The 72089-nt window shown below is 39.1% G+C and overlaps 2 long non-coding RNA genes and 4 pseudogenes across 3 annotated transcripts; 2 read left to right on the forward strand and 4 right to left on the reverse strand.

Annotated features, from left to right (window-relative positions):
* Positions 1–774: 774 nt before the first annotated feature.
* On the forward strand, positions 775–7060 carry LOC131279294 (uncharacterized). Of its 2 annotated transcripts, XR_009186677.1 has the most exons (4): positions 775–1048; positions 2214–2289; positions 5391–5509; positions 7000–7060. It is a non-coding gene; the product is annotated as an uncharacterized lncRNA (long non-coding RNA). The 2 variants fall into 2 exon arrangements; XR_011649159.1 differs by lacking the exon at positions 775–1048 and having other exon boundaries at positions 2078–2289.
* A 1652-nt stretch (positions 7061–8712) lies between these two features.
* On the reverse strand, positions 8713–39596 carry LOC139439280 (uncharacterized). The gene is made up of 3 exons (XR_011649160.1): positions 39447–39596; positions 35075–35114; positions 8713–9573 (listed from the first exon to the last, which is right to left on the reverse strand). It is a non-coding gene; the product is annotated as an uncharacterized lncRNA (long non-coding RNA).
* LOC101423532 (heterogeneous nuclear ribonucleoprotein D-like pseudogene) lies at positions 11491–12610 on the reverse strand (annotated as a pseudogene).
* LOC139439349 (E3 ubiquitin-protein ligase HECTD1-like) lies at positions 14682–25378 on the reverse strand (annotated as a pseudogene).
* On the reverse strand, positions 23018–24550 carry LOC139439350 (CWF19-like protein 2 pseudogene; annotated as a pseudogene).
* Positions 39597–51119: 11523 nt separating the features above from the next.
* On the forward strand, positions 51120–52136 carry LOC131279257 (adaptin ear-binding coat-associated protein 2 pseudogene; annotated as a pseudogene).
* Positions 52137–72089: the final 19953 nt, after the last annotated feature.

Raw genomic sequence — 72089 nt, forward strand, 5'->3', positions numbered from 1 at the left:
AATTCTGTGGCAAAGTTCAAATAACTACCTCTTTTTATCTTGGCAGACTCTGTGATTCTATTCAACCACAATGCTGATCCTGCCCTGACTCTTGTTTAAACTCTTCTTTACTCAAGTCTCGTTTGAACTGTTAGAAGGTTTTTGGGGAGGAAAATTAAAATACTGTAGCATTATAACATATTTTAAACATTTTCTAGAATCTCCATTTAGTATTAATAGAGAAAAACCTTGATAACTAAAATGCTGGGGAGCTGAGATAGTCTATTTAATTATGTCTTCTAGATAAACTATCCTTCTAGGTAAGTGTTACAGTTCTTTGAATGCAAGTCTACATCATTGAAGTCTTTGTAAAATAAAAATTTCTTCTTCCCCATATTGGGTGGTTAGTTTAGGGTGAGCACAGGTGAATGAGTTTGTCATGGCTGGACTCCTGAAACTGGTCCTGAGTAGCCCTTGTGGCACGGAGTCTACAGTTGTGAGCACATGTGTAAAAGGAGACCTTGATGACGCACATTCCCAGATTAGCCTTTCTGCCTAGCGCAGGCTGATTTTAGAGTTCCAGGTACACTAAACCCACACTTAATGGAAGGAAAAACTATGGTGTTTTTTTTTGTTAGTTTGCTTTCTTTTTTACATCTCCCAGGGTCTGTTTTGGGAGCTTCTCTTATCGTGGGGAAAAGCAGTAGATGCTTCCAAGGGTGGCTGCAAAAAATTGTTATGAATCTTTTCCCTCCCTTTCCTCTTTTCCTTTTGGGGCACTTGTGCCAAAACAGCTCAGGATGAAAGACATTTTCAGTACTTCTGTATTTTTTTTCCTTTTGGTTAGAGGAATGGAAAATTTAAAAAGAGAAACCACTAAAAGAGACCATAACAGCTGGAAGTGCTGAGTGTACTCAAAGGAAAAAAAGAAAGGTCCTGAGTTGCTGGGGAAGGGAGGTGGACTGAAACGAAAGGGCAGAGCTGAGAAGAGGCAGGGGAGAGGTTAGAATTCCAAAGTGGAAGCAGAGTTCCTTGACACCTCCAAGACTGAGGAAAAGGAGGAAAACAGGTACAGGGAAAGAAAGATTAGAAAGCAAGGAAATAATTGGAAAGCTTCATCTGATGCTACCTATTTTCTTCCTTGAGAAGTCATTCTTTGTTAGGAAACAGTCATGAGAAATGAGAAAGGTGGCTAGGGAGAAAGCAGGGAAGAGCTAAAAGCTCAAAAGGTTGAGGGTGGTGGAGAAAGAGAGCTTGGCAGTGGTTAGCAGGACACTGTCACTTGGTAATAATGGACCATAAGAAGGAGTGGATCCATATTTCATTTTTACGAAAAACAGTACAGTGTATTGTGAACATTCAGGATGGAAAAATAGATCACAACAAATTATAATATTTTACTTTCGTTAATTGACAAAAATATATGGCCACGAGAACCTATTATTAGGGCTCTGCTTGGGCTGCAGAACAGGTGTAAGAGAGCCTTGGTTAATTGGCAAGATAAAGGGTCATGGTCCTACAGAAAAAGCAGGAAGTTAAGGCACCATGTTGGTATAATGGAGGTGGAGCTGTACTTTGTGAAAAGTCCAAGGTTTTTCCTTTGATGACTGGCTAGTGTGGGATGGAGTAGGAGGTCAGGATGATTAATGAGAAAGAACTTGTAAAGTAGGAATTAGAGGAGTGGTTCTCAACCCTGGCTACATATTACAACCACCTGGAAGGTTTGAAAACCTATTAATGTCCCACAGGCTAACTAAATCAAAATCTCTAGGTGGGCCTACACATTGGCAGGTTTGGAAAAATCACCAGGCGATTTTTATATGCAGCCAGATTGAGAACTATGGGTTAGAGCAGTAGTTCTTACTTGGAGAAATTCTTTAACTCCTTCTGGTCTGTCTATATGGCTGCACCCCTTATCGTTTAAGTCAGAACCTGTGAGAATAAGACCTACAAGTGTAAGTATTTTTTTTTTAAGAATTTTTTATTTATTTCTCCCCATCTCCTCATTGCTTGCATTTGCTGCATCTGTTCGTTGTATGCTCATCTTCCTTTTAGGAGGCACCGGAAACCGAACCTGGGACCTCCCATTTGGGAGGGAGGGGCCTAGTCGCTTGAGCCACCTCTGCTTCCTGCTTTACTGCACCTCTCATTGTTTTCCTCCTTGTGTCTCTTGTTGCATCAGATCACCACACCTGCCCATTGCTCCAGCTCACTGTCTTTCTGGTTTTCTTTAGGAGGCACTGGGAACCAAACCCAGAACTCCCATATGGTAGACGGGAGCTCAATTGCTTGAGCCACATCTACATCCCTGTAAGTACTTTTTTTAAAAAAAGATTTATTATTTATTTATTTCTCTCCTCTTCCCCCCCAGTGCTTTATTCTCTGTGTGCATTCACTGTGTGTTCTTCTGTGTCCGCTTGTATTCTTGTCAGCAGCACTGGGAATCTGTGTCTCTTGTTTGTGTGTCATCTTGATGCGTCAGCTCTCCCTGTGTGTGGTGCCACACCTGGTAGGTTGCACTTTTTTCTCATGGGGCGGCTCTCCATATGGGATGCACTCCTTGCATGTGGGGCTACCCTATGTGGGGGACATCCCTGCGTGACACAGCACTCCTTGCATGCATCAGCACTGCATATGGGCCAGCTTACCACAGAGATCAGGAGGCCCTGGGTTTGAACCCTGGACCTCCCTTGTGGTAGACGGATGCTCTATCCATTGAGCCAAATCTGCTTCCCTGTAAGTACTTTTTAAATTCCCTATATGTTTCCAGTGTGCAACCAAATTTAAAGATATATTATGTATCATCAGTAGAGTGAAAGTATGTTGTTTGCTAGCCTTTCTGTATTAAAATAATACTTTCAGCCTTAAACACAGTAAGGAATTCAAATGCTGCTGTTTCTTTATTCTGATACTTTGGTACGCTCTTCTAATGTAACATAAATCAGAATAGCAAAACTTTAAGAACTGGAAAGGGCCTTGGAGAAGAGGTAAGTCAGCTGCCCCGCTTTGATACATGAGAAATAAAAGGCCCAGGAAGGATAATCGAATGTGCAATGTCAATTGGTTGGTTGATAGGTTTTTTTCCAATCTTCTTTCCACTCCACAATATTGACTTCATTAAAGCTCTTAGTTTGGGAGTGGATGTAGCTCAAGTGGTTGAGTGCTGGCATCCCATGTGTGAAGTCCTGGGTTCAATCCCCAGTACCTCCTAAAAAAACAAACAAAAACCCAATTCAGTTCTAAAGACAAGCACTAGAAGGGATATAACTTAAGCTTATAAAATCTATACAATATATGGACAGGGTCAGTGTGAATTTGTCCACAAAACTCTGGAACATTAGAAGTAAAAGCTACCCATTAGAAGTAAAAGCTACCCTTGAAGTATGAAGGAGTTCATTTTAAAACAAAATAAACCATTTTTTAAAAACCTAAGACTCAACATAGTATTTATTAAGTTACTGATCATGAGAATTTCTCAAGCCAAAGAGACGCCATGGGTAGCCACTCTGTTTAGTTAGAGTTTTGGTGACCTGGGAAAATACTTGGTTTCCTAAGGTCACACACTAAACTATAAGAGGAAAATTTGCAGTCTGTACCTGGGTCCTCAGCCATGAAGCTCTCATGTGTCTTCATATACCTTAGGTTGGTTAGTCCAATTCCTTAACTAAATAGATATAGAAGAAATCAGAAGAAAGGCAGGTTTCTTGTAATCATGGGCTTTAGTCCAAGTTTATGATCTTTGCAAAAAGAGTAGTGGGCACATGCCACCTCTGGGAGATATCCTTTGGGAAGAAGGTTGCTAGCTGCCTTTATCTCTGTTCTGTCTACAGCTATTTTCTGGTCGTGTGAAAAAAGGGGGGCATGCCGATTAAGCCTACAAGTGACTTGAAGGAGAGAAAGTGAATAGATTAGATCACACAACTGACATTCAGAAATGTCTCCATGCGCTGAAATGAATGACCAAAATCTAAGCAGATACAATTCAGTGGGGACAGATGAACACAAGTCCCTGTACTTGGACACAGAGAACAAGTACAGAAGGGGAAAGGCACTTGCCTTATGGCATTTGAAGAGCTGTTATGTGAGAGAGGGTTTGTAAACCAAAGGTCCGTGGGGCATCAAAGGCTTCAGGGGGTCTGCAAAACTCCAGAAATTACCTGCAAAAACATTTTGTGTCATTTGCATTTTTCTGGGGATAGGGCCCATAATTTTTATTAAATGCTCAAAATAAGATAAACTTGACTAGTCCTAAAGGTTATAAATGGGGAAAATATAAGGAAGCTAAAAAGAGATAGATTTTGTCTCTATGTGAAGAAATTTTTCAGAACTGTTCAAAGACGAAAAGAGCTGCCAGGTGAGGTTTCAAATTTTCAGACCATTTGGCAGGAATATAGAGGATATTTAAATAACAAGTGTGTTTTTATGTTTCTATCAAACAAATAGTTGTATAAGTGATAGACCATCTGAGTACAATGAATGTGAATGCTGGTGGCTTTAGGAAGTCTCAGATCAATGAGGTCCTGAACCACAGGGGCCTTAAGTAATGACAGGAATTGTGGGTAATGAGGCAGCCTCTGCTAGGGAGATCCTGGCTCACAGATTGTTAGAGCTGGAAGACACCTTAGTGGTTTTGCTTTCCCCTTGAATCTAAAGGAAGGCTTTACTGTACAACTAGTTCATTTATGGTATCTGATAGAGATACCCATGAACTGTTAATATAGGGAAGTTGGTGGAAAAATAAAGAGGGTGGACTATGGAATAAGGCTACTGAATTTCACTCTTGGCTCCCTATTTCCTAACTCTGTATGACCTTGGAGAATTTATATAACCACTCTGTGCTTTGTTTTTTTCATGTAAAAAATGAGAATGACAGTAGTGCCTGCCTCATAGGTTGAGAAAATCACTGAAGATACATAAAATGTCATGTAAAGACAAACAACCATGCTCAAAAGTTTTAGCTATATGATTGTTGTTTTAGTGACTGGTTGAAGATATTAGTATTCTATTACAAACTCTCAATTATTCACTGTGTGATATAGGGAAAATTCCTTTCCTCTCCAGCTTCATGCTTCCCATCTATAAAATGGTGACCACATTGTCATTAGACAAAGATAGTATTCCATTTAATACTGCTCTTAAGAACTGAAAGAGTCAAAATACTCTCAAAAGCTTATACTTAGGAAGCAGAATTCAACAATAATTCCACAAGTTCAAGTTTTTATTAGCTCATTAATTCTTAATTTAGAGGCAATGTTTTACTTTAGGTTTTGAAATCATCAGCAAGGTATATTAATCTGGTCCATTATCAAACTTTGTTAGAGCCCTGTCAATGTTTTGAGTCTGCTGCCTCTATGACTCTACCCCAAACTTTTAGTTCAGAACATCTGGGAGGTGTGTTTTTGTATTTGTAGATTTCAAGAGCTTCACAGTAATTCTTGACTTGACCCCCAGCTGGAGCTGGAATTCCCCGATCTAGGGAGGAACTCTGTCTCCCAGGCAGTCAGAGCCTTGAATGAACGCCTCCTGACAGGTGAGTAAGCTCAATACTCGAATCTTGTTTCAACAGTGAGCATCTTGTCAATTGTCTAGGAAGGGTTCAGCATACTTTATATTCTAGTTTAAATAGAATTTTCTTTTAGTCTTAAAATGAGGTCTTGCATATACTTATTGAACATATAAGAATGAATAAACCCTTAATTAATAACTGACGAAGCCTTATATTGACAATAATAGGTTTTTGCTTTTAAATTTAGCTTCAAATGCTAAATTAAATGTGCGTCCAAACAATATAATACCCACATCAATAAAACCTCATTGATTTGGACTCCATTACTTCAAAGTTTGTGCTAATTGGCTGGGCTGCTCTGTATTTGCTAAGTAAATCACATTCTTTGTAACATAATAGCATACCCAAACATTTAAGATAAGGAGAACAACTGCTTTCAATCATCTTTAAGTATTTTATAAACAACTAATAAGATGCTAATTATAAATTACTCATGTAGTCATCACATCTTTTCTTTAGAGGAATCCGAGACTGAAGGAGTTGAGAGGCCAACTTTCAAGTTTGGATTCTTGGCATTCTTTGAAATGAATGGTTTAATTAGTACTTATCTTCTACCCAAACATGTTTTTGCTCTTTTTTTCCCCCTCACCTCTTATGTCCTGCTTGGCTGCTAATTTAATTTATTAACTGTATTAAGTATTTGAGGGTAGGCTACGCTGATTTACAGATGTCAGTTCAACTTCTTTTGGGGTGTCTGGGAAATGCGCTTTCTGTTTTTCATGTTGGGTTAAAAGTAAAATAATCAAGGACCTTGCCTCTCACAAGACTTCTTCTCCATACTAGAAACTTTTCTGGGATGGCCTTCCCATATCACTTCAGTCTGGAACTATAGAAGAAAGATGTCACAGACCTGAACCTTCCTACCTTCCTTCCCACCACACCCACATTTTTGAACTTGGGCTCCCTCTGGTTTCTTTTTTTTTCTTCTTTATTTTTTTTAAATGTTACATTAAAGAAATACGAGGTCCCCATATACCCCCTTACCCCTCCTCCCACATCAACAATCTCTTTCATCATCATGGGACATTCATTGTATTTGGTGAATATATTTTGGAGCACTGCTGCACCACATGAATAGTGGTTTACATTATAGTTTACACTCTCCCCCAGTTCACCCAGTGGGCCATGGCAGGACATACAATGCCCAGCATCTGTCCCTGCAATACCACCCAGGACAACCCCAAGTCCTGAAAATGCCCCCACATCATATCTCTTCTTTCCTCGCCCTACCCTCAGCAGCTACAGTGGCCACTTTGTCTACATCAATGCTACAATTTCTTCCATTACTAATCACAATAGTTCCATAGTAGAATATCAGTAAGTCCACTCTAATCCATACTCTATTCCTCCATCCTGTGGACCCTGGGATGGTTATGTCCACTCCACCTCTGTATCAAGAGGGGTCTTAGATTCCACATGGATGATGGATGCAATTCTCCTGCTTTCCGTTGTAGGCATTCTTGGCTCCCTGGTGTGGTGGTTGACCTTCTTCACCTCCCTGTTAGCTGGCTGGGGTAAGTCCAATAAACCAGAGGGTAGGAGTTGCAGGTCTGCTGAGGCTCAGAGCCTGGTTGTCACACGGAAAGTCCAGAGATTCAGTCTTCTGAGGATACACAAACCCCAGTCCAATAAAAATGACAGAAGAGGCATGTGTGGAAAGGTCATATCTGAGTCCAACTCCATCACACTCAGGAACACAAACTCCAAAGTAGGGCCAACTGACAAGACACTGAACTCCAGAGCCATCTGCCATGATTGTAGAACCTGTGGGTCTCTATAGCTCTCAGGAGAACCAGTACCTGGGTTTCTATCTACTTTGGCTGTCTCTGGGACCCTGCTGAGGCATGCGTAAGCATTAACCCTCTGATGACCTCCCAACTCTTTTTTGGAGACTCATAGCCATAAAAACTCATTTGTCCTTTCCATTTCCCCTTTTATCCAAAGTCATAAAGCAGTTTTTAACTCCTGATATTACATGTAGGCTGAGATATTCTGCTGGTCTGAGTTGACCTTTTATTCAAGGTCTTTTTCTAATTACATCATCAGCTGGTGTTTGGTTGTAATCCCTCTGGTTACTTTGCCATTCCATTTCAAAAGGAAGTTTAAAATTTTACTATTTAACGTTTCCTTTCCTAAAATGAAAGAAATATTGAAGCCTGTTTCTCCTCTGGCATTCAAGAACTGAGGGGCTATGACTTCATTCAAACTCTTAGATATAAACATTTTTCAGTGTTGAATCAATTCGAATTGAGAACTAAAGTTCAATCTTCAGGTAACTATAAAGTCAGAAAGAATGAGTCCCTTTGCTTCTTTTTTTTTGAAGGTATTTATTTATTTCTCCCCCCTCTTTGTTTCCACTCACTGTGTGCTCTCTGTGTCTGCTTATACTCTTTTTAAGAGGCACAGAGAACTGAACCTGGGACCTCCCATGTGGGAGGGAGATGCCCAATCACTTGAGCCACATCCACTCCCTGCTTTTCGTGTCTCTCATTGTGTTTCCTTGTTGTGTCTCCTCATTGCATCATCTTGTTGCATCAGTTCACTGTGCCAGCCATCGCTTCAGCTCACTGTCTTGTTTATCTTTTTTAGGAGGCACTAGGAACTGAACCAGGGACCTCCCATGTGGTTGGCACCCAACTGCTTGAGCTACATCTGCTTCCTCCTCCCCTTCCCCTTTGCACCTGAGAAATCTAGCTACATTGACACTCTGTCAGGTGGATTATATTCCCATGCCTTTGCCCACTCGTGAAGGTCTCTCTCCACCCTCACAGCACCAACACCATATGTGAGCCATCATCAAAGTCTTTTCCTTTAACACTCAGCTTAAGCATCACCTCCCCTGTAAAACATTCCTGTATACCAACTCCACCAAGCTGAGGTAGATGCTCTACTTACCAACATGCATTTTGTATTTTTCTTTATAAGTGATATTGCTGCATGTGAAACCTATTTTACTGACTGGATCCTTCACCAGATTGTAAACTCCTCCCTCTGGGCAGAGTGCATTTCTGATCATCAGCATTTAATCTGGCTAGATATAAAAAGTCTTCAATATAGGTTTGTAGCATGAATGAGAGAATTATAAGCATCAGATGATTCTATGAAAGATTAATGGAATCAGTGCAGATTCCTGAAATTACAAACCTATAAAGGCAATTGTTACACAATTACTCTGAAATAATCAACACAAAGTAAGATTCTATTAAAAGGCTAAATTTGTTAATAAACAATAGTCAGAATTAATGCAAAGTATAAATTATATATATATTTTAAAGAACATGTGGTTTCATATGTCTAAGCAGACAGAATATCTCACATTAGATTTTATAAATACTGGCTGAGTGTAAGTTAATACTATAAAATATTAATATCAGACAAAAAAAAAACAAAAACAAACCCCAAACCCCAAAAAACCATTATGCTGGGTAAGGGAGACCAGACACAGAGTACTGCATATTGTATGATTCCATTTATATGAAATGTTAAATATAAATCAATTTTTGAAGATAAATATGACTGGTGGTTATATAGGTCTGAGGAAGGGATGCTAAGGGATGTGGAGTCTTTCTTTTTGGAGTAATGAAATTGTAAAATTTTTGAGATGATGAATGTTCAACATTATGATTATACTAAAAGACATTGATTTTACAGTTTGGATAGAATAGCCAGAAACAGCAGCTATGTACAGTGAGGGAGGCATAGAAAGTTCAAGAGGTGAAGAATATTCTTGTTTGTTTGTCTTTTTTTTTTTTTAATTGGAATAATGAAAATACTCTGATGGTGATTGGAGTGATGAATGCACAACTATGTGATTGTACCAAATGCCACTGATTGTGCACTTTGGAGGAATTGTATTCATTATTAATATGTATCAATAAAATTGATTTGTTTAAAAAAAAGTATATCCTCAAACAAACAAACAAACAAAAATACTGCCCGATGAAGAATTTTCTCCTTTTTCACTCATCTACGTAGCAGGAACTGTCATGGCTTTTGAAAATTGTTCCTTTTGAAACACAACATCTGACCTGAAAATAAAAGAAAGGAATTTTAAATTGATAATTATGAAATAATTTTTATTTTCAGGAATTTAACGGGAATAAAATTAATCTATACTTTAAAAGATAAAAGTAAACTTAACATAAAATAATCATAAAATAGGAACTATGTAAATATGACCAAGACTGACTAGATTTAGTGAACCACCTGAATTAATAAACTGTTTAACTAAGAATGCAATTTTATTACTTTCAAATAGAGACAGGACCTGGTGCTAGGTTAGCATGTGTTGTAGCTAGTAGAGATGATGCTTTAAGGAGTATGTAACACAGTGAATTGGGCAATGTGATTCTGCTTCTACATCACCATTGAAATGTTTCCAATGGCAAGTATTCACTTCAAACTATAGTAATTCTTTCGTGTGAAAATTATCCTTGAAATTGTGTTTATTCTATTAGTTTGTGTCTTCAAATTCTGCAAAAGGTCAATTTAAAATTAACCTTTATCTGAATTACTTCAAATTTTCAATTAGAGAAAAGATAGAATTAATGAGAAATTGGTCATTTTAAAAGTGATGTATATGGAAGGGGGTCCTTAAAAATATAATTTCCATTTGATTCATAAATGCAAGTTGATTTAAAGTGATTTTTTAAAAATTTGGTTTTAAAGCAAATTTTATTTAATAAAGACAGTTTCTTATGAAACATTCCCTATATCAGCATTTTTCTTTTAAAAATATCCTTTTTAAGATATAATGTATATACCACAGTAACTCGAAAAGCATACAAGTCAGTCGTTTTTCATACAACCAGTGGTTGTGCACCCATCAACACCATATAATTGAAGAAAATCTTCATTACCTCAAAAGAATCCCCATAGCCATTAATACTCTCACCCCTTCCCCCAACCCTTGGCATCGGCTAATGTGATTTCAGTATCTACAGAGTTGCCTTTTCTGAACATTTCTTAGAACTGAAATCATATACTATGTGGTCTTTTGTGTCTGGTTTCTATAAATTTAGTGATTTTAAATCCACATGTATAGAGAGATAAGTGTGTTAGGTTAAGAAATTTTGATTACAAAAGAAAATTTTCAAAATTGCAAGTTTTGATTAGTGATACCATCAAACCACAAAGTGCTTCCATATTGTCAGCATTTCTGTGACAGAATTCTTTGCTGTCAAGTTGTGAGGATTGATTGCTAAGACTTAGGACTGGTTTAATAGCCTGGCACATTGACCTGAGACAATATGACATTAAAACGAGCTATTACCCATCATGTGATGTTCGGACTTGCAAACCACCTTGGTGCCTAGCATTTTTCAGCTGCGAATTTTATAAACAGGTACAATGTGAGTGGAGTTTGAGAAAAATGTGAGGAGAAAAAAAAAGGGAAAAGTGAAGATATACATCCTCTGGGAAGGAGGAGTAACTAGACAGTGGAGAAGGAAAAGATAAAGGTAGGAATTTACTTTGTCTAGTTTTAAAACTCCTCTGTTGTCTTGAGTGTAGTTGATTTCATAAGGTAGAACCTCCCAATCTGGCCAGTCTGACTCCACATCTTCAACATTATCTTACTTGGAGTGTTTGACTGTAAGGTCCACGTGGGCAGGGAAGTTAACGGCACTGAGTTTTGTCGGGAAAATAGAAGAATTTATGGTGATTTCCACTCTTTGTCATAGAGCACATAATGCTTCCAACCACTCCTTTATTTGTTTTTAAGTTTCCTTTCTTGTTTCCCACTGGGATCGACATTCAATTTTTCTATAACTTTTTATTTTTATTTTTTTAAATTTTTATTTATTTTTTTCACATAAGGAAGCATTTATTTGAGGTTTAACATGAAATCATACAAATAAAATTTGTATAAACACAAATCCACACTGAGGCATAACACAGATAGCAAAGGACAGAGTAAAAACAAAGAAAACTAATTGGCAGCTATATACAGTTGGACAGTTGTGTCTTGTACACTAGAAAGTCTTTTACAAAATAATCAGATCAACAGAAGACCAATCTTCAATGTCGTCCTGTAAGACGGGTACTTTATCATTTCCTCCTCTTTTCTCCAATGTCCTCCTTTAGTATGGCTGGTAATTGTTTTGGTGATTGCCACCCCTCGAGATGCCTTGCCATATGTGCTCTGTTGGCCACTATAGTCTGCATATCCCTGTCCATATCCATAGCTCCCATAGTTATACCCAGTATAATCATATCCGCCATAGCCACTATAGTTTTGATCACCACCATAGGTACTATTGTAATTTCCATATCCTTGATCATAATAGTTATTAAATCCTTGGTTCCAGTTTGGGCCCTGACCTCGTCCACGACCCCTAGTACCACCTCGTCCACCAGCTGCAGCCCCTCTCCCTCCTTTCTGTTGTTGCTGTTGCTGCCTATATACTTCTTTGGGTTGTGCAACTTTGATTTCACACTTCCCAGAACCAATCTGATGGTATCTGCTCTCTAATAATTTCTTTACTGGCTCTTCATCTGTATATGTGATAAAACAAAAGCCTCTTCTTTCATTTGTTTTTGTATCCATAGGAAGTTCAATGTTTTCAATCTCTCCGAATGCTCCAAAATATTATTTTATTTGTTCTTCAGAAGTATCTGGGCTCAAACCACCTACAAAGACCTTTTTTGGGGGTTCTTTCCCTTTTAATGCCTTCGCCCTTTTGGGGTCTATCAATTTGCCATCCAGTTCCAAAACCTTCTCAACACTAGCAGCATCTTTGAAAAGCACAAATCCAAATCCTCTTGATCTTCCAGTGACTGGATCTGTTTTAATTGTGCAGTCTACAACTTCTCCAAATCGAGACAAATAGTCAGATCTTTCTTGCTTGTATCCCAGCTCAAGCCTCCAATGAACATTTTACCGTCATCCTGCTGATTCTTGCTCGCATTGACCTTGGATCCCTCTGCGAATTCCTCTATGTTGCTGTACTCGTTCATGTCCTCCATGGTGGCGGAGCTGTCGGCAGGGGGGTGCTGGCACGCAGACCGAGTCCGGGTAGCGGAGGCAGCGGAGCGTTGTATGGAGCTGGATTTAAAATGGCGGCGGAAGAGCAATTTTCCTATAACTTTTTAATCTACTCTCCTCCTCATTCTTAATATAAAACTTTGCCTAAGTCATGCATAAAATAAAACCCATTGAATTCCCTTTCCTATCTGTTCAGCATTTATATCTTGACCTACCACTCCCTCCACCCATCCTGTCTTCCTGGGAAAATCTTCCCCTCACCTTCCAGGACTTTGTGAGTCAGTTATCTGTGACTTTTCATGTTTCATGAGATCCTTGTGCAATAAGCTTGTCTCCTCCATCTTAGAAACAAACCAAAAAGAAGAATCTTCCCTTGATTCTGCTTCCAACTCAAACTACTACTTTTTTTTTAAATAAAATTTTATCGAAGTACATCATTCATACATGAACATACATAAACAATAAATGTATAATGAATGTTGTGAATTTACAAAACAAACGTGCATATCATCCTACAGAGCTCCTACACGTCACCCCACCACCAACACCTTGCATCGTTGTGAAACATTTGTTACAAACTCTGAAAGAGCATCATCAAAATGTGACTACTAATTTAGCCCATCTCTTACATTTGGTGTATTTTCCCCCTAATCCACCAGATAATTAATACCCTGTATTAGTATCACATTTTGTTATAGTTCATGAGAGAACATTCTCATATTTATCCTGTTAACCACAGACTATCTTCCACCACAGGATTCCCTGTGTTATACAGCCCATGTTTTTTAAAATCCATTCCAAGTGTATACTCAGTAGCTCTCATTTTCATCAGAGTTGTGCTGTCATCATCTCATTCAAATTTTTTTTGTATGCTACAAACATTTTTAATGATTATTGTTGAGCATATATTTTGGAAATTTTTTACTTCAAACTGTAACAAGTTAAATAAATGTTTATAATATACAAAGAAAATACAACCAAAAGTAAAACTTGCTTAAAGTGTGTCTTACACCTAGACCAGTGTTTTTTTCTTTTTCTTTTCTTAATATATCTTTTTAAAAAAATTTTATCCTCCCTCCCCCTTGTGGCTTTTTGCTTGCTGTCTGCTCTCTGTGTCCATTCGCTGTGCATTCTTCAGTGTCTGTATTTATTTTTTCTTTATTTCCCACCCCTCCTTTGTGGCTTGCTTGTTGTCTGGTCTCATTGTCCATTCGCTGCACGCTCTTCTGTGTTTTTTGCTTGTTTCCCTTTTTGTTGCATCACCTTGCTGAGTTGACTCTTTGCGGCTTGTGGCCTGGGGGCACTCTGTGGCGCTTGCGGGCCGGCAGCACTTGCTGCGCTTTTGCGGGCCAGGCGTCACTCTGTGGTGCTTGCAGGCTGGTGGCACTCACAGCGCCCGGGCGGGCGGCCCTCCACAGCGTGCAGGCGAGCCTGCCTTCACAAGGAGGGTCAGGGATGTGAACCCAGGGCCTCCCATATGGTAGACGGGAGCCCAACTGATTGAGCCACAGCCACTTCCCAATATATCTTTATTTTTGAGCTGCACAAACACTTAAGAATTTGATCTTTATATTACAGCATTTAGGAAATAAAAATATACTCCCACCTCAAAGAAATAAAACGTTGTGTAGGATTATATGTCAAACAAAAGAGAAAATGCTAGAGTACTGTGATAGTGTGGGCACCATGAAAAAGAAAAAGCCTGAGATGCTCATGAACTCTCTCTGTTTTAAAAAAAACAGGGTATTTGACCGAGTAGTTTAGAAGCCAGCAAAACTGGGATCAATGATGGCAATTGTAGTGTATGGAGTATGAAATGACAAACTTCACATAAATACACTGTTAGAAATTTGTCAGTGAACACTGAAGATCTGAGAAGCCGCTCTGTGGAACAGTAAAGTAGGAACACCTTGTTCTAGTTCTGTAGGCCCTTGTAGCAGCGCAGTGTTCTGTGCTGTATACTTGCTGGTTGGGTAGTTAAAGGATTTGTTTTGTCATTCGCAGCTAAACTTACTCCACGTGTTCTTAACACCTTAAAGGTGGGGGAAAAGGCAAATGTCATCAGTGTGGAGGGTCATGTACTTCTCTACACACAAATACATGGGGCTTAGTGTTTAAAAAGTCTCTGATGTCTCCCATTGCACTTCAAGCTCAATTGAGATTAAAGCCTTTCTCCTTTATAGCAGCTAGCAGGTGCTCTCTCATGATTTTCTCAAAAGAATATTCAAGCAACTTAAGATAATGCACACACGTATTCATTGATGGATAGCTTGCATCGGTAGTGTCAACCTTGTGTACAACTGTGAGCTGGGGATGTAGGTAGGATCCAGAGATGCTTTCTTTTCATCTGAAGACATGCCACACAAAACTCTCACAAACCTCAGGAAACCAGGGCTGTCACATGTATAGCTTAACTTAGGTTTAATGTAATTGATAGTTCCTCAGCTGCCCAGAAAGGTGATTGATTTCCACAAAGGATCATTTGGACTTCTTCATGAATGAAGAAACTTAATTTCTCCATTGGAAAAACATTATTAACGCCATCTCTAAAGGCCCCCATCTGTTTCTGAACACCTGTATGCATACAAAAGTTAAACATCAAATCCACATATTCCTCTGCATTATCCATGTTATCATCTCATCTTCACCACTTGGCTTGAGATCCACAGCTGTAAACCCACATACTCTTGAGGAAGGGCAGAACTGGAAATTTAAACCTTAGTCCTCTATGCTAAATGGAGGCCCAGAACCTGTTGGATTCTTCAGCACTAATTCCTGTAATTTTGTGTTCTCATCTTCAGAAAGACTTTTGTTGCTTAAAATCTGGCACCTGTAGATAGCAAGATCTTTAATTTCTTTTAAAAATCTGACTCTGTGTGGGTTTACCAGCTCAAAATCTTCCCAAGTTAAAATTTCATTAAACCAAGCTGGGTGTTTAGGTTTGGGAGGATCAAGAATAAACTGTGTAATAAATCCTCTTCAAAGCTTCCTACTGAGAGTGAACCATGACCTTCTTCTGTAGATGCTTCAGACTGACTTTCTCATTATCACGTCGTGACTCATAAATCAGTTTACTCATATTGCTTTTAATGTCACCCATATATATATAAATTTAAAGAAAGATTTAGAGATAGGTAAGTCCATAAGTCTGTTGTCTTGAATGCATTTGGCCAAGAGAATTCCAATGAAATGAAAGAGTTTTGTGATTCTTTCAAGTTCATCGCTATCTTATGGAAATGGTGCTGTGAACAGTCCACATGGTCTCTGCACATAGTATCCAGGAGGTTTCAGTCCACCCTGAAGATCGACATGATGTGATTCATTATCTAGAAATGTATCACAAAGCCAATCTCCCAAGTTGATTCTCTGCAATTCTGCTGCCACCAAAGCATAAAGCTCTAATGTGCAACCCAAGCCAGTTCCTGCTCCTAAAAACTCAACCTCAAGAACTGATTTCCAATCTGCATGCATGATATTCTCTCTCTGTTCCATCAGTGATTCACTATGTGGAACTTTTACTCTTTCATGCTTGAGAAGACCAACTTAAAACTCTGCCTTATACTGCTTGTGGTCCTTGTTCATTCCACAGTAGCTTCTTGTCAGTTTTATAACCACACTACTGCTATTGACCTATATCACTCTCACTGGAGGTTGATATTAGGCTGGGGGTTAAAGTATCACTTAATGACTGGCCACCTGATAAAACTATTTTTGCCTGTAGCTACCTTGCTGCTGCTCATAACAGTGGATGTCCAGAGGCTGTAAGCAGGGCAGACAGCTCAGGAATTTGGCAGTGGATCTTACTTTGAAATTTATGGTTCTCCCCAGCATAACAGAGTTAGACTCATTTGTATGTTCTTTACATATGGCTCTTCTGTCCCTTTTATTTGAACCTATAATTAACACTCTTCTTGATAAATATATATCCTAGAGACTTAAATCTTTGGTCTGTCCATATGCCAGTTGAGTCATGAATTTCAGCAGTGTTGCAACACCTACTCTCCAGTTCATTGGACTCACCCAGGACAACTAACAAGGAGATAATAATGGACAATGTCCATTTCAGGGAATAGAGTGTCTGCAACTGCAAGCAAGATAGCTCCATCCATGTGCCTTACAGAATCTAAGCCCCCTCTCAATTAGAAGCAGAGTGGCCAAATCCTCAAGATTGGGAAAGAAACAATGGACTAAAGTAGACTTATTATTATTCTACTATAGACTTGTTATTATTCTAGCAACAGAAGAGCTCTTATCATAGATGTAAAGGCAGTGGCTACCAGAGTTCTGAGGGCTGGAAGAGGGAAGAATAGGTGTAATATGAGGGCATTTTTGGGACATTGGATTTGCCCTGCATGACATTGCAGTGATGGATACAAGCCATTTTATACTTTGTCACAGCCTACAAAATCATGCAGGACAGAATATAAACTATAATGTAAACTGTAGTCCATGGTTAGAAGCAATCCTTCAATATGTGTTCATAAATTGTAACAAATGTACCACACTAATGAAGGATGTTGTTGATGTCGGAAAGTGTGGGAGGGGAGGGAAGGGGTGTATGGGAATCTCATGTATTTTTTATGTAACATTTATGTAATCTAAAGCTTCTTTAAAAATAAAAAAATTTAAAAAAATTTAAACAACAGTCGATATTGAGCACCCATAAAAGGAGAAGTTGCTGTGCTCATCACATTCCTCCCCAAAGTATTAGTGTTGTTATCACTGCTGCTTTGGCTTAGATTCATGTTGTTTGTGGCATTAGTCTATGTTATGTTTGCCACTCTTCTTACAAAACTCTCCAAGCTAGATGTTTCCCTTAAGGAAAGGTTAGGTACGCTTGCACTAAGAGCTCATGGGGGACCCAGCAGCCAACAAAGAACTCACTGATAATCTTACTTGCTGAATAGCTAAGGGGTCATTGTGAAGCTGCTTCTTTATTAGTTATCTCAAATACTGAACTAACATCAGGAGAGCTAACGCTAACAATTCCCATGGATATTGCACTAGACTCCCCAGAAGTACAAACAGAACTATCAGGGCCTAACTTCCTTCCAGCATTTTCATTTCCCGTTTCCACTGTTAAGTGCTGGTGCGTGCACTGGAAGATGGCCCTGCTTCTGCTTGAAGGATGTTTCCAGCATGTGAAAGAAAAATCGGTTCATGGACATCAGCTCCTGAAACTATACTGTATTCCGTTACAATTTCTGATCTCCATTCCATTTTGCTCAAACCCCAGCTTATTTCCCTGCTACTGGCCACACTAAACACAAACTGCTACTTCCTTTTCTACTTGAGGAGCCTTCAACAGCAGATGTCTTGTCTGGACAGTTGTTTTTCATCAAGCTGCTTCATGATGGCTCTGTGCCTGAAACTGTGAATGAAACAGGTTTGGATGATGCCACTGTACCAGAATCATACCCTAGTGCAACCTTGAGGTCAAATTTTCCTTCTGTGCCCACATGATGAAATTTGAGCCATGAGCATTCCAGGTGACATCAATCCACCCTTTATGCAGTTCTCCTGTGACAGTGATTTCTCCCTGTGGGCTGCCATCCTGATGGTGCCATTTCAAATCCAGGCCTCTGATTACCCGGCCCCTGGAACCATGTATTTCAGAACCTGGGAGCATACTAGATGTCTCTAACTTCTAACATGCGCTTCTGCTTCCTAAGTTCCTTTTCCCAGCTCATCTTCACTACTCCATTTACAGTGCCATAAAGTTCATATCCAGACAATGAGAGGTAGTGTCTTTGTCCACTAGCATTCTTTCCTGTCTTTTTTTTTTTTTTTTTTTTTTTATGATCAATTCTTTATTACTTTGGGGATACTTATTTTCCTTTAACAAGAAGAATTGCAGTGCTATTATATGCTGGTTAAAAATGAAGAGCTCTTTTACAAAATCCTATGTAAAAGGGACAACTAGCAAGATGGAGGCAGAGTAAGGAGCAGCTGGAGTCAGCTCCTGCTACAGGGCAGGTAGTAAACACACACAGCTATTTGAAGCACCTGTTTGGGATCTCCAGGAGACCAGAAGAGCATCCTGTGACATCCTTAAAGGAATGGAAGGAGGAGACTGCCAATCTTCAGAGAACATTCATCAACCTTCGGTCCTAGCCTAGGCTTCAGCCCCACCTCTGGCAGGGAGGAAACTGGTGGCCCTGCACCAGCCTATCCAGGTATATAGGTACATGTGGCTAACACAGACTGAATAATTGCAAATCTACTGGGGCAACTGCATTCATCTTGGACCTGCACTGCAGCTCCATCCCCATCCCAGGCAAGAAAGAAAGGAATCTGAAGCTTTATCAGTCTCTCTGGGCAACTACACACTTGGATTATTCAACACAGCTCCTAACCCTGGCAAAGGAGAAAGTTGGGAGAAATTTCATCAGTCCCTGGGGCAATGAGGGCAGCTTGAGCCTCCACAGCTTATAGCACTGACTACATTCTTGACTCCTATTGCACAGTCAGCAAGAGAGAAAGGGCAGGAAGCCCTATACTAAAGAGAAAAACTGTACCCAGAATAAATACTCTAGTAGGCCAGATGCCAAGACACCAACAAAAAACTACAATCCACACCAAGAAACAAGAAGCTATGGGCCAGTTAAAAGAACAAGATAACCTTCCAGATGATATAAAGAAGTTGAGACAACTAATCAGAGATGTTAAAAAAATCTTCTTAATAAATTCAGTGAGATGGCAAAAGTGATTAAGGATATTAAGACACTGGATGAGCACAAAGAAAAATTTGAAAGCACACACAGAAAAATAGCAGATCTTATGGGAATGAAATGTGCAATCAATAAAATTAACAACACGTTAGAATCATATGATAGCAGATTTGAGGAGGCAGAAGAAAGGATTGGTGAACTTGAAGAAATGGCCTCTGAAAGTGAATATAAAAAGAATAGATGAAAAGAGTGGAAAAAATTGAATAAGGTCTCAGGGAACTAAATGACAGCAAGAGATGTGCAAACATGAGTGTCATGGGTATCCCAGAAGGAGAAGAGAAGGGAAAAGGGGCAGAAGAAATATTTGAAGAAATAACGGTAGAAAATTTCCCTACCCTATTGAAGAATATAGATATCCATGCCCAAGAAGCACAACGTATTCACATCTGAAAAAAACCCAATAGACCAACTCTGAGACACATACTACTCAGAAGACCAAATGCTAAAGACAAAGAGGGAATGCTAAGAACAAGAGAAAAGCCATGGATAACATATAAGGGATTCCCAATAAGATTAAGTGTTGATTTCTCACAAGAAACCATGGAAGCAAGAAGATAGCTATATGATATATTTAAGATACTACAAGAGAAAAACTTCCAGTCAAGAATCTTATATCTGGCAAGATTGTCTTTCAAAAATGAGGGTGAGTTTAGAATATTCACAGATAAACAGAAGCTGAGAGAATTTCTAACCAAGAGACCAGATTTTCAGGAAACACTAAAGGGTGTGCTAGAGACTGAAAAGAAAAGACAGGAGAGAGAGGCCTGGAAGAGAGTCTAGAAATGAAGATTATATCAATAAAAGTAGCTAAAAATGTCAAAAGAGTGGTGAAAATAAAATATGATAGATAAAACCCAAATATTCAGGAATAAACTTAACCAATGATGTGAAGCACTTGTATTCAGAAAACTAAACTCAATGTTAAAAGAAATTTTAAATAGGCCTACATAATTGGAAAAACACTCCATGCTCGTGGATTGGAAGACTAAATATTAAGATGTTCAATGCTACTAAATCGATATACAGATTCAATGCAATCCTGATAAAAATTCCACCAGTGTTTTTTAAATAAGATGAAAACATGATTATCAAATTTATTCAGAAGGGTAAGGGGTCCTGAGTAGCCAGAAACATCTTAAAAAGGAAAAGTAAAGTTGGAGGACTCTCATCTCCAGACTTTAAATCATATTACCTAGCTACAGTGGTAAAAAAAAAAATAAACAAAAACAGCATAGTACTGACATAAAGACAGACACATAGACCAGTGGAACCAAATTGATGATTCAGAAACAGACTCTCAATGTTTGGTGAAGTGATTTTTGACTAGCCTATGAAACCCACTCAGTTCAGCCAGAATAGTCCATCAATAAATGGTGCTGAGAGAACTGATATCCATAGCCAAAAGAAGGAAAGAGGGCCCCTATCTCATACCTTATCCAAAAATTAACTTAAAATGGATCAAAAATCTAAATATAAAAGCAAGAGCCATAGAGCTTCTAGAAGAAAATGTAAGAAACTATCTTTAAGACCTGGTGGTAGGTGGTGGATTCTTAAAGGAGATAAGAGGAGGACTGAAATGGACTACTGATGTTTAATGTATGTAGAAGTTTTAATTAGCTTCTGTAAAAGTGTGAAAATATATAGAGTGGATGGTAACACAGTGAATAACAGCCAGTTTACTAATGGGAATGTGGCTGAAAATAGTAGCCTAGAGATGTAAATGCCAATTGACAGAATGTCAGAGAATAACCTAGGAACTGAACGGCACAGTAAACCTAGAGGTGGATGAGAATTGTGGTTGATGGTACAAATGCAAGAGTGTCCTTTGTTAGCTAGAGCAAATGTACATCACTATTGCAGGGTGGTGGGAATATGGAGAAGCATGGGAAAAATACAACTGGAATGACCTATGGACTGTGGTTAGCAGTAATAATGTACTATTCTTGCATCTATGCCAAAGATGTACTATGTTGATAATGGGACAGTATGGAGAATGTGTGCTAAATGTACACTATGGACCTGGTAATAATCAGATGATATTATCTCATAATCTGTAACAAATGTTCCACCACAGTGTGGTGTGTTGATAAAGAGATGTTGTTTGGGAATTCTGCACAAGTGCGTGATTGTTTTGTAAATTTATAACTTCTCTCATAAAAATACATTTAAAAAATAATAATAGGGTGGGTTGGGGGAAAAATACACCTAATGTAAGATAAGTACTATAATTAGTAGTAAGATTTTGACAGTATTCTTTCATAATTTATAACAAATATCTCATGACAATGCAAGGTGTTGGTGGAGGATCAATGTACGGGGCCCCTGTATGACGTTATGCATGTTTGCTCTGTAAGTTCACAATTTTTACTATACACTTATTGTTTATGTATGTTCGTATATAAATAATATAAAGATAATAATAGGGTGGGTTGGAGGAAAACATTTTGGTTAGTAGTAATTTTTTTAAAATTTATTTTTAAAAAAATTTTAATTGTCTTTTTAAAAAGTTAATGGATCAGGAAAGTGGCTGAGGCTCAATCAGTAGGGTTCCCATCTACCATATGGGAGGCCCTGGGTTCACGTCCCCAGGACTCCTTGTAAAGGCAGACTTGCCCGCACTCTGTGGAGAGCCGCCCAGCCTGCAAGCACTGTGGAGAGCAAACTCCGCAAGATGACACAACAAAAAAGGGAAACAAGAAAAAAAAAATGCAGAAGAGCTCAGTGACGACACAGCAAATCACAAGAGGGGAGGGGAAATAAATACAAACACAGAAGAATGCACAGCAACTGGACACAGAGAGCAGACAACAGGCAAAAAAAAAAAAAGCCATAAGGGGGAGGGTTAAAAGAAAAGTTAATGGATCACACAATATGTTTCATTAAAAAACATAAGAGGTTCCCAAATACCCCACTCTCCACCCCCCACCCCCATCATTTTTAATTGTCTTTTTTTGAAGATACATAGATCACAAAAAATGTTACATTAAAAAATATAAGAGGTTCCCATATACCCTTCACCCTCTACTCCACTGCTCCCACATCAACACCCTCTTTCATCATTGTGGCACATTCATTGCATTTGGTTAATACATTTTGGAGCACTGCTGCACCACATGGATAAAGTAGTAATATTTTGATGATGCTCTTTAATCATTAGTTGAAAATGTTTAACAACTATGCAAGGTATTGGTGGTAGGATGAGCTATGAGAGTCCTTTATAATGTTATATATGTTCGTTTTGTAAGTTCACAACTATTACTATATATTTATTGTTTATATATGTTCACGTATGAGCGATATACTTTAATAAATTTTTAAAAATTAGAAAAACTAAAGAAAAAAATCCTATGAAAAGAAATTTTGATTATTACTAAATATGTTGCCTTTTGTATAAAATGTAAAAGAAGTCAGATAACAGATTTAACAATCTTGGAGCAGACCCACTTCTCTCTGACCTGGTGATTTCCTAGGTCCCAGATATTCCTTCAGAGAAGCCCTTCTCTACAATTAACTGAATATTTAAGAAAACCAAGAATAAAGAACATTACAGGAATGTGAGCAGGTCATCAGTATAGCTGGTTTACTCCATGGTTACTAAAATGAAGTCCACAGAAACAATTGAGGGTTTTCAGTGACCCACAGCATCCTGCTGCCATGACTCTCTTTCCCTATAGTCTGAGGATCAATTGTTTAGTTAAATGATGGAAATAAAACTGAAAGGGACCTAAAGAGAAGATAAAAAATGAAAGATATATTTCAACATTTTTTACTTTTGGAGAAGTCATATGGTTTCTACCACTGAGCAAACTGCAGTGCTTTCTTTTGGTCCTCAAAGCTTTCTTGGATTCCTTTCCTCCAAAGTCTTGGTTCTATATATAGCATTCTGCCAACAATTTCTTTTCCAAAGTAAAGAAGGATCTTCAATAATATGGACAAACCCACCTTGGAGGCCAAAATCCATACAGAAGGCAAGCCTCTAGATATAAACTTTCTATTATCTTTTGAGGACAGATCAATCAATTTCTTGTTCATGGATCACTCTTCATCAGATTTCATTATGGCTTTCCTAAAATAGTTAGGAACCACATCATCCATTTCCTTTGTGAGAGGAATGTGTTCATAAACCATATGATACTATTTCTTCATGCCCATGTTAGTTTCCAAAAAAAGATGCAATCCAATCCTTTATTTTCAAATATCTTAGCCAATGATTTTCTGAACATCTGAATTTCCTCCCAGGTGTCCTCATCCAATAAGGTAGCTGTTCTATAGTGTTGCAAAGAGACTATCAGGCAATGCTCCTCAGTAAGAGACCAGAAGTTGGGTAAACATAAGTCTTAACACCTATTCCTATAAGAAAGTGCTTGGGAAATTGAGACCTGTGAAAACAATACAGCATTCTTCCATTCATGTAATAAGACTCTGGTCAGCAATAGCTTTTTTCCTCTGGTTCAAGTTTACACCAAGACGTTCTCTTTTAGCAACTTTAGAGACAAATAAGTCATCCAGAGTGTAATAGTCTGTATCTGTTTTTCCCATAAACTTAGATGCCATCCTCATAAAATGCCTATTTTGATCTGCTGTTCCCATCTTTTCATTTTTGACTAAACCATATAGGCTTAGATTATCATCATCATAGAAGTATCTGACCTTTCTTTTTCCTCATGGGTTGGAACTATCTGTCTCCTCTGTCTTCTTTTGATTCCAGAAATTCTCCTGGTGAGTTCACAATCCATACATACTTTTCCAGACATCTGTTTTAACACGGATCACCTCCTGCTGGTCTTCATTCTCTTCCCAGATTTTTTGGATGGTATTTGTGTTGTAGTTTCTTTAAATTTATTTGCCTTTTTCAAGCTGGGCTTTAAGTTGTTCAGCTAATTCCATACTTCTCATCATCTCTGCCTTAATAATCTTGGCACCCAACTTGTTCTTTTCATCCACCCTCAGGGTTTGGATGGACTAATCCTCTGAACTCCTTCCAGCAAATGAAGACCCTGTGTCCTGCTGATGTTCTTTCTTCGTAAAATAATTTCTCAAGCATTCATCCTGTGTTCTAAGAGAATGAAATTTTTTATTTTGTCTTGGATTGGATTCTCTTCTACATATATCTAAAGACCCAGATCCATTATCTTTGTCATCACCAACAAACTTATCTTTATTAATATTTTTTGCCATATATGTTGGGCCATATCTATCCCTTGAACTTCTATTATAATTTACTAAGTCTGATTTTCTACTTTCTTGACTATTTTGTGTTTGTCTGAAAATGTTGGTTTCCTCCACCATTCTCATCTATAATCTTTTTTTGGATGCAGTTTTTTCAGTGTCTTCTAATTTTAATCAAAATATTTCCATTGACCCATATCTTTCAGCTACAATGTCCTTAAAATGTCTATTTTGTTTCTTAGTTTATTCCTTCGTTCTTTGATATGACTTCCTTAGCCAGCTTTATCCACCATCTTCTACTACTGAAGCTTTAGCAATTGATGACACAATATAGTCTTCTGGTGGAAGGCCTGACCCACCATCCTTCCAGTAGGCACTCACTTCTCTTTCCAACCATCTGAACTATTCAACTGCTTAGGTTTTCTCTTGCTCCATTTTCCTTAGAGTTTCTTTTTCAGTGGTGATAATGATACAATCTTAACAGACATAAAATCAATAGTCATCCATGTGTCCCTCCAGCTAACTTGGTTGACTTCTTCTTTTTCCAACTTTTTGTCTTTCTCTTTCCAGGCCTTTTCTTTGGTAGGAGTCTGAGACAGAACAGCCTCAAATCACTCATCTTCAGAGCTTGATAACTATCAGCAGACTCATTTTCATATTTCTGTTTCTTGCTTTTTCTTTTCCTCTTGCTTTACTTCTTTTGGATGCTTGTCTTTTTTCTTCTTTTTCTACACAGAGCGTTCCTGCGAGAATTGTTCAATTTGCTCGTTCACATCAGGTAGCATCCATATATCTTCACTTAAAAGTTGCTTAAGTTTTTTATACCTTTTATTCCTTTTCAAAATTGGTTTTATCCTAGCACAACACTTTGGCCCTGGCAATACAAGTCTGTTCTTTATGCTCTTCATTGCTCCTCTCACTTTCAAATCTACCACTGGCAGCTGCCATAGTTGTCCACAACTGTTTCATTCTCACATGTCACCATGCCTGTTTCTCATCTTTTGGTGGGTCAAGACGCTGGTTCATTGAGACTGCAGTCATCAATATGGGTATAAAAAGAAGCCCAGTTCTGTCCATCTTTGGATATCTGGAAAACCCAGTTGCTTAGTGCAGACCTTCCATAACCACAAACGTGATGAAGTGTATATGCTGACAGTATCACCCACAGACCCAGATCTATGGCAAACCAGGAATTCTTATCATTGCTGTTATGGCAATTTAAAACTGAATTATCACAACTTAGTATGTTTTTTAATTGACCATAAGGGAACTTTCTTCCTTCTGAGAATTTTACTACAAGTCCATAAGCAGTTGGATTTACCCATTCACATGCCATTTTGGCATTTGTAAATGATTCCATTTTTATCAAAATCCAGTAATGATTCTATTTTCATCAAAATCATGCTGATGCTGAAATATAAAATTTTGGCCTTTTAATTTTCAAACAAAAGAAAATTGATCAAAATCATATTGCTGCTTTGCTACAGTTTCCAAGAAATACTGTTCTAGAGATTCAGCTGTAGCTAAGGTTACCATTATCTCATTCAAGTTTGAAATGTTTTCATTACTCCAAAAGGAAAACTCTTATACCTGCTTATACCCCCTGTAGCAGTTTAACATAGTTATGAATTCCAAAAATAGATATTGGATTATGTTTGTAATCTGATCTGAACCTGGACGTGATTAAGTTATGATTAGGGCTTTGATTGGATCACGTCATTAGGGTGTTGAGTCCCCACTCACCAAGGGTCCCCGCCCACCAAGGGGTGGGGACTCACAGATAAAAGACATGGCAAAGGACAGAGTTGAGGGCTTTTAATGTTGGAGTTTTGATGTTGGAGTTTGATGCTGAAGTCTTAAGCAGGAGCCCCGGGGAGAGAGACAGAGCCATTCATCTGATAGTCTACAGTAGGCCTTGTGGAGAGAGGCAAAGCCTAGAGAGCCTCACAGTCTACAGCTGACCTTGTGAAGAAAACAGAGGAGCTGAGCTCAGAGGAACCCAGGAAGCCTGAACCCTAGCAAATGTCGGCAGCCATCTCACTCCAACATGGGAAAATAGACTTTGTAACTTATGCTTTATAATATCTGTAAACTCCTATCCCAAATAAATACCCTTTATAAGAACCAACCTATTTCTGTCATTTTGTGTCAGCACCCCTTTGGCTGACTAATACACCCCCCATAGTTGCCTCGTAGAAAATACTACAATATTACTGTTAACGATCTTCCATAAGTTACATTAGTTGTGATTTGCCTTTGTATCACCATATTCTCAACACTTGGTAAAAGAAGAACATTTCTTATACTATTAACCACAATCTTCATCCACCACCAAAATCACTATGTTATGTAGTCCCTAGATTATGCTTTAGATGCCTTTTAAATGACATTGATGTCCACGGACTACCCCTTTCAGCCGCAATCTTACACTATGTGTTACAGTTACTATGTTTACAGTCAACTCTATTTCCCCACATTTACAATAAATTTATTGAATGTACAGCAGTTTTATATTCAGCTTCTTGAGGTACTGTCGAACTGTCCTCCACTGAGGCTGCACCATTCTATATTCCAACCAACAGTGATGATGTGCTCCTATTTCTTCACAACATCTCCAGTACTTACAGTTTTCTGTGTTTTTTTTTCTAATAATGGCTATCCTATAAGGTATGAAATGATATCTCATTGTAGTTTTGATCTGCATTTTCCTAATAGCTAGTTGAACTTTTTTTCCATGTGCTTTTTGACCATTTGTACTTCCTCTTTTGAGAAATGTCTGTTCAAGTCTTTTGCCCATTTTTAAATTGGGTTGCTTGTATTTTTATCATTGACTTGCATGATCTCTTTATATAGCATGGATATCAAACCCTTGTCAGATACGTGGTTTCCAAATATTTTCTCTCATTGAGTAGGCTGCCTTTTTATTTTCTTGACAAACTCCTGTGAAGAACAAAAGTGTCAAACAACTTCTTTATCATTCTTTTTTCTTTTAATACCAAAGTTGTTACAAAATTCATATACACTTGTTGTCTTAACTTCCTGATCTCTCTTAGCAAATTGACTTTTGTCTCCACATCTCCTTAGAAAAAGCCAAATCCAGAAACTCTTTTTCAGTACTCATCTTCCTCAATACCTTTGTAACATCTGGCTTGATTTATCATTTCTTTTTTCTTCTTGATTTCTATAGTATTACATTTTCTTAGTAACCTCCTACCTTTCTTTTGCTCCTTCTCAGTATCCCTCAGTTTTTCTGCCCTTTCATCCTGACCCTTAAAAGTTTTTGTTTACCCAGGATTTACTTGGCCTTCTTTATTCTCATTCAACTTTCTCCATTAAAGTTAGTTATTTCATTCTTGCTATGGTGTCTACAATTTTCAATGTGCTGTCAAGGACCCAATCTATTTCTCCATTATTGACCAAATCTATTTCTCCTGTATTGAGCTCCATTTTCGTATCTTGAGCAGTTCTGATATCTGTCCCTGATCATTAATGTGTCCAAAATTAAACCGATTGCTCCTCAATCCCATCCCTCCCATGTCTAGTCCCTGTCTTGGCCAGTGGCAACACAAATCTTCAATCTACAAACCTTGAATTTATCTTGGACATATCTCTTTTCTTCACTTCCAAATTCAATTATTTACCAAGTTCTCTGATCTTACCTTTAAAATATCTCTTCAAATGGATCCCTCATAACAACTACTTTGTTACCACCTTAATTCAGATTCTATTGTCAATTGTCTTTTAATTGGTAAATCTCTCCAAGTTCTATCCTACAATTTCCCTGTTTTTAGCTTTTCTCTAAATCAGTACCTGGTTATTGTGCATGTATTGCTTAATCCCAGGGGAAACCACATAGACTATGATGTAAATGGTGCTCCTGGCTTTGGCTACTATAGTGACCCATTGATCAGGTGTTTTCCTCTGATTAAAAATCTTGGATGATTTCCTCACATTGCAGCACAAAGTCAAAATCCTTAACCTCCCATTAGTATGGAATAAAAGTCCTTTCACTGTCTCCAGCCTACATTTCCAGCTTTTCCTCTTCCTTCTCCGCTATGATTCCTGCTTTGCAGACTCCTGAACAAATTGCCTTTGCACAAAAATACCTTTCTCTTTTTGGAAAGTTATCCCCTATTATCTGCATATTGAGCTTTATGTTACCTGTCAAACAGTTAGTTAATCTCTCTGTTTTGCCTGTCAAACCAATATTTTAGCACTTGAATCACAATTATTATTTTTGAGTCTGTTTTATTAATACTAGATAGTCACTCATCAGGTATTCACCCCACTCCCCATCCACAAACCACAACCTCACAGCAATTAGGAAATACAGTGCAGATATTAAACATTTTGGCTCTGGATTCACCAGTTTTTGAGGTGCATCCTGACATCACCACTTACTAACTATATGAATGTAGGCAATTTATGTAAGTTTTTTTAACTTTTAGTTTTTACATCTCTAAAATGTTGCTGTAAGAATTAAATAATCCAGCATTTCTCATCATGTTTCAGGGATAATAAATGCTAATGAATATTGGTTCTTGTTATTAATAAATGTTTTGTTGAACAGTGAACGTGAAAAGCAGCTTTCATGAACTTGGTGAGGGTAATTGTGGGAGAGAGAAGAATAGAAGATTTCAAAGGGGGAAGCACCACATTTCGCTTATAGATGAACTAATGCCATGGGATAAATACATAGTATGACATGACTTATGAAAAACATGAAGATTAGCAGGGATGAGAAAGCAGAACTGAAACCAAACTGGGCAATTTAAAATGCTGAGTGTTGCTCCATTTAAATATCAGTGTACTCCAAATAGAAAGACATTGTCAAATATTTTTGTTTAGTGAATTAGTGTTTTCCTTAAATTTGTGCATTTAGAGTTTAAGTAACAAATTGTATATTGTTTTTAATCTAAATAGTATAGACTGAACATGCTAAAGCTATGCTTTTATCCATGATGTTACAGTGGGCCTCAAGTATTGTAAGAATTCATTCATTTAATGAATCCTTTTTGAGTATCACTCTGTGCCAGGCCCTATGCCTTGGTGGTGTGGATTATTATATGAAGCAGACCCTTGCCTCAAGGATCTTACAGAAATAGCTATGTAACTAAATAATGCAGCAGGCCAAGTTTAATGACAGACTTGTGCAGCAGGTAAGAAAGGAGCCCATTTTCTCAGAGCAATTAGTACAACAGCCAAAGCCTAGAGCTTGTTTTATGTAGCCAAGTTTGTCTAGAAACTCAGAGATCCCGCTGAAGTGCCCACCGCAGACATATCCCCCTATGTTAGTGTCCTATGATAGTCGGTGACTCCAACTCGACTAGAATAAGCCGTATTTTCTTGTTCCTCCTCATTAGTACTTTTCCTTTCTATTCACAGTTCCCATGGGGCTATACACTATTTCACCATACTTTCCCTTTTCATTATATTGGCTCTTCATTAGACATGTTCGAAGATCTTAGAACTGATATGAGAATTTTAGCATCTGTGGTTAGAATGTCCTAATCTCAGGTCTCAGGATTACCTTTAAAGATTTGAAGATGTTGAATAAGATTTATATATTTACTTGGACAGTTTCCTGGATTTATTATAAAGCTATTTGAAAGAAAATTTGGAGATTTTTAGTTGAGGTTAAAATGAATGCTATTTCTATCATTATTAAAATAATTAAGGATGTAATGGCATGTCTTCAAAAGGTTTGATTAATTGGGCCAACTGACTAATTGTGATGAACTCAAGATAAGACTTAGAGAAAGAATCAGGATTTTATTCCTCAACAGACATTGAAATTTTGGAGTATTTGAAACATGTTCTGATACATAAATCTGGTAAAAGATTCTGTGTCCCAATATTTTGTTCAGGACTTTTTCTCGGTACCCATTTCCATTAATGAACATCCTCTCGTGACAGGCCAATATTTCCTTCCTTTCTGAGGGAACTGATTACAGTGGCTGTTTCTATTTTGGTAAGATACATAAACACATTTCAATGTGAGCAAAGACCAGAGCTGAGTATGGTTGGTGATTCAGCAAAAATGGGGATGGATTTGACCAGAGAAAAACAATTCAAATCTTCTCATTAATGTGATATCCAATGACTCTCAAAAACATTTCTTCTACAGTGACCTTATGAAAAAACATTTTGTTTTTTAAGGACTGTTTATGAAAATCCCCTCATTTAGAGCTTAGAGTAGAATCATAACAAAAGTGAGTGCTAGGGAGGACATTCCCTGGGAATGAGATAATAAAACAGTATTAAGTCAGCCATTGTCATTCAGATAACATTCTCTGCCAACTTTGAGGTTTCTGTGTTTTGGACTACAAACTGTCAAAATCAATGGCTTCATTCATAAGAATAAAGAATGGAAAGGCTTTTAAGTACCTTTCAGTTGAAGTCTACATGTTTATGTCTGTGAACATGAGGGTGTATTTGCTGTCTGGACTATTTTGTTGTTTTAGGAGATTAATTTTCTTCAAAACCAAGGCAACCCTATTTTACTTCTCACTGTCAAAATGGGTAAAGTCAAGCTATGAGGCTGCTGTCGGGAGAGGGGTTTCAGGCAACATCTCTAGGGTAGGCTTTACATGTTCACAAAAGAATGTAAATGTACCCATAATCTAACCAATCTAAGTGGAGGAGAGACACTTCATTGGGGGGATCTTTGGAAAATTATAGTTTGATCATTCATTTAACGTGTTGACTATTTACTTTGTTGACACAGCCTCTGACCTCACAGAGTTTGCAGTGTAAGGGAGGAGACCATCAAGTAAACAGGTGTAACCAGGATGACATTTAAAAAATGCTGAATAGATATTTTCTAATTCCAGTTAAATCATGATATCTTGCAGCTCTCCACCCTAGCATGCACATAGATGGACCATGTAATTCAAACTTAAGCTAAGAAGGTGTTTTTAAGGGTGCTAAGACCTAAAGAATGAATAAGACCTGGGGCCTAAATAATGCTAGGCCAAAATATAAAAAAGTGTGAAATCCGGGATCCCAGGGAAAACATTCAAGGAACCTTAAGATATTCCCTGTGTCTGGCATGAGAAGGAAAGTAGCAAAAAATGAGGATGGAGAAATGAGCAGATGCGAGATCACATAATACCTACTAAGCCTTGTTGCATCCAGGACTTGAACATTAGCCTTGGAGAAATGAGGAGACTTTGAAGGGTTATAACAATAAAGTGTCAAGATTAGGCTTGTATTTTATTAAGTTTACTATACCATATAAAAATATCTTGGACAGGGGAAAGCTACAGGCAGACCTTTGGGTATCAAATCATGTCCCCCACCAAGGCATGTTCATGTCCCAACCCCTGGTCCTGTGAGTGTGAACCCACTTGTTAATAGGATCTTTGAAGATGTTATTAGTTAAGGCATGCCCAAACTGAATGAGGGTGGGCCTTAATCCAATATGGCTGAAGTCTTATAAGCAAAGGAAATTGGACATAGAAAAAGAGAAGCTGTGGGAAACAGCCAGAAGCTGAAAATCAACAGAAACTGGATGACAAAGGAGAAGACGCTGCATGGGCATTGCCATGTGATGGAAAAGCCAAGCAACCCCAAAGATTGCCAGCCAGCAGGAGATATAGACCCCAGAAGGAAGCAAGCTTTCTAACTTCTGAAACCCTGAGTTAATAAATTCCTGTTGTTAAGCCAAGTCATTGTATTTAGCATCTAGGAAACTAAAACACAGTGAGATCAGTAAAAAGCTTTGGCAGCTTTCCAAATGATGTTTCCTTTGTTTGGGAAATGGCAATGAAGATGAAGAGATGTAAATACATATTCAGGAGACAGAAATTTCCGGACCTGGCGATTGATTGGTTCTAAGAGACAGGATTGGTACTAGAACTGGTGTGCAGGTTGTGCACTGCCCAAGGTGTCTGGCTGAAGGGGTGAGTGGGCACTGAAATATAGTCAGTGCTCTGTTACCAAGCTGTATGCCCTGTAGAAAGCTGTGTCCACCTGGAGGGAGGAGTGTCTTCTCTGCATACAAAGGCAACATGTGTTTACCAAACTACGTACCCACAAGGCTGCATCCACCCAGAGGTGCATGTTTTTATAATCCATACGAAGGTGGGATGTCAGCTAATATCAACTTGGTAGAAAGGGAGAGGGATGGAGATAAGGATGCCTTTTGAATTTTTATTAATAGATTGAGTAGTTTTTAGACAGCAGTATCATTTATTGAGCTATGAAACCAGCCAAGGAGTAGATATGGAGGATATAGATGATGACTTTAGCTTTTGGCATGCTGTGTTTGATGCAAGCATTTTAATGAACTGGTTAAGGAGGCAGTTGGATAAAAAAGAGAAATCTAGGCTAGAAATAGGGGATTTGGGAATGATCAGCTTTTAGATGGTAAGTGAAGCTATTCTTAATTCAATAAAAATGTTTGAGTGATTTATATCCTAAGTTTGGCTAGTGGTTAAGGATTCAGTGATGAGAAAAACGAAATTTTCCCTGCATCACAGAGCTTTTATCCTAGTGAGGGAGGCAAATAATAAATAATAAAGAAATCATCGCATTAGCTATATCATGATGGGTGCTATGAAGGAAATAAACAGGACATTATGATGGAAATTAAGTGGGTATGAGGGGTGAGGAAAGTTAGTTTACATGAGATGGAAGGGGAGGCATATTTATATCTTTGAGGAAATGATATTTCAGCTGAGACTTAAAAGATAAAGAGAAGCAGCCATGTGACAAAAGGAAAGCCCTTTTGGCAGAGGTAGCAAAAGTGCAAATACTCAGTTTGGAAAGTGCTTAGTATATTTGAGGAATTGAAAGGTGGCCATTGTGACTGGAACCATCTGAGTTGAGTATTTAAATTCATAACTATCAGTGGTATCCACTTTGAATATTAGAGTTCAGTTCATTTATCTAGCTTGAAATAGCTAAGGATGTTCCTGTGATCCAATTTGGATGAATGCCTTGTATGAGCCAGAAAAATGAAAAAGAATTTGGGTGTTTGTAAAAGTCTTCATTTCTGAATTGGATATGAAGAGGTGATGGATTTCACACAGAAACCACTGGAGTGCATTCTCAAATATTCTGAGAGCTCATTTGCAACAAAGGTAGGCTTGGGTCCTGACTCAGCGAAGGGCTTCTGTGAGGCAGCTCTGAGTATACAACTCCCAACTTCCTACTCAGGGCAGTTCCCCAAAAAGAATGGGAATTATATAAGAGGCTTTGAATATGATCTTTGAAAGAGCTGTAGAGACCCATAATGGGTTAAAGGGAGAATGAAGCAGGTCTGTGGGACACTAAACAAGGTAGTTACTATAACTTTAGAAATCAGAGGTATCCAGACAGCTTGTCTATAGTATATGTCTAAGAAAAAGTACTAGTAGTTAAAATCAGAAAAATCAAATCAGTTATGGGTCCAAAAGTCACGCAGGAATCCAGGAATGCGATAAAGAGGGGCAAAAGGTTCATGAGTGAAGGGATCTGGGTCTGGAATTTTTACAATGAACAAAATAATGGTGTCTCCATTCTCCTTCACTGGGAATCAGCTGTTCATGCACGAACAGGTCAGCTTCAGTTAAGACAATGGGTGATGGTAGACGTGAACGGAGTTGAGAGACAATGCTGACAGGAGGTTCAGTATTGACTGAGCTATCACTTACAAGAGCCCTCAGCTAGGAAAGCAATGGTAAAACAGGGAAGTTACCAAAGTTCACTACCTGGAGCTGTTGACATTGGAAACTATTGCCAAGAGTAATCAATAAGAAACAACTGCTGAGAGCCCAAGATGAAAATGGTCCCGGGCAGCATAGATGGAGGGTCAGCTGAGTGGCCATATTTCTCAGTGGTCTCTATCTAGCCTTCTCTGTGATTCCATTGGGAATCACTTTTAATAGAGAGGGGAAAGGGGTTAGAGGGGTTTTGGCAATTCATAAATTCTTGGAGGGTGGCTTAAATCAGCTGGTACAGAATTTTAATCTATCTTTGGACTCCTGATGGAGAGTAAGAGAAAAGACATAGAGCCAAGAAATGTATGATGACCTTTGTCACTGCTATTTGGCTTGCAAACTTGCAGATCAGAAGAGAGATTCTGTCAATGTTGACTTGATGGATTTTTGCATTCTGGTCATTTTTGCTGCCTTTGTTAATATATCTCTTTTTGTTGGTAAGTTTTCCTCCTTTGTGGTTTTTCGTATACCAGAAGCAAAAAAAATTACTTACACAGGAGTCATTTCTTTTATTTGGGGCCAGACACTATTTTGGAAATCTCTGAAAGGGTGTTTTGTTTTGTTTTTTTGCTTATTATTTTTAGTTCTTTTGCATGAGTTATTCTTGGTCATTTAAATTTATTTCCAGGGACTCAATTTGTCTTAAAACAAGAGAAATACATGCAGTTGTTAAAATAGGGAACTAAACATCCCTGAGTCTTGAATTTTAAAATGAACAGAAACACAAACACATCAAATAATCTTACATGTATCTTTTTTTATCTTATTTCTTTCTAAAATATTTTTATGTTTGTATAAAAAAATTAATGCTTAGAATAGTATTATGAAAATGATTTTGTTATTTAATTTATGTGTTAAAGGATTTGTCTAAAATAAAAATCTTAAGATAAAATTTTAAAAATACAATGAGTTGATGTAGCTCAAGCAGTTGAGCACCTACCTCCCACATGGCAGGTCCTGGTTTCAGTTCCTAGTACCTTCTGAAAAAAACAAAAACAATAAGCAAAACAAACAATAAAACCAACTGAGGGAAGCCGATGTGGCTCAGTGGTTGAGTGCTGGCTTCCCACATACAATGTCCTGAGTTCAATCCCTAGCCCTCGGTACCTCAAAGACAAACAAACAAGAAACAGAAAAGCAAAAAAATATGAAATCTTTAAGACAAATTGCAATGAAGTCAATAGGGTAGAGAGAAGGAGAAAGTAGTTATAGCTAGGTTAAAATTAGATCTTTGTTTCTCGGCAGTTAGAGCAAAAATAAATCATGTTGAATTATATATTTCTCTTATCTAAGGAATTATATAAATCTTTGTATCCAAAGGGATATTTTATTTTCCCTATTACTCTAAGAGAAAGAGAAATTTATCACAAAAATCATTATAATAAGAGAAATTGAGGGAAGTGGACATGGCTCAACTCATAGAGCATCTGCCTACCATATGGAAGGTTCAGGGTTCGATCCCCAGGGCCTTCTGACCCGTGTGATAAGTTGGCCCACATGCAGCGCTGCCGGTGTGTAAGGAGTGCTGTGTCATGCAGGGGAGCCCCCACCTACGGGTGTCCCATGCTGAAGGAGTGCGCCCTGCAAGGAGAGCCGCCCCACGTGAAAAAAGTGCAGCCTGCCCAGGAGTGGTGCAGCACACACAGAGAGCTGACGCAGCAAGATGATGCAACAAAAAAGAGACGCAATTTCCCAGTGCTACCGGATAATGCAAGTGGACACAGAAGAACACACAGCGAATGGACACAGAGAGCAGACAATGGGGGGAAATGGAGAGAAATTAATTAATTAATTAATTTTTAAAAAGAGACATTGAGAGAGACTTCCAGGAAGGTGGCATCAGAGTAGGTAGGCACGGGTCAACTCTCTTTCAAAAACAGCGGAGGAAGGGAAGAAAGCTGTCTGAGAGAGATACTTTGGGGATCTGGAGACCAGGAGAGTACTGCACATCATCCAGGAGGGTGAGGGACAGAGAGACAAAGAAACCAAAATGAAAACCGTGAGTTAATAGCCCCCACAGCCAGGAATGTTACCCATGCCCCACCTTTAAGGCAAATAGCGTGGGTAAAACCCATGGCTCACTACAGCCAACTGAGAGGGGAACAGACATCTTTCTCCCTGGGAAGAGGGAGGGTGCGGCCGAGGAATAAGAGTGGTTTCTCTTCAGTGAGTTTGGCTAGCAGAGCCCACAATGAATCTCTGTTCCGGCCAGACCAGAATCAAGGGCAAGTGGAGGTTGCAAGAGACACCTCCATAAAAGAGTCACTAAAAAGTGCCATCTGTTTGTAGTCCTGGAAACTGCAGGGAAAAAAAATGCTTAATGGAGGATCTCATGTACCAGACTCCTTGGATCAGATCTGTGTCTCTTCAGTGGGTCCCTGGTCTGATTTTGATAGCTTTACCTGGGCAGTTTTAAAGACTTAGAATAAATTGAACTGAAAATCAAAGAAGAGCCATGAAACAAAACTACTAGCTAGAGAGTGAAATTGACTGTCAGAATAAATTCACCAGCCTCATCAGATGCCTAGACATCAGCAAAAAATTAAAAGCCATACTAAGAAACAGAAAGAGATGGCCAAGTCAATGGAACAAATCAAAAATCTTGAGACACAGAAATTAAGCAACCTATCAATGATAATCACACACACCTCCTAAAACAATTCAAGGAGTTGAAGGAAAATATGTTAAAGAGATAAAAGATATTAAGAAGACACTGGGTGAGCATAAAGAAAAAAATTTAAAGCCTGCAAAACACACACACACACACACACACAAGTAACAGAGCTCATGGGAATGAAAGACAATGAATGAGATTAAAAATACATTAGAGGGAGCTGAGGTGGCTCAGATGATTGAGTGCCTTTTTCCACATGAGAGGTTCCAGGTTCGGTTCCTGGTGCCTCCTAAAGAGATGAAAAGACACAGAGAGCACACAGCAAAAGGACACAGAGCAGACAGCAACCTCAGACAATGAGACGGAGGGGATAAATAAATAAATCTAAAAAAATACATTAGGGTGAAGTGGCTGTGACTCAAGAAGTTTAACTCCCACTTACCATATGAAAGACCTGGGTTCAATCCCTGGGACCTCCTGGTAAGAAGAGAAAAATGGCATCCCATACCTGCGCAGTGAGGCACAGGTCCCTGTGCAGCATGGAGAGGCACAGGCTCCTGTGCAGAGAAGCAATGCACCAAAAAGATGATGGCACAGCTAGGTAGAAAAAAAATACATTAGAGGGAAAAGCAGATGTGGCTCCAGCAGTTGGGCACCTGCCTACCACATGGGAGGTCCTGGGTTTGGTTCCCGGTCCCTCCTAAAGATGAGCAAGACAGTGAACTGATGTGAAAGGCTGGCATGGTGAGCTGATGCAACAAAATGATGCAACGAGATGATGCAGTGAAAAGACACAATGAGGAAGCACAATGAGAGACACAAAAAGCAGAGGTGACTTAAATGATTGGGTGCCTCTCTCCCACATAAGAGGTCCTGGGTTCGGTTCCCAATGCCTCCTAAAAAGATGATGATCACACAACAAACAGACACAGAGAGCAGACAGCGGGTGCAAACAGCGAGGAGTTTGGTCCTAGGTTCAGTTCCCAGTGACTCCTAAAGAAGACAAACAATGAGCAGACATTGAACGAAAACAGTGAGCAGACAATGAGCAAAAATAATGAGCAGTCAATGAGCAAACAGATGAGGGAACCACCTCGGGGGAAAAGAATACATTAGAGGGGAGTGGAGTGGTCAAACACCCATCTCCCACATAGAAGGTCCCAGGTTCAGTTCCTAGTGCCTCTTGAAAAAAACAAAAACAAACAATGAGCAAAACAAACAATAAAATCAACTCATGGGAGCTGATGTTGCTCAGTTGTTGAGCACTGGTTTCCCACATATTAAGTCCTGGGTTCAGTCTCTGGCCCCTATTACCTCAAAAAAAAAAAAAAAAATAGAAGAAGTGGATGTAGCTCAGTGGTTGAGGACCTGCCTCCTACATAAGAGGACCTGTGTTCAATCCCTGGGATGTCCTTTAAAAAATATGTTAGAGGCAAATAACAACAGATTTTAGATAACAGAAGAATGAATAAGTGAAATTGAGAACAGAACATCTAAACTTTGAAAGACAGGAGAACTGAAAGAGAAAAGAACAGGGTCTCAGAGAATTGAAAGACAACATGAAAAACACAAACATACATATTACAAGTGTCCCAGAAGGAGAAAAGAAATGAAAGGGGGTCAAAAGGGTAAAAAGACAGACAAACATAAGATATGGCAAAGGAAGCCAAAAGATAAAATGGAAGAACTAAGTAATGCCTTTGGAGTAATAACATCGAACATGAATGGATTAAATTCCCCAAACAAAAGACATAGACTGACAGAATGGATAAAAAAATATGCACCATCTATCTGCTGTCTGCAAGTGACTCATCTTAGACATGAAGACACAATCAAGTTGAAAGTAAAAGGCTGGAAGAAGATATTCCCCACAAATAGTAACCAAAAAAGATCTGGAGTAATGATACTAATATCAGACAAGATAGATTATAAATGCAAAATGGTTATAAAAGAAGAAAGCTATTATATATTAATTAAAGGGGCAATTCACCAAGAAGAAATAGCTATACTAAATATATCTGTACCTAACCTGGGTGCCCCAAGATACATGAGACACACACTGACAAAACTGAAGGGAGAAATAGATGTCTCTTCAATGATAGTTGAATACTTAAATATATCATCCTCAGCATTGAATACAATATCTGGACAGAGGATAAATAAGGAAGTAGAAAGATTGAATAATCTCGATAAGTGAGCTAGACCTAACAGACATTTATAGCATTACACCCTCAAACAGCAGGCTATACATTCTTCTCGAGTGCTCATGGATCCTTCTCCAAGGTAGACCTTATGGTGGGTCACAAGACAGATCTCAATAAATTTTAAAAAATTGAAATTATACAAAGCACTTTCTCTGGTCATAAAATGGAGTGAACCTGCAAATCAATAACAGATGGAGAAAGGGAAATTCACAAATATATGGAGATTAAACCCCACACTCTTTATCAGGAAGTCAAAGAAGAAACTGCAAGAGAAATCAGTAAATATCTCAAGATTAATGAAAACGAGAACACAGAATGCCAAAACTTATAGGATACAGCAAAGGCAGTGCTGAGAGGGAAATTTATAGCCTTCCATGCTTACATTAGAAAAAGAAGAAAAAGGGGGAAAGCTAAGATAGAGGCTGAGTAAGGTGCTCCTGGATTCAGCTCATGCTACAGGGCAGTTAGTAATCACCCAAAGCTATCTAAATCACCTGTTTGGGGGTCCCAGGAAACCAGAAGAGTATCCTGCAACATCCTTGAAAGTATGGAAGGAGGAGACTGCCCATCTGCAGAGAGGGTTCAGGAGTAGAGCCATCCACCCCATGGTGGTTGGTACCCATGGTGCAAGCCACCTTAGGAGCTAGTCCATGACTGGAGTTGGAAGATCCATTTCCCAAAAAATGGGGGAGGAAGACATGGTGTGGTACTGACTTCAGTTACTGATTAGTAAATTTGGAAGGCTAAAGTATAATCCTGGGAACAGCTAAACTTTGAGCCTGTCCAGGTCAGAAGGAGGCCTGTAACTGTCATTTTGACTCCACCCCTGGCAAGATGGGAAGTAGGGCTAATTGAAAATCACAACACTGATAGGGACTGGCTTCTTTCCACCCAGATCAGATTGCAGCTCTAACCTAAACCCCAGCCCCACCTCTGGCAGGAAGGAAGCTGGGGGGACCTGCACTGTCTCTCTGGGAGACTGCAAGCCACATCACAGAGACTGGTGCCATCCTAGGTGCAAGCCAGCTCAGGAGCTATTCTAAGGCTGGAGTTAGAAGCTCCATTTCCCATAAACATGGAGAAAGAGACAGTTATCCACCAACTTCAGCTATTGATTAGCGGACTTGACTGCTAAATTATAATCCTAAAAACAGCTAGAGTTTGAGCCTGTCCAAGTTGGAAAGAGTCCAGTGCCACCATTATGATTCCACCTCTGGCATGAGGGGAAGCCTGGCTGATGGAAAATCCAGTGAAGTTAGGGACTGGCTTCTTTGCACCAAGATCAGACTGCAACCCTAGCTGAGGCTCCAGCCCCACCTCCAGCAGAGAGAAAGCTGGGGGGACTTGCACCAGGCTCTCTAGGCAACTGCAGGTGCTCTCTGCCAGCACAGACTGAATAGTTGGACACCTGGGGCTGTATCCCCATACCCCTATAGGATAGGAGAGGAGCTGGATATCCTTGGCCTCTCTGGGCAAAAGCAGGCAATTTCAGCCCACATGAGCTGGTTTGTTGAGAGCCTTTGAGTCCATTTCCACCTCTGTCCCCCATAGAATAGGAGGGGGCTGGTGTTCCCTCAGCCTCTCAGGGCAACTGCAGATGCTTTTGAATTGCACAAACCTGACTGTTGGGCACCTGTGGTTCCACCCCCATCCCCAATAGGAAAACAGACAGCCTGTATTTGCCCAGTCTCTCTGGGTAAGTGCAGGTGCTTTTGGTCCACAGAGCCTGGACTGGTGGGCACTTGTGGATCCACCTTTACCCCCCAATAGGAAAGGAGGGGCTGATGTTTTCACAGTCTTTCTAGGCAAAGGCAGACACTTGCAGCCTGCATGGACTGGACTGTTGGATGCCTATGGATCCACCCCCAACTCCAGTAGGATAAGAGAGGTCTGGTGTCTCCACAGTCTCTCCAGACAAGGCAGGTACTTTCAGCCTACAGAGACAGAACTTTTGGGTGCCTGTTGGTCCAACCCCATGCCCTAATAGGATAGGAGGGGCTGGTGTTTCTTCAGCTTCTCCAGGCAAAAGCAGGTATTCTTGGCCTAAAGGAACTCAACTGTTGTGCACCCGTAGAAACACCCCCACCACGCAATAGGCTAGGAGGGGGCTGTTTTCTCCTGAGCCTCTCCAGGCAATGGTGGGTACTTTCGATCTTCAGAGACCGAATTGTTGGGCATTGGTGGTTCCATTCCCACCCCCTAAAGGGCAGAAGGGAAAGTACTCCCTCAGCCTGTCAGGGCAACTGCAGGCATATTCAGCCCACATGGATTATATTTTGTACACACCAGAGGGTCCATTCCCACCCCCAGCAGGGTGGGGGTCTGGTGCTATGTCAGTTTACCTGGGCAGCTGTGGTCATTTTGGACCCACACAGCATAGACTGCTGCACACAACTATAGCTCCATCCCTGCCCAAGGTAGGGGAGGAAGGGGTGTAAAGCTTCATCAGTCTCTTCAGGCAACTACAGACAGTTTTATCCTGCCCAACTTGGAATATTATATATAGCTGCCTCTCTGTCCCTACTCCTGACAGAGGAGAAAGGTAGGAGAAGATTCATCAATTCCTGGGGCAACATGGATAGCTTCAGCCTCAATAGCTTACAGCACCTACTATATCCTCAACTCCTACTATACAATGAGCAAGGGAGAAAAGACAAGAAAGCCCTAAACTTAAGGGAGAAATTGCACCAAGAATAAATATATCTAGCAGACCAGATGCAAAAACACCAACAAAAAATTACAATTCATACCAAGAAACAGGAAGATATGGCCCAGTTAAAGGAACAAGATAAGCCTGCTTATGACATCATGGAGTTGAGACAACTAATTATAGATGTTCAAACAAATCTCCTTAATAAAATCAATGAGATGGCTAAAGAGGTTAAAGATATTAAGAAGACAATGGTGGGAAGCAGACATGGCTCAGCTGATAGAGCATCCATCTATCATATGGAGGGTCCAAGTGTTCGATACCCAGGGCCTCCTGACCCATGTGGTAAGCTGGCCCACACTCAATGCTACCATGTGCAAGGAGTGCTGTGCCATGCAGGGGCACCCAGAGAAATATACCCCTCAGGGAGAGCCGCCCCACGTATAAAAAGTGCAGCTCGCCCAGGAGTGGCACCACACACACACAGAGATGACACAGCAAGATGATGCCAAAAAAAAAAAAAAAAAGAGATGCAGTTTCCCAGAGCTGACTGACAATGCAAGTGGATGCAGAAGAACACACAGCAAATGGACACAGAGAGCAGACAATGAGAGGAGAGGATGGGGAGAAATAAATAAAATAAATCTTTAAAAAGAAATAAAGAAGACAATGGGAGAGCACAAAGAAGAATTTGAAATCATACATAGAAAAATAGCAGACCTTATGAAAATGAAGGATGAAATAAATGAAATTAAAAATACACTGGAAGCATATAATAGCAGACTTGAGGAAGCAGAAGAAAGGATTGGTGAGTTTGAAGACATGGCCTCCAAAAGTGAACTTTCAAAATATCCAATAAAGAAAAGTATGGAAAAAAATTGAACAGGGTCTCAGTGCACTAAGTGACAGCAAGAGACATGCACATATATGTATCAGGGGTGTACCAGAAGGAGAAGAGAAGAAAGAGGCAGAAAGAATATTTGAAGAAATAATTATGGAAAGTTTCCCAACCCTATTGAAGGACACAGATATCTATGTCCAAGAAGCACAGTGTATTCCCATCTGAATAAATCCAAATAGACCTCCAAGACACATGCTAATCAGAATGTCAAATGCTAAAGATAAAGAGAGAATTCTGAGAGCAGCAAGAGAAAAGCAATGCATAACATGTAAGGGACACCCAATAAAATTAAGTGATGATTTCTCATCAGAAACCATGGAGGCAAGAAGGCAGTGGTATGATATATTTAAGATACTGTGAGAGAAAAACTGCCAGCCAAGAATTTTATGTCCAGCAAGATTATCTTGCAAAAATGAGGGTGAGATTAGAATATTCACAGAATACAGAAACTGAGAGTTTATAACAAGAAGACCATCTTTTCAGGAAATACTAAAGGAAATGTTACAGTCTGAAAAGAAAAGACAGGAGAGTGAGAGGCTTGGAAGAGAGTCTAGAAATGATGACTGTATCAGTAACTGTAACTAAAAGTGTCAAAAGAGTGGTAAAAATAAAATGACAGATAAAACCCAAAGATCAAAATGGTTGAAGTAAGAACTGCCTTTACAGTAATAACACTGAATCTTAATGGATTAAACTCCCCAATCAAAAGACATAGACTGGTGGAATGGATAAAAAAATATGAACCATCTATATGCTACTTGCAAGAGATCACCTTAGACTGAAGAATATCAATAGATTGAAAGTGAAAGGTTGGAAAAAGATATTCCACACATGCAGTAACCAAAAAAAGCTGGGGTAGCTATACTTATATCAGATAGTATAGACTTTAAAAGCAAAACTGTTATTAGAGACAAGGAAGGTCATTACATATAAATAAAAGGGATTATTTACCAGGAAGAAATAACAATCATAAATGTATATGCACCTAACCAGGATGCCCCAGATACATGAGACAAACACTGGCAAAACTGAAGGGAGAAAGAGGCATCTCTATAATAATAGTTGGAGACTTCAATACACCACTCTCAGCACTGGATAGAACATCTGGGTAGAGGATCAATAAAGAAACAGAGAGTTTGAACAATATGCTGAATGGACTAAAGTTAATAGACTTATACAGAACATGGTACCCCAAAACAGCAGGATATATATTCTTTTCAAGTGGTCATGGGTCCTTCTCCAGGATAGACCATATGTTGGGTCACAAAGCAGATTTCAATAAATTCAATAAAATAGAAATTATACAAAGCACTTTCTCTGATTATAATGGAATAAAGTTGTAAATCAATAAGTGGCAGAAAAAGGGAAAACCCACATATATATGGATATTAAACAATACACTCTTAAATAATCAGTGGGTCAAAGAAAAAATTTCAAGAGAAATAAAAAAATATCTTGAGACAAATGACAGTAAGAACACAATGTGTCAGAACTTATGGGAGGCAGTGAAAGCAATATTCAGAGGAGAATTTATAGCCCTCAATACTTACATTAAAAAAAGAAGAAAGAGCTAAAATCAATGATTTAAATACAACCATGTAGGAATGGAATAACAAAGATTAGCACAGAAATAAATGAAATTGAGAACAACAGAAAAAATAGAATTAATAAAACTAAAAGTTGGTTCTTCAAGAAGATTAACAAAATTAACAAACCATTAGCTAGACTGACTAAGAAAAAAAGAGAGGAGATCCAAATAAATGAAACAAAAACTGAAAATAGGAACATTACTACTGACCCCACAGAAATTAGAGATATCATAAAAGGATACTATGAACAACTTCATGCCAAAAAATGTAGATGAAATGCCAGACAATGTAGATGAAATGGAAAAATCCCTAAAATATACAAACAACCTACACTGACCCTAGAAGAAATAGAAGACCTCAACAAGCCAATCACAAGTAAAGAGATTGAAACAGTCTTCATATAGCTCCCCAAAATGAAAAGCCCATGACTGGATGGTTTCACAGGTGAGTTCTATTAAGCAGTCAAAGAAGATTTAATACCAATCTTACTCAAGCTTTTCCAGAAAATTGAACAAGAGGGAATGCTACCAAACTCATTCTAGGAAGCCAATATCGCCCTAATACCAAAGCTATATAAAGATATTACAAAAAAAGAAAATTACAGACCCATTTATTTAATGAACACAGATGCAAAAATCCTCAATAAAATACTTGCTGATCAAATCCAACAGCACATTAAAAGAATTATTCATCATGATCAAGTGGATTTTATACCAGGCATGCAAGTGTGGTTCAACACAAGAAAATCAGTCAGCATAATACACCATATTAATAAATGAAAGAAAAACCACATGGTCTTTTGTGATTGACTCAGAAAGGCCTTTGACAAAATACAGCATCCTTTCTTGATAAAAATACTACAAAAGATAGGAATTGAAGGAAACGTTCTCAACATGATAAAGGCCATATGTGAAAAACCCACAGTTAACATTGTACTCAATGGTGAAAGATTGAAAGCTTTCCTGCTGAGGTCAGGGACAAGACCAGGATGCCCACTGTCACCACTGTTGTTCCATACAGTGCTAGAGGTTCTAGTTAGAGCAATCAGGCAAGAAAAAGAAATAAAAAGCATCTAAATCAGAAAGGAAGAAGTAAAAACTTTCACTATTTGCAGATGATATGATCCTATATCTAGAAAGTTCTGAAAAATCTACAACAAAGCCGTTAGAGCTAATAAATATTTTCAGTAAAGTGTCAGGATACAAGATCAATATGCAAAAATCAGTGATGTTTCTATACAATTGTAGTGCTCAATCTGAGGAGGAAGTAAGGGAAAAAATTCTATTTACAATAGCAACTAAAGAATCAAATATTTAGTAATAAACTTAACCAAGGATGTAAAGCACTTGTATTCAGAAAAGTATAATGCATTACTAAAAGAAATTTTAAAAGACCTAAATAATTGGAAGAATATTCTGTGCTCATGGATTGGAAGACTAAGTATCATCAAGATGTCAATTCTACCCAAATTGATATATAGATTCAATGCAATCCCAGTAAAAATTTCACCACCATTTTTTTAAACAAATGGAAAACACAATTATCAAATTATCTGGAAGGGTAAGAGGCCCTGAATAGTCAGAAATATCTTAAAAAGCAACAGTGAACTTGGAGGACTCTCACTTCCAGACTTTAAATCATATTCCTAGCTACAGTGGTAAAAGCAGCATGGTACTGGCATAAAGACAGACACATAGGCCAATGGAACTGAATTGATGGTTCAGAAACAGAACTTCACATCTATGGCCAAGTGATTTTTGACAAGTCTATCAAACCCACCCAGCTGGGACAGAACAATCTATTCAACAAAGGGTGCTGGGAGAACTGGACATCCATAGCCAAAAGAAAGAGACCTCTATCTCATGCCTTATACAAAAATTACCTCAAAATGGATCAAAGACCTGAGTATAAAAGCAAGTGCCATAAAGCTCCTAGAAGAAAATGTAGGGAACTATCTTCAAGACCTGGTGTAGGTGGAGGTTTCTTAAACTTTACACCAAAAGCAGAAGCAACAAAACTACAATGAAATACCACTTCACACCTTACAGAGTGGCCGTTATTTTATAAAAACAAAAAACAGAAAACCATAAGAGTTGAAGAGTATATGGAGAAATCAAAACACTATTTTGCTGTTGGTGCGAGTGTAAAATGGTGCAGTCTCTGTGGAGGATATTTTTGCAGTTCCTCAGGAAACTAAATATAGAACTGCCATAGGAACCAGCAATCCTGCTATTAGGAATAATAATGGGGTGTTTAAGGGGGTATGGGATTTTTCCTTTTGGAGTAATGAAAACATTCTGAAATGGATTGAGCTGATAACAGCACAACTCCGTGAACCCCTGAACATACACTTTGAATAGATTATACAATGCAGGGGATCATATAACACAGTGAACCCTATTGTGAATGATGGGCTGTGGTTAAAAATAAAAATATGAGAATGTTATCTCATGAACTATAACAAATGTAAAATACTAATACATGGTGTTAATAATAGTATGTTTTGTGGAAAAAATACACCAAATATAAGCTCTGGATTACAGATAGCAGTAATATTATTATGATGTCCTTTCATCAATTATAACAAATGTGTTTCATCAATTATAACAATGTAAGGTGTTGATGGTGGGACAATGTATGGGAAATCTGTATGATATGCATGATTGTTTTGTAAAGTCACAACTTCTCAAATTAAAAAAAGAGACATTGAGCTGTATGGTAGACGACACATTCTATTACTAGTTTAAGGAAATGCAGAAATAGTCTTCATATGGCTATTTCTTATAACAACCCTTTCTAAAACTTAAGGTAAAATATTAAGTCAAATTTGTTTTTTGTTTTTTGTTTTTTGTTTTGTTTTTTTTCCCAAATTCTCAATTTATTCATTTTTTAAAAAGATATTACATTAAAAAAAATATGAGGTCCCCATTCACCCCCACTGCCCCCACCCCACCACTCCCCCCCCGCCAATAACACTCTCCCCCATCATCATGTCACATCCATTGCATCTGGTGAGTACATCTCTGGGCATCGCTGCACCCCATGTCCCGTGTTCCACACCATAGCCCACACTTTCCCACGTTCCATCCAGTGGGCCATGGGAGGACATACAACATCCGGCAATTGTCCCTGGGGCACCACCCAGGTTAGGTCAAATTTGTGAAATGTGTCTATATTAAGAAAATAAATTTGTAAGGGGATGTAGTTTTTTACATGACCTGATTGCTGCACTGTGAAGTGTTGAGAAGCTGGGAATGAGCTTCTCTCCCATGAATCATATGAGTTGGATGATTTCCTGTCAAGAGGAGCCAATATGATTATTCAAAACTGAGCCTATGTCTGAAATACTAGGATCCTGGGTTGTAGATTGAAAGGAGTTCCTTAATAGCTACTATTTGTGTAGAAAGCAAAGTCAAAGTTCTCTTAGGCAAGTTAAAGAGCCTTTGCCAAATTCCTTCCCAGGTGGAAGTTCCTACTTATATTTTCATAGAAGTGGGCTCCCAACTCACTTTTCTCCAACTCCCCCGCCTTCAAAAAACAAGAGGAAAATTAATGGTTATGGTTTTCATATAGCAAATTAGCTACTGGCATATTATTTGAAAAGAATATAAAGTATTCATTGACTGTCTGTGTGAAAACTGCTTGAACTATCATTTTCCATCTCATGTAGTGGGATATTCTATTGACACAGCTTGTCTTGACCAACGTGTGGCAAAATATCTGCTTACTAATGCGCACTCCTCATCACTGCTTTGCTTTGAGGAATACCTTGTAAAGAAAAATAGCCCATGGTGGTAAAGAAGGTGGGAGAAAATCTGTTTTGTATTTTTTTACTTGAATTTTGATTATTATAATTGCTGATCCACATGCAGTTGTAAGAAAAAATACAAAGAAAGCCTCTGTATATGTTACTTATTTTCTCTCAATGGTAATATTTTGCAAAACTATAGTATATTATCATAATCATGATATTGACATTGATACAGTTTACCCCCATATTCAAATTTTTCCAGTTTCACTTGTGCACATTCATTTGTATATATGTTTAGTTCTATAAATCTTATTGCATGTGTAGTTTCCTGGATCTACTCCACAGTCAGGATGTTGAACATTACCATCACCCCAAGATCCTTCCTGTTGGCCTTTTATAACCACATTTGCTTCTCTGCCAATTTACACTCTCTCACCCTCATCCCTAATCCCTGGTAAGCACTATCTATCCTTCATTTCTAAAATTTTATCCTTTCAAAAACATAAAAATAGGATCATACGGTATGAAACCTTTTGGGATTGGCTTTTCCACTCAGCAAAATTCTATGAAGAGCATCTACTATTGCTTGTACCAATAGTTTGTTTCTTTTTATTGCTGAGTGGTATTCCATGGTATGAATATACTATAATTTGTTTAACTATTCCTCTGTTGAAGGCTGTTTCCAGTTTTTGGCTATTAAGAACAAAGCTGCTGTGAATACTCGTGTACAGGTTTTGGTGTGAACATGAGTTTTCATTTCTCTTGGATAAATGCCTCAACATACAACTGCTGGATCGTGTACTAATTGCGTGTTTAGTTATATAAGGAAAGATTCGTGCTATTCAGCAGGTGGCTGTAACTTTTTATGTTCCCACCAGCAATGCAGGTGTGATCGAGTTTCTTCATATCCTTGCCCGCTTGTACTTGTATCACTGTTTTTATTTAAGCCATTCTGTTATATGGTGATATTTCATCATGGTCTTAAATTGCATTTCCCAAATGGTTTATGATGTTGAATCTTTTCAAGTGCTTAATTGCCACCCATATATCCTCTTCAATAAAATGTCTGCATCTTTTGTACTGCTTTGTATTTTAAAATGCACAACTTTTTAACTTTTGTTGTAGATCTTTTAAAGTTGGAAAATGCATTGAGATCATGTACAAGTTATTTGTCATTGTTTTTTTTCAAAGAGGGAGCCCGATACATTTTCCATAGCTATAAATGTTATATTTGTACTCCAGGTTTACTTGAGAGCTCAGCAAACAAGGAGCAGGGAAATGGCTTCCAGAATTCTCTGAGCTTTTTTTAAAAAATTCACATATATTTAGGATCCTTTGGAATTCTGATTGCAGTATTTTCCATTAGCTCAGTAATGGAAAATAATTTTGTACTTCTCAGTTGTACAATATACTATATTTCCCCATCAACAAGTAGGTTCAACTAAAAGAAAACATCTAGGGAGAAGAAGCAGGATCTAAAAGAAAATGTTGAATCTATGTCCGGAAGTTAGGCTCAGGAGAGTTTGCAAGACAAGCATGAATTGCCATCCCTTGGCATGTGGTTTATTATCAGTTAATGGCAGTAGAGAACTGACAAGTTGGCAATAGGAACTGAAATCTCATTTCAGTCAGCCACAGCATAAACCACCATAACACAAATGACTTGATGCTTGGTGGAAATCTTCCTACAGTGAGAAGAGGAGGTGGGAGTAATGGTGGCTAGAATAGTGCAAATAGTGGGACCCCCAAGAGCCCACATCTGTCTAGGGCTCAAAATAGGGGATGAAGTCTCCAAGCTAGTTAAGATAGATATGGGTGAGATGGACCCATAAACAATGTTAAGAGGTAACAGGAGATGGTCCTGTTTAATTGAAATCTTTGAATGAGAGGGAAGCCCCAGACCTATGTGGTAAAACACTTTTTCCCCCTTTGTAGGACCCCACCACTGAAAGCAGCTTCTAGAAACCATAAACTCTGATGTGGAGAGTGTTGGTAGTAGGTAGTAAATGAATAACCTATTCCTTTTTCATTTTGGAGTCTACGTATTAGACCAATGTCCATCCTCTTCCTCAAATATCCTCTACAGCTATAGGCTGGATAGGACCAACCCAAATTAAAGGGAGAAAGAAATTCTAGACCAACAGACTAAGAGACTTAATCCATATGATTTGAGGAGTGAATAAAATGCCCCCCAAATATTTCCCAACCATCTCCCCTCTCAGCCGCCACCACTTTTACTTTTACTTTTCACAACCAAGTTTCTTAGACATGTTGGCTCCATTTCCTCATTCCCTTTCACTATTTGACCTGGTTTTCCCCCCATCTCTTCTCCAATATAGTTCTTGCTAATGACCTCCATGTCATTAAATCCAAGGATCATTTTTTTCAGGCCTCATGTTTCTCAACCACTAAGCAGGACTTTTTCCTGTGACTCCATACTCTCCTAATGTTACTCTAACTCCTACATCTTCTTTTCAGGCTCATCCTCCTCTTTTGAGACCTCAAAAGTTGGAGCCCCTCAAGACTACTTCCTCAGCCTTTCCTTTTTATCTATATCCGTAGATACGGGTACTGCCCATACTTATCTTGAAGTTATGAAAATCCATCAAATCAAATTTGCTATGCTAATCAAACTTACTCTTATTTCACTCTTTCCCCCTCCAATTTATTCTCAACAGTGTTGTTTTTTAAAATGTAATCTTGTCACTTCTCTGCTGGAAATCCTATAAGGAAGACCCACCATTCTTAGATAAAGCCTGTTTCCTGTTTGCCTCTCTTACTGCCCCCAGTCTCAGACTCTGTCAAATTGGCCACTCTTTCAGTTCCTTCTGTCTCAGGGCCTTTGCTAAGGCAAGTTCCTCTATCCCTCCTGCTTCATCTAGTTATTGTCTAATCATCCTTCAGGTTTTAATCCAAATGTTACTTCCTCAGGAAAGCTTCCTGACAGCACCAAAAATAGTCTATCATGTGCTTCAGAGTCCCTTGGACCCTTTCTTTAAAGGATTTCCACTGTAATTATGTATTTGACTGATTATTTGATTATTGTGTGTCTCCCACACTCGCCTCTAAGCTCCAGCAGAGGAGGTGCTTTGGTTATTTTCTCTTTCTGTATCCTCAGAACCAAGAACAAAGAATGAGTGAAGAAATTAGTCATAATCCTTCAAGTACCTAAAAAATTTCCTCTCTTCTCACACATCTCCATGGAGTGGGTCTTACATAGTCAGAAGGCCTAGAAGCCTGGAGTAGGTACACTGGTCTTAGAAGTGAACATGAATTATGGGCTGTGGAGTGGTACTTGACCAGACATTGTGGAGGGACTGGCTGTGGATCACTGAAAAAGGGTTGATAGTCTACATCAGACTGTAGGACAGAACCTCAGAGAAGTCTGTCCATGTACCTGTTGATCAGTTTCCTGACACAGCTGTGCAGGGTGTGATGGATTCCAGCTGGTACTTCATTATCTGCTTTGAAGATGGAAATGTGCAACAGGCATTTGTTGGAATTGGCTTTGGGGACTAAGGCCATGCTTTCTTTTAATTTCAATTTTACATTGCAGGACCATTTCAACAGCAGTGTGAATTTGCAAAAAAAAACAAACAAACCCAGAACCCAGACCAAGGCTCCAAGTTGGATCTGGTCTTCAAGGAGGGCTGGACCCTCATGATCAACATTGCCAACATGAAGAAGAAAGGGGCAGCCAGGACTCCCTGAGCTAGGACTGCCAGCACAGGAGGACTTGACCTGCTTCCTCCTCCCCTAGGGGAAATGCTGCCACCCTGATCCCTCCCCCAAGGGGAGCAGTTATCTTTAATGGACTTCCTCAACCAGCCAGCTGTTGCTCCCAGTTCAGGAGGTGTCACAATGTCTGGCTGCTGCCCAATCCTGCTATGGCTGACAACCAGTGGGGAGACTATACTGCATACACAGTGTCAACTTCCATCCAGACTCAGCCCAGCACAGGCTGGGTCCAATTCTGACCTGAGTACTGTGGTATTTTTCCTCAGATGACTTCTAGGAAGGAACTGCCTCATCTGTACCAAAGGAAGGAGGACAAAGCACTCTCTGGCCCTGTGCTTGAAGCATGACTCTCTCCTCCCTCCACACCTGGCTTTTGACAGACTGGGTATGTTAGGCAATAAATTGGCACCTTCTCACTCTGGTCTCTGGAATTCAAGTATGAAATCAAAATACAGGAGAAGAAAGGCAAGAAAAGCTCCAGGAGCCCCATCACCATTGCCTTCTTGACATGAAAGAGACTCAGACTTCTTCCATCAAGATGTCCTGTATTAAACACTGGCCCCAAGAGAAAAAAATTGTGCCAAGTTCATTTTCTGGTGTATTTTCTTTCGGATTATATAAATAATTCCTGAAAGCTCTGCTTAGACAGGAAGTTTTCCTAGATTTTGTTTTTTAAATGTTCTTAAGTCATTGAAGAGACTTTTATAATTCACAAAGTATATACATTTCCATGATGTCATCTGAATCCACAAATACCTGTGGAAGTAACATATTATTCTTAATGTAGAGTTGTGGAAAATGAGACTTAGAGGAATTCAGTGATTTACCTAAGGTTTCTTAGCTAAAAAGGGGCTCAGCAGGGACTTTCCCTAATTTGGGGGGTTCCTCCATCTATCAGTCTTTCTTAGACTGGAGGAGATAAATTTGATATATATTTGTGTCTTTGGACAATGGCTAAACAGCTTTTTACTTTGTTTAATTGATAATATTGACGGAGGAATTATTGACCAGGTTTGAAAAATAATAGGGCAAATCCTAAAACCTATGGAAAAAATGGTTACTGTCTACCTACTATTTCAATAATTACTCTTTCATTGTACCACCAAGTCATACTTATATATTTTTTCTGATAATGGTCCAAAACATAAGGCAGTTATTGGATTGAGTAGCTTTTACTATGGTTGGTTAGGCATCTTAACTGTAGAAAACTTTATATTTTATATAGTAAATATGCATATAGTTCAAAAATATAATCCCAAAATAAACCAATAATTGGATTAGGAAGCTTTTTTAATAGGTGGGTAGGCATCATGAAGTGAGACAAAACTACATTTCCCAGGAAAAAGGGAAGAAGAGCATATATTAATAATTCAGGTTTCCAATTATAGTCTGACATTTTAATATATGACATTTAGCTGTACAAAAACTACTTTGGTCAGCCATTTCAGAATTCAAGGTTTGTCTGTCCTGATTAGCAGATTGAGAAAATAATTGCTGTCAAGGCAGTACTTACTTTAGTAATTTTTTTCTTTAAGCTTATATATGTTGGATTTGGTTTTTATTTCTCTTTTTATCCTTTTAGTTACTCTTACTAATAATCTTCCTTTCTATACTCTCCTCTAACCCTTTGTCCTGTTTTTTTCCCTTTCAACTTGCAGAACTCCCTTTACTATTTCTTGAAGCCCTCTTGTTGACAAACTCTCTCAATTTCTATTTATTTGTGAATATTTTGAACTCTCCATCATTTCTGAATGCCAGTTTTGCTGCATACAGAATTCTCTTAACTATTTTATACCACTGCTGTCTCACCGTCATGGTTTCAGATGAGAAATCAGCACTTACTCTTACTGAGCTCTCCTTATATGCGATGGATCTCTTTCCTCTTGCTGCTTTCAGAATTCTCTCTTTGTCTTGAGCACTCGACAATCTGATAAGCTTGTGTCTCAGGGTGGACCTGCTAGGATTTATTTTGTTTGGAGTGTGTGTTGTGCTTCCTGGACTTGTACATCGATGCCTCTCATAGAGTTAGGAAATTTTCAGCTATTATTGCCTCAAACACTCCCGACCCCTGTAGCAGTTTGATATTATTTATGAATTCCAAAAAGAAATATAGATATTTGTAAACTGGTCAGTTCTACTGTAGTGATAGCCCTTTGACTGTATTAGATTTAACTGAGATGTCTGATTAAATTATGTTATGATTAGGGGTCTGATGCCACCTCGTCATTAGAGTGTGACTCAGTGTCTAGTCCCAGTCCCCTTGGGTTGATAAAGCAGGTACTCACATGGAAGTAGACACAGCCCTGGGAAAAGATGAGCCTGATAGTCCACAGCTGACTTGGTAGAGAGAACAGAATTGCTGAGCCTGAAAGAAATGAACTCTGGAGATGAAAAGAATCTGGGACCACAGAGCCTTAAGAAGGAGGAAGGTTGCACCTTCACAGACATCACTCACCATCTTGCATCAATACATGCTCGTCTCTCTTCTCGGGCATCTGCCATGTCTCTCTTCCTCTGTGTTCTTCTTTGCGAATTTACTTCCATGTGAGCATCTGTTTTATCCCCAAGGGGGCAGGGACCTGATGCTGAGTTGTACTTTAATGACATGGTTGAATCAGAGCCCTAATCTTAACATAATCAATCAGATGTCTCAGCTGAATCTAATATAATCAAAGGGTTATCATGCCAGAGGAACTGACCAGTTTACAGTATAATCTATATTTCTTTTTGGAATTCATAAATAATATCAAACTGCTACAGGTGGGTGTGTGTCAGCCCACCTTATTGGATCCCCTCTCCCCTTTCCATGGAGCTGCTTCACTGCTGACTCACATCTCTCCTTTTCCCAGGAACTAGTTGAAATCTGGTCTGTCCACCCTATCTCACTCCCTCCCCAACCCCTCTCTCCCTCTGAGCCAGTTGGGTGATAGCCAGCACTCTTGGTTACTCCACAGTTCCCCTTTCCTTGAGAGTACCAGCAGCATGCCCATATGCACCTCTTTTCTCCCCTCTCCGGAGCTGACTGGGTGCTGGTATCCATGCCCGATTGCCCTGCAGCTCCCCACCCCTCTAGAGCCTGCTGGGCACCAGCATGCACACCTGATGGTCTGGTGGCTTCCCTCACTCTTGGAGCTGGCTGAGTGCTGGTCTTCCAGCCAAATCATTTTCCAGGATTCCCTCTTCTCTGAGCTGGCTGGGCACCAGCTTGCTTACCTTATCTCCATGGCTTCCTTCTTCGCCTGCCAACTGGAATCCGCCACTCTAGCTGCCCTCTTTGATTTTCCTCATGGTCCCACAGTTTCCCTTCTGCCAAGTATGCCTGCCTACCTTCCCTCAGTTTCTGGAGGGGTACAGATTTCTCTTCCCTACTCCACCATCTTAGATCTCCTGAGAAAATACTTGGAGCACAGAAAATTATATTCTCTGAGTTGGGTTCATTTAGATTTTTATTAAGAAAATGTCTTCCCCTTATGGTAAGGTTTATGATGACAGATAAAACCTAATTCTTCTCTACAAAACTATTTATTTAAAGGTTACCTATAAACTTATATAGGCACACCTGCCTATAGGCAGGTAATCTTCCCCAATCCTGGTGAGGACTGGTGAATCTAACTACAACTAAGAAATCACAGCCTGTTCAATGCCTAGTTTTGGTTATCCATTTTAAATGGGTTCCCCTATGGGCCTCCACAGGACATAATCCTGAACTGAGATGGGGGCCAGGGTGTGGAACCCCTCTGCATTGTGCACACAGGCTTGTTGGACCTGACCCCGGCTGTGTGGGCAGAGGCATAGGTAGGGGGCACAAAGCAGAGCCCTGCCAAGAGAAGGAGTCCTGGACTGAGCTCTGGGTGTAGCAGAGCTGCCTTTTCCAGACTGGATGGGCTGTCTCCACGCTAAAGCCCCAGCCTTTTTAGCAACTTCTGGCCTTGCTCCCAGTGCTGACTGCTACCACCTTCTCCCACTGGTGCCCCTTGGTGGCAGGGGCAAAGGCAGAGAGCCAGGGGCCTGCACCTCCCCATGCATCAGAGCTTTGCCAGTTCACCTTCTTACCAACCACACCCAGCTCCCTGGTCTGGGATGGGGTGGGAAGGAGGTGATAGGCAGGGCCAGGGTGGGTGCTGTGGATTAGCATATGTTCCCTTTCCGGTGGGGGGGGGGAGTCACAGACGCTGTGCCCATGATTCACCTCAACCCCACATTTAATCTTCCTACTACCTACCACTGAATTTCTCATTTCAAGTCTGTTAGAATATTTTAGGAACTGAAAACGCATTTGCTAGTGTAGTTTCAATTCCATCCACGATGTGGGAGGGTTTTGCTTCAGGACCCCAAGGCTAGGGTCTGAAACAATTGATCTATAATCTCTTAATTCTTAAAGGCTCTTAATGTCTGGTTTAACTGCATAACTTCTAAGTACAGCCATAAAATGAGACCGCTTCCTAAGACTGCTGTAAGAATCACATATCTTGGGTACTTCAGGTAGAATAACTGCTCTCAACATCTCCCACAAATCTGGCTTGGGTGCTTTGGTCTGAATTCTGGGTTCTTGCATCTCCCAAGATCTAGTTCAGCCCTGGGAATGCCCAACAGCAAGGGCTCTATGATTCCTGGGAAAATTTCCTGAGACTTAAGTGACTTGGGTACTTTAGTTTGGAGAGTCCAGCTTTGGTGCTTTGGTCTGAATTCCAGATTCAGGCATCTCCCAAGACCTAGTTTGGCCATGGGGATGCCTGTTAGCAGGGCTCTGAATTCTCAGAACACTGAGACCAGAGCAGTGACTCCAAATGTCTTCCAAAATTTATGTGACACCCAAGCTGTCAGCATCTATTTTGGGGGCTTTGGTTTGTAGGGGTAAGGTTTAGTCAGACTTGGACGCTGGGATGACAAGTCAGCTGACTAATATAATTGTTTAGTTGCTTGGTTAATAGAAGTGCCTATTTTCTTCTAGAATAATAAGCACAGTCTCTAGCCTTCTAGTAGACTCCCTATAGGGGTGTCTTCTCAGGAATTAGCACAACCTGTCCCAGTTGGTCTATGTGGCAAGGAGATGACAGGCAGATTTGAGGGCCAGAGACCACATGGTCATATCTCCTTAAAAAGATGAGGAAATGCACCTCAAACTTCCATTAACTCCCTTTTAGAAACAGTCTTCTCAGTTTTAAACTCGTTTGTGCCTAATAAAGGGAGTAAATGGAGATCAAGATCCAGGTCATTTACTAAACCTCTCTCCTGGAAAATAAGAAACCTCCTCATATGCCATTAATTAAGATTAAAAAGTTTCTAGAAAATGCTAAGGGTATAAAATTCTCTCCTCTATTTTAATCTATGCTTAGCTTTGTGTTTAACTTTGTCGATCTGCTTGTGCCTAGGAAATCAAATTTGGAGTTCACCTGTTATAAATTGAATAATGGTGAACAGTAACCTAAAAATGAATGTTTAAATTTCAATACTGTCTTGCAATTGCATTTAATGTATAAATCACAAGTGGACTTAGTTCAACTGCTAGAAAAGCAGAAAAATTTAGCAAAGTTGTTACTAATAAAGTTCTTGTGGCTTAGTTAATAAAAGTGCCCAATTTGCTTTCAAATAAAAACTTACTAAAAATTGTAGCTGAAAGTTAAGATCATTATATAGATGCCTTTATATTATAAAACAGCAGAAGGATAATAACTGAAATTACTGCAACTGGATGGTTTGGCCTAGACTGCAGCTATTGTAATACTAATCTTCAACTAATTTACCTTTGTTTATAGCTACTTCAGGTCTAACCACACCCTTGCTTATGCTAGCTATTGTAATAATAATTATAAACTAAGTTTGCCTTTGTTGATGGTTACTTCAGGTCTAGCTGCACCCTTGCCTTTGCTTATGGTTATTTCATGAGAACTTCTGCCCCAACCCTGGCTTAAGGAAAGGAAAATTTCTCCGGTCCTTCCACTGGTATTAGTAACCCTACTTTCTCTCAAGATTCCAGGTGTTTGATGCCTGCTGAAATTCTAGACCCTGAGGGTAGACATCCATTCTTCCAGTCCGGTGGCTGAGGATTGGGAGGGGGGACCTCCCACCTCAAATGTTGGGATTCCTAGAAGTAGCAATTCATGAGAGATAGCAGTTTCCCTAAGGCTTCAATGGCCTCAGTGTGTATATTGGAATTAGTGTTGCTCATTCAAGGTCCACAAAAGTTAAAATGGGAAATAAGAAAAGTTCTGAAGTAAAGGAAATTTGTATTTTAAAGCATTGGGGACAATGTTTATAAGAAAATTAAAAAAGAACAAAATTCCTGTGCAAAACTGCATGTTCACCGTGCAGATGAATTAGAAATAGCCTTCAAAAAGATCTTTTAAATGTTATCTTACAGTTATACTTATTTTGAAGAGGATGAAAATTATAAATAACAGTGAGTTGTATGTTTTTGTGTTGAACTCTCTATTTGTGTCTGCCCATTTGCTCAGTGTATATTTTCATACATTGGGATGGTAATATCAAATTAACAAATAAAAATTCTTAAAAGAGCTCTATTCAAACTGTTAAGAATTAAATATGCAGTTATATATGTGAATGAATATTCCTGGATCCTGTATTAGGTTAAGTAGGATGGAAAGGCCATACAGAAATCTAAATATAGAAACTATTGGGAAAGGGAAAAAGATTTTCCTGAGCCCTTTGACCCACCCAGCCCCCAGAGCCTTCTCTTTGCAAGAGTTCTGAGGGATATTAAAACTCTATCTTCTAGGCTGGGGGATTAAGAATCAGTTTGCCCTGTAATTCCCGAAATTTAAACTTTAACAGTCTTAAAATAAGGGTGATTAACAATTATATTACCAAATTTCAGTAAGTAAAGGAGAAGTCCTTGAAAGCTATGGAAAGATCTTTTCTAAATTATAATTAAAACAAATTAAACAAATGTGATATAGTCCAGATTCAAACAGTCAATATGCTTTTAAGATTACTCACAGTTCCCCCCAGCGTGGGACATGACACCCGGGGATGAGCCTCCCTGGCAACGAGGGGCCACTATCAACTACCAACTGATGATGCAACTGGAAAATGACCTTATACGGAAGGTTCAATGCGGATCAGCAGAATATCCATGTCTACATAAAATACCATGACTTTAAAATGCTGTTTGACCTAAAGTAAGGGGGAAATGGAAAGGAGAAATGAGTTTATATGGCTACGAGTTTCTAAAAAAGAGTCTGGAGGCTGGCAGAAGGTTTGCCCTCATGCACAACTGAGCAGAGTCAGAGAGACAGATAAAGCAGATACAACCCCCAGATATTGGTTCCTTTGAGGGCTAAAGAGACCCATGGGAGTTATGGTCATGGCCGATGGGGTTAACTACCAGGGCAGATGGCCCCTCTTTGGAAATGGTGTTTATGTGTGATGAATCTGGACTCAGATGGGATCTCCCTTCATAAGACTTTCATGCTAATGTGCTGGAGGTGCAGTTAATGTTGGGGTTTAAGATATATTTAGGGGATTTGAATCTCTGGACTGACAATGTGATAGCCAGATCCTGAGCCTCAACAGACTCCAGCACCTACAATCTGATTTATTGGACTTACCACACTCAGCTAAGATGGAGGTGAAGAAGGACAACCACCACACCATGGAGCCTAGAGTGATTACAACTGAAAATGGGAGGATTGCATCCAGCATCCAGGTGGAATCTGAGTCTCCTCTTGACATAAAGGTGCAATGGACACAACCAATCCAGTGTCCACATAGAAGAGGTGGCATTGGATTGGGAAAAGTGGACATAATGGACAAAGGGTATGGGGAAAGGCAGGAAGAGATGAGAGGTGGAGGCGTCTTCGGGACATGGAGCTGCCCTGGATGGTGCTTCAGAGGTAATCACCGGACATTGTAAATCCTCACAGGGCCTACATGATGGAATAGAGGAGAGTATGGGCCATGATGTGAACCAATGTATATGAGGTGCAGAGGTGCCCAAAGATGTACTTACCAAATCCAATGGATGTGTCATGATGATGGGAACGAGTGTTGTTGGGGGGGGGGGGAGAGGGGGGGGGTGGGGTTGAATGGGACCTCACATATATATTTTTAATGTAATATTATTACAAAGTCAATAAAAAATAAAAAAATTAAAAAAAAAAAAATAAGGGAAGAACAAAAAAAAAAAAAAAAAAAAAAAGATTACTCACAGTTTCAATTTTATTCAGTTTTAGTGTTATCTCCCTAGTTTTATAGTATACCAATTAAATAAACATTCTATGAAGTTATGGTTAATTATAAGGTGTTTGTGAAAGCATCTTCTAAACTGAAGCATTTAAATTGCTAATTCCAGGAAGCCATTATTAATTAGAAACCTGAACTGATGTTAATAAAGAAAAGTAACTTCATAACAGGGAAGTTACTCAGTCTGCATATTCAAGTGGTGGTAAGGAAAGATGAACTTGATTCCATTGGGAATCTTAGATTTTTGTAAAATAATGGATTTTTGTAAAATAATGTACTGCTAAAGTAAAATACCTGTAAGTTAATGTAATTGTGATAATGGTGTAGAAGTAAAAAACAAAGTACTAAAAAGTTAAGTTCATTTGATATGCTATACATCGCATTGGAAGTATTTAGAAAGTGTATGAAAATTAAAATAGATTTCAATGTCTTCAAACTCTCTTGTATATTCAAACCAGGCCTTCTGTACAATGCATGTTGCCTCTCTATTTGCATTATAGGTTAGGATGGTCACTGACCCCTAAGACAATAAAAGTATCTACTACATCTCTGGTTATGCTCCTGAAGTGAATGGAGAGTACATTGCAGTTTCATACTTCTGCAGCAGCTGGCAATGGCTTGATATGGCCAGATATACAATAGACATTGCCCACAGATTGGCTATGTTTCATAGTGCTGAAGGGTGCTGTAGCAGTTTGATATAGTTATGAATTCCAAAAATAGATAGTGAATTATATTTGTAAACTGGTCTGTACCTGGGCATGATTAAATTATGATTAGGGATTTGATTGGACTACATCAGTAGGGTGTTGAGTCCCCACCCCTTGGTGGGTGGAGACTCACAGATAAAAGGCATGGCAAAGGACAGAGTTGGAGGGTTTTTGATGTTGGAGTTTTGATGTTGGACTTAGATGCTGAAGTATTAAGCTGGAGCCTCGGAAAGTAACAGAGGAAAGAGAAGCAAACCCCAGGAAGAGAGGAACCCTGAGCCCAGGAAGAAGCAAGCCCCAGAAAGAGAGGAACCCTGAGCCTGGAGAGAAGATCCAGGAAGCCTGAACCCTCACAGACATCAGTAGCCACTTGCTCCAACACATGAAAATAGACTTGGGGAAACGGACTTGGCCCAGTGATTAGGGCATCCGTCTACCACATGGGAGGTCCGCAGTTCAAACCCCGGGCCTCCTTGACCCGTGTGGAGCTGGCCTGTGCGCAGGGAGTGCCGCACCACTCAGGGGTGTCCCCCGCGTGGGGCTCACGCATAAGGAGAGCCGCCCAGGGTGAAAGAAGGTGCAGCCTGCCCAGGAATGGCGCCACCCACACTTCCCATGCCACTGATGACAACAGAAGTGGACAAAGAAACAAGACGCAGCAAATAGACACAGAGAACAGACAACCGGGGGAAGGGGGGGGGGAATTAAATAAATAAATAAATCTTTTAAAAAAAAAAGAAAATAGACTTCGGTGGGGGAAGTACTTATGCTTTATGACCTGATGTCTATAAGCTCCTACCCCAAATAAATTCCTTTTATAAAAACCCACCAATTTCTGGTATTTTACATTAGCACCCCTTTGACTGACAAATATTTACTATTTTCCATCAACTTTGGGAGGAAACAGCCTCTGAAGGCACCTGGTCTTTCCTTCTCTTGTGGCCCAGTATCCTTTTAATGGGGCCATATGTCTTCAAAATTCTAATTCAATTTATTTCTCCCAGAGTCAATGCCGTGTTAGCCATGTTGGATTTTCCTCCAACTCCACCCACGGAGCCAGATTCGTCTTTCCCCAACCACGATAGAATAGCAAGAAGGTTTTACACCATGTCAGATAGAGCCTACTGCCCCCAATCAGCAGGAAGTAATGACAGAAGAATGACCATTTTCCTTCATCAATCCCTTAAGAATAAGGGAGTAAACCCTCTGAGGAGCGAGTTGAGGCAGGCTAGTTCAGGGAATGAGAAGACGAATCTAAACCTGGCAATAAAATATGGCCATGAAACATGTGGCCATGGAATTCAATCTGGAAATTACCTGAGGGAAAGATCCCCCCCAAAAGACTGCTGGAAGAACCTCACGAGAATCCTCCATTTGGAACAAGATTTCTTCCAGCATCAAGGAAAAGCCTTGGATATTCTCAAGGGCCTGTCACTGGGCCCCCCTGAGGGAATTGATGAGTAGGGTAACCAATCAAAACAGCCAACACTGGGACCCTCCTCCAAACATAATAAGGGGAGGAGTAATTAATGGTTTAAAAACAAGCAAACAGGCTAAATTTTCCCTTTTTTCTGCCTGGACCAGCCTGCAAGTATAGCTGGGGGCCTGTAATCTGTTGTTTTCTCCCCCTTCTAATCTCTTCTCTCATTTCCTTAATAACCTACTGACCTAACTGAACTGGAATCATCTTAAGTTATTTTATGTAACACAGCCAAAGACCTAGAGGAATCCAGTAACACTTAGGTCATGGATCTAATGCCAATAATATTGATGTGATCAATATATTCTCTAAAGGAGTCTCAGTAAAGAAAGAGAAGTTAAAAGGTGCTTGCTCAATATACTTGGAAAGTACAGATACTTGTGCAGACACTGTTGATTGTAAGATTTACCACTGATTTGAAGACAGCTTCTTTCTTTTTTGAGCCATCGCACAGAAGGAAAGCAGTAACATTGGTCCATGGTCGGGAAACACAGGTGTGAAAACTACCAGATGGAGGTGACTAGGCAGAGGGCTCTGGTACTATCAATCTCCATAAGACCTCCTTGAAGGTGAAGGGATTAATAAAAATAAAGAAGGGATTAATTAATAACAAGCTAGAAAAACACCTCATTAGAAAAGAAAATAATTTAAACATTTTAAGTACAAACACATTAATATTAAGACCTTTTGATTCCAGAAAAGTTAAATGGTGAAAAAGTGCATCTTAAAATAGAAGAAGCCTGGTAGCTAATTCTGTGTGGTCAATTATTTTCTAGTGTATTTTAGATGAACCATTGGAGGAAAGTACATCAAAGAGATTTTATTTCCTGAATGTCTCAATTCAGGGATTTCAAGCCTGTGAGCTTCAAAACTGCTTGCCAAACACCTCATGGTAGTATGAAGTTAACCAAATTTTAAAAGATGGGGCTTTACACTAACGATTGATCATTACTGGCAACTAGATATTTCTTGAAAAAAATTCCTCAAACATTTTAGATTCCTTTTTAAATCTGAATGATAGAGCAAGAATCAAGCAAAAAAAATTGTATTGTGTGGATATTTTTTTCCTTAACTTTGAAACATTTATTTCAGTGCACAAGTATATACAATAATACATTTCCTAAACATATATGTTAAATAATGCAATTTCAGACAGTTGGTTTGAAAATACTCATAAAGTATAGATTTGTCTTGAAACAACGTCTATAACATCCACAATCATAGGAAAATTTACTGTAGCAAATTGTATGGGTTTGATTTGCTAAGCTGAAAAAAACATCTGTTTTTATCATCTGACTACAGTGGAGTGTATTATTAAAAAGTAACCCATTGAGGGAAGTGGTTTTGGCTCAACTGATAGGAAGTCTGCCTACAATATGAGTGTCCAGGGTTCAAACCCAGGGACTCCTGATCTGTGTGGTAAGCTGGCCCATGCGTAGGGCTGATACACACAAGGAGTGCTGTGCCATGCAGGGAAGTCCCTCGCGTAAGGGAGCCACATGCTCAAGGAGTGCGCCCTTCAAGGAGAGCTGCCCCACGTGAAAAAAGCACAGCCTGCCCAGGAGTGGCACTGCACACATGGAGAGCTGATGCAACAAGATGATGCAACAAAAAGAGACACAGATTCCCAGTGCCCAGAACCCAGAGCATTCCACTAACATATTTCATTAGCCAGCCAGGAAATGAGGCAAGTAATGCTCCCCAACCCCCACCAAAGACTGGGTGAGTTTTTAATTAAAACCTATCTCTGCTATCTTTGCTCTTTACTTAGCCCTTGAGAGGCCCTGAGATTCCTGTTAATCTATTGCCTGAGTTCCTGAGCCCCTGAGACTGCTTACCCATAATCTGCAGATCAGTTTCTGCTTCTTAACGTACCTCTTAATGTCCAGTTTAACTGTAAACTCTGTTCCTGGTAGCGGCCATAAAATGATCCCTCTCTCACGGCCAACTTTTCTAAGACTTCTGCAAGAGTAGGCCAAAAGAAAGCTTTCAAGTTAGGCCTTTTTCTAGGAAGAATGAGACCATTTGGTAGCTTTAGTCTAGAATCTGGGTCTGGATATCTCCCATGACCTAGGATGCCCAGTGGCATGGCTCTGAGTTCTCAGGATGCTGAGAACCAGAGAAGCAGCTCCAAACATCTCCCAAGCCCTGAGCAACTTGGACATTTCAATTTGGAGGTTAGCTCCAAACATCCCCTGTATTAGCCAAAGGGGTGCTAATGCAAAGTACCACAACTCTGTTGGTTTTTATAATGGGTATTTATTTGGGGTAGAAGCTTACAGTCACAAGGCCCTAAAGAGTCCAACTCAAGGTACCATAAGGGGTACTTTCTCATCCAAAGTCTGTTGCCACATGTTGATGCAAGATGGTGGGTGATGTCTGCAAGGATTCAGCCTTTCTTCTTCTTCCTTCCTCTTAAGGTTCTGTAGTCCATTTCTCCCTAGAACAAAAGGCACAAGTTCTCTAGTAGTCTTGCAAATTTCCCACTGGGATATTTTCTCAGGAACTAGGACAACCTGCCTACTGATCGTCTAAAGGGGAAGAGGCTAATCCTTTCTTGGCATGCCACATGGCCACAGTGCAGCCAGGATTGGGTTCTGTATGGCAGCCTGAATTCCAGTTAACCTGTGTAAGAAGGGAACAGGCAGATCTGAGGGTCAGTGACCAGGTGATCATGTCACCTTAAAGCAATGATAAATGTACTACAAAACCAGTCAATTATAAGCTCAGGGAAGTTACTCAGAGGCAGAACCTAAAAACCCAACCTTATTTCCAGGAAAGCTGGTACAAAGAATAAAACTACCCTCTGGTAGTTCCTGACTCTAGACGACAGATCCTTCTAGGTAACCATTGTGCCTCAGAAATATGTAGAAAGCTGAAAAAAACTTCCCGTGGGCTCCCAAACGTCCATTAAATCCCTTTTAGAAACAGCCTTCACAGTTTTCAACAATTGAGACAATGATGCTAAAATGGAGATAGTAAGGAGCTGCAACCATAGGGTCTGGAATAGGCTCACATTTTGGCTGCTGCCACTAAGAGCACTGTCACCTCAGGGTTACCCAAATCCAGGCTCCACATCATCAGGAACCTGGCCCCAAGCTGCCGTACTACCCTGACTGATGAGGCCTTCCCTGCCCCAGGGGAGAATGGAAGGGACCTGAATCCATGAGTGAACCATCAACCAGGAGGACTCTCAGGTGACCCCTGACATGCTAGGTAAGATTTTTAATTTCTTAATTAATATGGGAGCCAATTACTCAGTCCTGGCCTGCATTCTGGACATCTCTAGCCTCATTTGTGCCTAATAAAGGGATTGAATGGGGAAATCAATATCTAGGTCATTTACTAAACCTCTCCCCTATGGAATAAGGAGCTTCCTCATATGCCAGCAATTAGGATTAAAATCTTCCTGAAAAATGGCTTCTGTCAGTTATTTTTCTATACTAAGTGTGTAAAATTCTCTCTTCTAATCTTTGTTTAACTTTGTGTTTAGCTTTTTAAATCTTTGCTTGCTTTAGCTTTGTCAGTCAGCTCATGCCTAGAAACTAATAAATCAGATTTGGGGTTCACCTGTTACAAATTGAATAATGGTGAAAAATAACTTAAAAATGAGTCTTTAAATGACAATACTATCTTGCAATTGAATTTGATGCATATATCACATGGAATTAATTCAACTGCTGGAAAAGCAGAAAACTTAGCAATATTAATGTTATTAATAAAAATGGTCTTACTTGCTTAGTTAATAACAAAAGTGCCCAATTCTTTTGAAATAAAAACTTACTAGAAACTCTAAGAGTTAAGATCATTATATAGATGCCCTTATATTATAAAACAGCAAAAGCTGAAATTGCTATAACTAGGTGGACTTAGCCTAGACTATAGACTAATAGTCTAGACTATTGCAGGTTATTATAATGATAATCTTAGACTAATTTACCTTTGTTTATAGTTATTTCAGGTCTAACCTAACCCTTGTATATGCTTGCTATAGTAATGGTAATTCTAAACAGAGTTTGCCTTCCTTGGTTTGTGCTTGCTCACCATTGTGATGGTAAATATTCTATTCTCACATTTGTAGCATGGAAACTTCTGCCTCCTATGGCTCAGGAAAAGGCATATTTTAGACATACCTGTCTCCCATCTTTCCACTGGTGTAGATAACCCTGCTTTCTCTTATGATTACATAGGTGTGGATTCCAATTTACCTACTCTAGGCAAGAGCCCAGAGGGACCTGATGACCTCTGAAGCTGCATGGTGGAAATCCATGACCCTCATGATTGGACATCCATGCTTCTAGTCCAGCAGAGTCCTGTTATCTCTGAGAATTGGGGATTAGGGAACCTCCCACCTTGAGCATAAAGAATTCTGAAAGAAGCAGGTAATGAGAAAAAAAAAATTTTTTTTCCTTGAGATTTCTGTGACCTCAGTGAGTATATACTGGAATTGGTATTGCTCATCCAAGTCTGTCAAAGTCAAAATGGGAAATAAGCAGAGCTCTGAAGTAAAGGAAAATATTATAGATTGTATTTTAAAGCATTGAGACATTTTGATTATAAGCCAATAAGTGAAAGGGAGAAAATTTCCTCTGCAAAACTGCATGGGCACAGTGCAGATTAATCAGAATGCCTTCAAAGAGATCTTTTAAATGTTATTTTACAGTTAAGCTTATTTTGTAAGAGAATTAAAATCATAAGTACCATTAGTGAATTGGGTTTTTGTATCTAACTCTAGTTGTGTCTGTCCATTTGATCAGTGTATATTTTCATACATTGAGATGGTAATATCAAATTAACAAATGAAAATGCTTAAAAGAGCTCTATTCAAACTGTTAAAAATTAAATATGTGCTTATATGTGTGTGCATGAATATTCCTGGATCCCAAATTAGGCTAAGCAGGATAGAAATCTGAATATAGAGACTACAGTTATTCAGAAAAGGTAAAGTTTTTCCTAAGCTCTTAGACCTACCCAACCTCCCCCCAGGGCTTTCTTTATGTGAGAACTATGGGGGAAGGGCATAGTGTGACAAACTAAAACTCTATCTTCTAGGCTGCAGAATTAAGAATCAGAGTTTGTTCTGTAAGTTTTCAACTTAAACCTTTTAACAGCCTTAAAATAAGGGTGGTTAATATTCTTATTACCAATTTTCAGTAAGTAAAGGAAAAGTCCTTGAGAGCTATGGAAAGATCTTTTCTAAACTACGATTAAAACAAATTAAGCAATTTTAATTATTCCAGAACCTGGCAGTCAATATACTTTTAAGGTTTTCATAATTTTAGAATTTTATTAAAGAAAGGAAGAAAAAAGGCCATTCCTTTCATAAACTATAATTGTTTCCATTTTATTTAGCTTGGGTGATACCTCTCTAGGTTTATAGAATATCACTTAAATAAAGTAGCATTATATGCGTTAAATCTTTAAGATGAAAATTGCAAGTTCATGCTTAATGAAATATAGATCTGTCCAAAAGTGAAATGACTAGTTTTCACAGAACAGAATGAGGAATGTAAAGCAAGAACCTTAAATGGATAAAGGCAAATTTCATTGGTTGATTACTGTAATTTAATTAGCTTATTTAAATGTAAAGTGACTTGCCCATGTGGTTATGGTTAATTATAAGAAGTTTGTAAAAGCATTGTCTAACCTGAAGTACTTAAATGGCTAATTTCAGGAAACCATTATGAAATAGAAACCTAAGTTGATATTAATAACAAAAAGTAACTTCATAACAGGAAACCTGTCAGAGGCCACCTCAATCTGCATATTGAAGTGGTGGTAAGGGAAAGATAACTTTGATTCCACTGGAAATATTTTCATAAAATAATGGAAAAGTAGTTTCTCCTGTACTGCTAGAGTAAAATACCTGTTAATTAACATCATCATGGTGAAGGTGTAGAAGTAAAAAACAAAGTACTAAACTAGTTGAGTTCATTTGATATGTTATACATTGCATTGGAAATGTTTAGAAAGTGTATAAAAATTAAATAGCTAGATTTCAGTATTGTCAAACTCTCTTGTGCACTCAAACCAGGCCTTCAGTACGTTGCATGGTGCCTTTCCATTTAGTTATTGACTTAACAGTCACTACAACCCCTAAAACAGTAAAAGAATCTACCTCATCTGGAATGCTCCTGAAGGGGATGGAGAGTATGCTGCAGTTTTGGACTTCTGCAGCAGCCAACAGTAGCTTAATATGGCCAGATTGACAACAGACATCACTTCCAGGCTGGCTCTATTTCATAGTACCAAAGGGAGCTATGCACCAGCCATTGAAACACTGGAACCTCTCTCTAGGACCAATAGTGTTGCAGCATGTTGTCTGTGTGAAGGATATACCAAATGGAGCAATAATTATTAGAGCACTGTGAGTAGAACTTAAACAAACACAATTGGCATTATGGCCTGCTCCTATCGAGAGGCAATGTGCATGGTATTGCAAACCTGGAGCTTAGATCTATTAACTTCAGCTCAAAGAGGAACTTATGCATTGATTAATATTAAGTACTGAACCTATATGCCTGATAAATATGATGATATCTTTTCTATTCTAGATCATATGCAAAGGAATATTGAGCATGTTAAAAGTCCTGGTAAACAATTAATTTGCTAAGTAGTTAATGAATGTGCCTATAAGACAAAGGAATGGCTCTAATATTTACTGTCTTTATTTTGCTTGCCATATGCTTGTCTTGTTGCTTATGCTGTCTTTATGAGTTTATATCTAGGGCAGTGCCTCTTTTCATACCTCTCTTAGCTCTCCTAGGCATAACCATCATAACCACCACTGTGCGAACTGAGGTTGGCAGTTTATACCACGGTGGTTCTAAAATGATCTCTCCCTAGAGTTAACTGACAGCATAAAAGAACTCAAGGAAGAATACTGCTTTCCATCAACTTTAGGAGGATGAAGCCTCTGAAGGCACCTGGCCTTTTCTCACTCTCATGGTCCAGTATGTCAAGGCTGGCCCCCCTTTTTGGGTTCACTTACCACCATCTTCTTTATCCTTTTAGTAGGACTGCGTATCTTCTAAATTCTAGCTAAGTTTATTTCTTCCAAAATCAATGCCTTCCAAAATAAGATATTAATCATGTGGGGATTTCATCCATTTCCAACCAAGGTACCAGACCCATCTTCCCTCAACCTTAATAGAATAGACAGAGAGTTTTACACTCTGATAGATAGGGCCCTAACCTCAGGAAGCACCTGCAGAAGAATGACCCCTAACCAGCAGGAAGCAGCTATAGAAGAATGACCATCACCCTTCAGGGCTCCCTTAATAATAAGTGTGTAAACTCTCTGTGTGGGGAGTTGAGGCAGGTTAATATTGGGAAAGGAAAGTTTTGGGTCACAGCTGAAGACCCAGCAGAAAACATGGTCATGAAATCCTGCCAAGAAACCCTCTGAGGGAAAGGCTGCTACTAAGAACAAAGTCTGACAGACCCTGCAAGACCCTAGCCATGATCTCCCATTTGGAACTCTTTCTGGGATCAAAGAGAAGACCAAGATACCTCCAAACAACAGGTCTCTTGCTGTCCCCCTGAGAGCTAACAGGTGGGGATTGTAAGGCAACCAATCAGAAGAGAAAACATCTGGGGCCCCTCCTCAACATTATGAAGAAAGAGGAGTAAAGGTTTTTAAAAGGCCTAATCGGGGGCCCAATGTGCATGACTCACCTTGCAGCATGCCTGCATCCTATGGCTTAGATTGTGCACTGTTTTTCATTTCTTGTTTCTTATTAAACTCTTTATTCCCTTGCCTACTGTTATGGCTTGTCCTTAAATTCTTTCATGCAGCGAAAGCCAAGAACCTAGAAACCCAGAACCCAAAGTGTTCCACTAACAGTGAGTCAGAAGAATAGGTAATTACATTTAATCTTATGTAAACCAGCAAGTAGGAAACACTTGCTACTTATTCCATAATCCATCCTACCTATTTCTGCATCACTTTTCATATTCCACCCATATAGTACAGTTCATCTAAGAGGCAAAGGAGCATGTATATGATGACACTGTCAGCATTATTTACATTCTGCTCATTATGAGAACATTTGTCTATGTGCATGAGTATGCACACTTTGTGCATGGATGGGCACACTAATACTTTGTAAAAAAAATTGTGATAGTGAATCATTGTCCACACTATAAATACTTTTGAATTTTCCATACAAATAGGATAGATATACTCATTGACACTAGACCAGACACTTTCCCATTCATGATGGTGAAAGCATATTTGCTTGCTTTGTCACTCATGAACCTTCTAAGCAATTTGCAAGATAGCTGGCAGGGAGTTATAAATCCAACCTGGGGGAAAGTCTTTAATCTTGTTGAGGTATGTTCTTGTTTATGAGGTGATGTTAACTGGTAGAATGCAGATAACATCATTGTTGCCTTTAGGAAAACCTTATATAGCATGTAACAAATGAACTAGAAGTAACCGTACCCAAATGAGCTGCAGGACCTGACCATGGTCCTCACCCAGAGCATCCAGATAACCTTGGCTATCTTTCCCATCTTAACTTTCTCCCCATGCTGATTTACTTCCACCTTGGGAATATTGTAGAAAGACTTAGGGAAGACTACATGTTTGTTGTTGTTGTTGTTGTTGCCTTAATACTCCCTGAATATCTGCTGCTACCTTTAGATGAAAGGAAAGATTTGAACCAACTCCTCCCAATTCAATTTGGCCACATATTCATTCTTGAAATCCACTAACATTATTTGTCATAACAATAAATATCTACTGAACACAAAACAGGAGTATGAAATTGACTAGTGTTTGGTTATTTTGATCAGTGTTAAATCTTGACTACATGTTATAACTTGTTTTTAATCTGAATAGCTATATTTTTATTTCAATCATAAAAGCAGTTATGCCCTTGCAAATGAGTAGCTTTTTGTTAGATGTGACAATTTGAAGTTTTTTTTTTTTTTTTTGTGAATTCCAGAAAAGATAAGTTCTTGGAGCTATTCCTGTGGTGTGGGACCCTTTGCTTGAATTGGATTCAGTTGTAGGCCTTTGAATGGACTACTTCAGTGAGGTATATGCCCAAGGGTGGGTCTTGGTCCACTTGTTGAAGTCTTATATAAACAGAGGACTGAAAGAAAAGACATAGAGAAAAAGAGAAATGCCATTTTAATCCTGCCATGTGAGAGAGGACTCCAGGATCACCTATAGCTACTGAAAGACAGGGTAACCCCCAGAGACTAAGAAAGAGGCTGGAGGCTAGAATCAGCAGAACAGCCTGATGCTGAAGAGATAAAGTCCAGAAAGTGAGGAACCATGTGCTTTATTGCCCACAGTTGGGCTCAGGGAGAAGGTGCACATGGAAAGAAGGCAGAAAATGGCCACCATTTTGCCTTGCCTTGTGACAGGGGTCCACAATCTCCAGTAACCTACCTTTGGTGAGATAGTATCTCTGATGATGCCTTGATTTAGACATTTTCACAGTCTCAGAACTGTAAGATTTTACCCTAATAAATTCCTATTATAAGAGCCAACTCATTTCTGACATTTTGCATTGGCAGCTTTTAGCAAACTAAAGCAGTAGATTCTGATAATCTACCTTCAGATTATTTGGAACAAAATACTTTGGTCTAGGTCACAAGGAAAGAAAGCTTTTCCCCTTTCTTGAGAGTACAGGTATTTCACTCTTTTTTGTGCATTCTGATCCAAGAATGATGATATTTAAAACATTTTTATTATTTATTTTGCCTATTCTTGCCTTACATTTCATCATTAATTTCTGTGCTTTGATCTTTTGTTTTTCAGCTGTCAATAAAATTTTTAATATTAATTCTACTTCCATTGATGTCCCCTCTTTCTTTGCAAAACAAGCTTTGGTTCTTAGAAGAAATGATGCAATTACGAAATAGATGCTTGAGGTGGAGCAAGATGGTGTCTGAGTAAGTACACCATCATCATCTCTCTTACAAAGGACCAGCTATGTGGTGACAGAGTCCTGCCAGAGCAGGCTGTTTTGGGAACCTTCAGGGAAGGAGATGTCTGGACATTCATCTGGTAAGACTGCAGCAGAATTGGTGCTTGCTCAAGGTAGAACTGCAGGTTTCTAACACTGAATTTGGAAGCTGTGGGAAGGTAAATCCCTTCTT

Source organism: Dasypus novemcinctus, chromosome 7, assembly GCF_030445035.2.
Source record: "Dasypus novemcinctus isolate mDasNov1 chromosome 7, mDasNov1.1.hap2, whole genome shotgun sequence".
NCBI classification, from domain to species: Eukaryota; Metazoa; Chordata; class Mammalia; order Cingulata; family Dasypodidae; genus Dasypus; species Dasypus novemcinctus.